Here is a 51,338-nt window from a genome sequence, read left to right on the forward strand (position 1 = left end):
GAGACATCACAAGGCTCAGCTTCGAAACCGTGGTGGTTTGCAAGAAAGCAGTGCAGGGTGGCAGTGGGAAGGTTTTAGACGGACTCCCCCGCCCCCCAGGGATAATGGGGTGCAGAGCCTGGCGAGAAGAACCTGGGTGGAGAGCTGCAATGAATGGAGTCACGCTTCCCCCACGGCTAGGGCTCAAAGACTGTGGCATCCTTTTATGTGGCCACTGTAATCACCTGCATTGCCTTCTTAAATGACAGATATTAAGGGTCAAGTGAACTGCTCTAATGGGAGACAGCCTGGCAGAAGTCTTCCCTTCTACTCGAAGCTCAAAGTTGGCTCCAACTCTGGGAGAGTCAGGGTAGCAAGTGAAAAGGGCTTTCGAATGGAAATTACAAAACCAGGGATCCTACTCCCTGGTCTGCCTCTGAGCAGCTACATTTAACTAGGCAAGCGATTCTCCCTGTCTGGGTGCAGATTGCTTATCTATAAAACGATGGGGTTAGCTAGCATTTGTTACCATGGTCCCCTCCAATGTCAGATCTTCAGGGTTTTATGGATTCCATGAAATTGGCTACCCTTTTGCTGGAAATGTAAAGTATGAAGTTGCCTCTCAGGAAAATCTGAAGTTCAAAAAGTAAAGAATGGAAACAAAGAAATGAAAGCAGGATGGTCATTTCAACTCGAAACTCTTTTGTCCTAAGAACGGCAAAGCAATGAGTTCAGATAGTTGGGGAGGAATAGAAAAGCACAAACTGCAAAACAGGAAATCCATTCTTGGCTTGGCTGGTTGTCAAAAAGCCATGCACTGGTGAAAATTTAGATCCATTTAAAATTTTAATTTCTTAAAACTAATAAAGTCCCCAAATTAGTGAATTATTCAGATGCCTGCTACCAAAACACAGAAATACTGTCCTATACCAGGCTTTTTAATCTGCCTCGATTTCTCCAGTGCTATTTCTGGGGGTGTGATGATACAAGGAGCTGCTGTGATACAAGGAACCTTCAATTTGCTCACCATCATGACCACTTTTTTATGGACCATGCTCAGACATGGCCTTGCATTACAGTTCTATGTATACTGACCTTATCTTTCCAAATTGTGTATCAGCTCTTGACCTTGCAGGGACCTCAATTTCCACACCTTTGATTCCTCCAGTGCCTTGCTTGGCTACAGTAAGCGCTGAAATGATTACTAACGATTCAGGAAAGTACTCACCAGTATCTTCAGGTATGTCAAACCACATGACCAGGTTTACACTTCCAACCTAGTTTGAACTACAACATCAGTTTTTTTTGTTTTTTTTTTAAAGGCATCATATCTAAAGATAGAAAAGCTTCCAAAAATGAACTTAACAAACACCGAAACCAGATTTCCACAGAAAGCAGAAAAATAATTTATTCCAATAGATGGCAGAAATAAGAAAGTCGTCCTGAAAATATACTTTGGTGTAATTCTGTTAGCACAGATATTCCCTCTGAACGTGCTCTCCTACGGACTGCCCCACTTGACTCTACCGGTCTCGCGACAGTTTTTAAACACTTCGCAGATTCCCATGTTGTGACCAGGCAGGAGTGGTCTCCAAATGCACAGGCTCCAAGGAGAGAGCAGCACGTTTCTCAGAAGTACAGCGCCTCCTATCTCAGAAGAGTGCATAGACATTTTACAGAGCCAGCACAGTTTGGGTTAAGTAGGCACATAATTCATCAAAATGTAAAAAAAGGTGACAGGAGAAAATACTGCATTGTAGAAGGAGATATTCAAACGTGGTGTGAATGTTTAAGGCAGCTGATGGCCAACACAGGCGAGTCAGAGGTGTTCTGGGTTTGGAGTTGATTTTGCATCTAGAGGAATTCTCTTCGTGACCTGCAAAACAAAGCCGTTCTAGTAACTAATCCTTAACCCATCCTCAAGTGGGCAAATGGCTAATAACATCAATAAAAGTCAATCAGGCCAATAATTTAAAATATATAGGTGCTCAGTAAATACTTGAATAAAAAGTTAGCTCAAATAATGTCCCAGTTTGGACAGGTTTCGTAGAGCTGTGACAAGAGGTCCGATTACCAAGGACATTGCTGAACTGAGGGTCGTTAAGTAACAGTTGGACTGTGTCACAGAAAGCAGGAAGTTGACTCAGACCAATCCTACTGGCATCTAATGGGTTCACTTCAAGAATCTGTATTTGCCCTTCCCCTCCTACAGCAAGGAAGCACAGTTCCCACAGCCATGGCAAGCTTTTCTCTTATGTCAGACTCCTAAAGAGCTAGCTCCTTGGTACTCGAGGTTGCTCCTCGTTTGCTCCCCATTCTTACAGGTATAGGTGACAAATGAGATTTCTTTTTCTGGAAGCTTAAAGCTGTAACATCACCTTTGCAGAGCTAGCAAACATTTAAAATATGTATCTTCACACATCAAACTGGTAACAGTGGTCACATCCACTCCCTTAATATAGCTTATTTTATTTATTTTTGAGAGAGAAAGAGTGCGTGTGGCGAAGGGCAGAGGGGGAGAGAGAATCCCAAGCAGGCTCCATGCCAAGCGAGGAGCCCAACTTGGGGCTTAATCCCACGACGGTGAGATCATGACCTGAACTGAAATCTAAGAGTTCGATGTTTAACCGATGGAGCCACCCAGGCGCCCCCATAAAGCTTATTTTAAAAGACTATAAAAGTAAGGGTGCCTGGTGGCTCAGTCTGTTGAGCGTCTGACTTCGGCTCAGGTCATGATCTCGTGGTTTGTGAGTTCGAGCCCCGTGAGCTCGAGCCCTGCATCGGGGTCTGTGCTGACAGCTCAGAGCCTGGAACCTGCTTCGGATTCTGTGTCTCCTCCTCTCTCTGCCCCTCCCCTGCTCACGCTCTGTCTATCAAAAATAAATAAACATTAAAAAAAAGACTATAAAAATAAAGCCACATATGTGGCTTTCAAAATTAAAAAATAAAGAGAATAGAAAAATTAAGTAAATAGTGGCTTTCAAAGGCAATTTCCACACAAGGCCTGAGTTGGCAGATAAGAAAACAAGCTGGTTATGACACAGAATTTCCCAGAATGTTGAGGGTTAAGTGCAGGGGGGCAAAGGGCTAGTTAAACTGAGAAGAGACACGGTTTGTGGCAGGCACGTCTGACAAGACTGAAGGTCAAGTAGTACGTAGGAGATCTGATGGGTCCTTAAGTTTTTCCAGATCAGTGGGCACAAGCAGGAGAATCCACAGAGCAGTGCGGTAAAATGATAGGTTTCCCAGGGTCCACAATACCCAGTAGCAGATACAAGACGGCCGCTAAGTCTTACTGGTGCAAGCTGGGGCAGTCCAACCACCCTCCGCATGGGAAGTACCAGACTGCTCGACCCACTAAGGCAGGCCACTGCAAACAAAATACATTCAACTCGAGATATAATCAGAGGACTGTTTTTATAATGTACTAGGAAAATAACCACATCAGGCCAGGGAGGGGCAACTACGAGAGCTACTGGTTTCTTGTGCCTCACTGCCTCATAAAACCTTTAATCTAATGATCATTTCCTCTTCTCCTCCTTAGGCCACCGGAACAACCTGTCTGCACAGACCTGTGTTCCACGCAGATGAGAAATTTTACTTGAGAATACCGAAGCAGTGAATGCAGATGTTTCGTGTGTTAGTTTTCTATGAAGCATACAGGTTAGACCTCCTCATCGTTTAGGCCTTTTTGGACAAACGAACAATAACAAAAGTAAAAAGTAAGTCTTCATCTTTAGAAAACCACACTGAAACAGGGGCTAATTTTCACTTAGGCTCAATGATACTAGCTTGAGATAAATGTGAGTAGGCATTATATTAAATGGCATGGACTTGTGGTTTGATTTGGGGGTGAATTAAAGAAGCACATATTCTAATTGTCTCTCTGACATGAAACCGCCGTTGGGGGTGGGTGGGGAGGACCTCAACCAAAGGGTCCACATTCTCATTCTGTAAAATAAGGGAATGACTAAGGCTACTTTCAGATAAAACTGACAGTGAAGACAACATAAAAATATTAAGGCCTGAACCAGGAAATCTTTTCAGAGGAGGATGAGTGTGTGTGAGTGTGTGTGTCAAAGAATAGGTTTTATTTTTATCTGTTTTTTCATTTTATTTTTATTTTTTTAATCTTTATTTACTTTTGAGAGAGAGAGACAGAGTGCGAGTGGGGGACGAACAGAGAGGGAGACACAGAATCCGAAGCAGGCTCCAGGCTCCGAGCTGTCAGCACAGGGCCCGACGTGGGGCTCAAACTCATGAACCATGAGATCATGACCTGAGCCGAAGTCGGACGCTTAACTGACTGAGCCACCCAGGCGCCCCTCTGTTTTTTCATTTTCGATAAATTCACACAACAATTCCTTTTTTACGATTATGTGCAAGATATGTGTTTATTGCAGAGTAACTACGAGAGATATTTAAGCAAATGAAAAGTATGTGTATTTAACGAGTCAAGGCAATGTACCAAATGAATAGCTAAATACATTTACGGAGAAATGAAATCACTTTGAGACCAAGTGGCCAGAAAAGCTGGACACTCAAAGAGAAGACATCACAAAGAATTGAGAGAATGGGTGAACGGAGGGCAGAAAGAATGTCTGCAGAGTACGTGCTTACTAATCTGCGTCCTAAATTAATGAATGTCATAGGGTAGTAAGAGACAGGAAAAGCTAAGTGAAGTTAATTAGACCGAGAACACGGAAATGGCAGGGCTGGAACCAATAGGTCACGGAGGAAAGTAGCGAATAAGTAGGCTGCAAAAGTGGTCTGAGGGCAACTGGCAAGGCCTTGACGGCCAAGTGAGGAAGCTGGACGTGATCTGCAGGTTAGTCATTCTTATCTTTTGTGGCTCATAGGACCTTTGGTGACCCTGACAAAAGCTGTGCTTACAACATGTTACAGAGGCAGGTACTCACTAACCTCAGAGATTTAAAGTTTAAAAAAAAACCCTACAGTAGCCTACGGAGAACTACTGAAAGCTTCTGAGGCAAGCAGTGATCTCTTTCCGGGAGAGCTGCATCAGGAAGACAAACAGGGTGGAGTTTTGTAGATACTGTGACTACAGAGCAGGGAGACCTGAGGAAGAGCCACAGTAATAACTTGGAGTCACATTGATCTGGGTCAGAAATTAGGGTGCCCAAAGGAGAAACGGGAAACAAAAACAGACACAAGAGCCATTAACAGGATCAAATGGATTCGAGGAAAAGGAGAAAGGAGTGATTAGAGAAAGAAGTGAGCGAACAGGTTCTGACTCTAAGTGACGGGGAGATCTATGACATCAGGAATTGAAACAGAGACATGACAGCTTGAGTGGCAGCAGCAAATCCGGTCAGAGAGAGCCGAGTAAAAGATAACATTTTCAAAAAAAAAATTGTAATGTTTATTTATTTTTGAGACAGATAGACAAACAGCATGAGCAGGGGAGGGGCAAAGTGAGAGGGAGACACAGAATCCGAAGCAGGCTCCAGGCTCTGAACTGTCAGCACAGAGCCTGACATGAAGTTCAAACTCATGAGCGGTGAGACCATGACCTGAGCCAAAGTTGGACACTTAACCAACTTAGCCGCCCAGACGCCACTAAAAGATACGCTTTTTAACCATAAAACACCTTGCACTGTTTAACTTTTCACAAACATGGCTTACTTTCAACCTCTCAACAAGTCACAAACTTCTTTAGAGCCCACAGCCTTCCCTGAAATCCCCACTCAGTACCAGGCACCTCATGAGCACTCAAATATTTTTGGAATGCATAGAAAAACAGCTCCCCTTGGGGCATAGGCCTAATTACCAATATACTTTATTCCTCTCCTGTCCAGACTCTGTAAAAAAAAAAAAAAAAAAAATACAAGGTTTGCCCTTTAGGACTGCAGTAAGCCATATAAGTTCATCTAAAATGTTACAATGCTGTGGTAAACTAACTTGTAGGACACTGGGGCCGGGCCAAATCCACTCCAGCAAGATTCCACACTAGCATCGCACCCCCAGGGCAATAGGAAAATGGGCCATGACTAAAACAGCAATCTTGATGTGACAGTTCCAGAAGCATCTTAGGAATCTAGGAAAGGCAGACAAGGTTGGCAGGGGAAAGAGAGGGAGTGAGCACCGTTCTTAGAAGTACTGGGCAAGATTTCCAGCCAATAAACATAATGTGCTATAACTCAGCCTATCATCACCACATGAGAGAAAATCGTGGCAATTAAAATGACTAAAGTAGCAAAAGATCAGCTAGGTGTTTAACTGTGCTGTTGAAATCAAATCAGTTCCATCTATATAAAATTATCCTAAAGATTTCATGGCTGTTCCTCATTTTTCTCTGCTGCATACCATGTCTGGTTTACACCTCCTACTTTCCAAATCTGGCCTCTAATCATGTACAAAATCAAACATTTTTCCTTACCAGATGAAGACAGGCCTAAATCTGGTTCTGCACTCCTTTATCATCCCACTGTTGTGTAAAAGTACAAAGTTCAAAAGGGAATTTAGCTCCATCTTTTGATTTACCACAAAGAAAAATGAAGTCTTGTCACAAGAGTTCTATTTGCTCTGTTAGGCAGAGATTAGATCTCTTCATGTGATAATTCCAAAGGCCTACAGTTATTGTACTACCATAGTCATGACCTCAAATGCAGAACAAATGTGAAGACATTCCTAATTAGAGTTTGTCTGGCTCTGCCCTCCTGCTTCCTGGTGTTTGCTTGTAAAGGAACCACCTTTAATACAAGTTTTAAGCAGCCCTGGTTTGTGCTATGGACCAGAGTGCAGACAGAAGGTATTTGTCAGTCAGGTTAACTTGAGATTGAAAATGAACAAATGAGGGACGCCTGAGTGGCTCACTCAGTTGAGCATCTGACTCTTGGTTTTGGCTCAGGTCATGATCTCACAGTTCGTGGGTCTGAGCCCCACATGGGGCTCTGCAGCTGGCAGCATTGAGCCTGCTTGGGATTCTCTCTCTTTCTCTCCCTCTCTCTCTCTCTGCCCCTCTCCTGCTCAAGCTGTCTCTGTCTCTCTCAAAATAAATAAATGTAAAAAAAAAATTTTTTTTTTTAAAGAAAATGGACAAATGAAACCTCAGATCTACACCCAGTGTTCTTCAGGTCCAAAGGGCCCTTTTTCATTACACAGGAAGGAAATGAGGCTCAGAGAAGTTAAGTGAAAGGCAATGCTGGAAGGATTGGAATGCTGGATAAAAAAAATATATATAATATATATATATAATATATATATATATATATATATATATTATATATATATATATGATAAATCAAAACCCCTTTGGGCAAAGACAGAACTCTAAGGAAAAAGAAAAAAAAGAAAAAGCTGACTACTTAACTTATCTCGATCGGCAAAAATCCAAGCTGTGAGGAAACAAGCACTCTCCTACATTGTTAGTGGAAATGTAAAAATGGTATAATCCCTATAGAAGGGAGTGTAGTAATAGCTAGAAAAAGCATACACCTTTAACCCAGAGATCTACTTTTCATGGAATCTAACCCAAAGATTTCCAGCAAAAATAGAAAATAAAATGTCATATGTATAGGATGATACTGTGCCTCTATCGATAATAGCAAAGACTAGAAACAATCTAAAAGTACACCAATGGCTATAAAAAGAATTGAAGAAGATCTCTATACACCGATAGGAGCGGTCTCTAAAATACATTGTTCAGTGAAAAAAAGCAAAGTACAGAATAGTATATGCAATATGATATCTTTTCTGTAATAGCTGTGTGGGGGGATATACACACATATACATATTTATGTGTATGTATTTGCTTATATACATGTTACGTATATACATATATATACCTGTATGTATGTATTTGCTTATCTTGGCAAAATGAAACACTGGAAAGACAGACATCTCTGAATGTATCTTGTTTATAATTCTGACTGTGAAAATATGTTTACATATTCAAAAATAGTAGCAAATAAAAATATTACTATGAATTGAACACAAAATAAAACAACTTAATCTGATTATGTATCACATTGATAATGATGAGAGAAAATAATTATTTCAAGTGACCTCAGAAAACAACATCTTTTCTTTATTTGTTCTAAGGACAAATAAAGCAGCAAAGAAATCCTAAATTGCATTCAATAAACTTACAGTTAGTAGTTATCTGGTGTTATCTGGAAATCATTATGTATTGCAGGATAATGAAAGTAAGTTACTGCCTGTAGGAGGCAAGATTTTCAGCATGTATGAATGATACTCAAGTATAAAACCAAAGAAGTCAAAACCATGTAATGTTAAATTTTAATTAGAAATATTAACATAAACTCATGATTTTTTTTCTTCTCAGAAGAACGTAATTCCTGGCTCTGTCCACTGTAAAGGCTTAGAAGCAACATCCCAGCAGAAATGGATGTACCTAGCAATCAGATCTTTTCTTTTTTTAAAATTTACTTTGAGAGAGACAGAGAGAGGGTGAGCGGGGGAGGGGCCAAGAGACAGCCCCCGAGAGAGGGGGAGAAACCAAGCAAGTTTCAAGTGGTCAGTGGGCAGAGCCCAACATGGGGCCGAACCCACAAAACCGTGAGATCATGACCTGAGCCGAAACCAAGAGTCAAGACATTTAACCGACTGAGCCACCCAGGAGCCCTTTAGATCTTGGTTTTTAAATACCATTCCCACTGAAAGGAATGAAGGCCAGCTGGGCTTGAGGACTGACTAGTGAACCAGGTATCCTTTCAGTAGGAAACAGCTGATTCCAAGTCTGGGACAGGAAACACACAAGAGGGGTCTGGGACATCTTGATGTTGCCAGTAAGTGAGGAAACTACCAAAGACTAATAATAAAAGGACACAGAAGCCAGTTTACACAGGCTCTAGTAGGCCAAAGAAAGAGCAACTGACTACGAAAATGGTAATAAATGTAACTGATTAAAACTCAAAAGGGAAGAAAAGACAACCTCACTGGATACCCTGGAAGTAACTTGGACACCCAATATCTCACTCTGAAAATTAAAATAATTAAATACAGACACTGCTCTTCCTGTATGTTCTATATTTCAAGGTTACTAAATAACCTTAGAATGAGGGTTAAGTTCATCTTGGTAGAGACGTTTTATCTAATCAAATGTAGAAGTAATAATGGAACTAGAAAATCACCATTTTGCATTTTCTACCGAAACGTTTACTTCAGGCTAAGATTATGACAATCAACAGGTAAAACCCCCAGATAAAAGGCTGGCAGAGAACTTTACAATTGGAGGGACCAGGCTGTCATTACTTGAATTCACCGATCATCATAGCATTACTAAAGACAGGAGAGTCAGACACTCTGTGTCTCTTGCTAGGACTTCATAGTACCACATAAGCAGTACCCTTGCCAAAAAAGCTGAGCCAGATCTAGGCAAGCACTGAGTGCTAACTTCCATTTATCGAAATAATCAAGAAAGAGGAACAAACTTAATGACAGGTTTCCTGACTCTGGGCCAGTGAATAAATCTTTCCACTATACTACTCCTTATGTCTCTGAGCCTGTGAACCAAATAAAAGCTACAATTTTCATTCCAGTTTTCCAAAAGCACCTGTCTCTCTCTATCCAAAGCATTCAGAAATGCTCTTAATTTAAAATCTGCCAGCAACTCTTAAGAATCCTGCAATATCAAGTATAAATAATAGCGCTCCTGTGTCTGAAAGACTGCATGCAAACTTTATTTAAATGGCTGGGTAACAGCAGAATTGAAAAGAATCTCATGAATAAATCCTCTGGTAAGGTGAATGGCCTAAGTTCCAAATTCTGTCCTTCAGATGTTTGCTTTCGGCAGCCTGCCCTTGCCAAGTGTTAAAATGGCTGTCGTTTTCTGAGGAAAAGCCAAGGCAACTTCTAGCTGCCTGATGGACAACACTGATGTGAAAGGTTCAGGGCATAGTCACCTCAATGACTGAGTGCTGGAGAATAGGTCTTCCTCCTCAAGGCCAATGATACTTGAGGTACCAGATGGTTTCATTTTTCAACTGTGGTCCGAAGAGAGGGTTGAGCTGGGCCAGAATTGCAATCAGCCAACTAAAAGAATAATGGGGGAGGAAAAAAACAACAGAAAGTGGTGAACTCATGTGGGAACAGGACCATCTTCAATTAGGATGGAACGAGTGCTTTAGTCAAATTTAGCAGTGAGGTTTCACCATAGTCTGCTCTGTCTTTTCTTCTCTCATTACCTTAATTCCAAGTATCCAAGATTTCCTGCATTCATAGGAAACCTTTAACCCAGAGTATTTTTACCTAATCTCAATTTAGCATCATCACAACTTCCAGGCTCAGGAAGAATGGGTGTTACTTTATCCATTCTCCAAATGCTAAGACCCACACTGATATGACACACCCATTTTTACTGGCACAGCCAAGGTTAAATTTCAGCCCCCCATCTTCCAATTAGACTGTAACACTTGAGCTCCCCTTCTCTAATCACCATCACCACTAAAATATGTAACACGTCTTTTGGGCCCCAGTGGAGCTGAACCAAATGGGAATTTAATTCCCCCGGCTTACTTGAGAATCTAAGCAACAAGGCATTCCTCTGTACTATATGGACTAATTATGGAGGAAGTACAGTGATGCTACATTACCTCAGGGTTAGAAGCGAAAAAATAGCACCTAAATTGTCTTTAAACTTTTGTTCTACTGCTCCCAAAATTCTGAATAAATGGTTTTGTGTCTGATAGAGGAATACACATAATCCAGCAAAGTTTCAGAATCACTGAGCTAAGACTAAAGCAAAAACAACAAGAAAGATAATACACAAATGTCTGGCCGTTCAAACCATTCCATGTTTTACTTAGTGAACAAATATTTAATGAGCACCTACTAGGTTCCAGGCCCCACGGATACAGAGGAGAAAATGGAATGTCACCACCCTCACGAAGCTTACCTAATATAATATCAGGAAGGAAAGAAAGTGGGACGAAGGAATAGGGAATGATGGAGGTAGTGAGGGAAGACCTCTCCAAGGAGGTAACATTTGAGCAGAATACACATTGCCTTTCATTCCTATTTAATATATATGAAGTGATTGGAGACTCTCATTTTACGGGGCAAGGGTATGGTGAACAAGCCCAGCCTCCATGGACTGATCTGGCAGAGTGGATTTTAGTAACATGATCCTCTCTGCATGGAATAGAAGGAACCGCTTTGCAAGGAAAAGGAGAGTTATTGCTGCAGGAGTCTCTTTCTAAAATTTTAGCACTTTAAATTCCCCTATTATAAGACGGGAACCAGCCAAACCCAACCGGACTGTCAGCTGGTTGCACCTTTTTTCTTCCACTTGCTGTCGTTTTTAGAACTCTGCCAGCCAACGGCTCAAAAAGCCGATTCTGATCACCAGCGACTAGACTGCCACAGAATCTGCCAGCACCACACCAGAAGCTTGCACCTACGGAAACAAACATACCTGCCCGCCCTCCTACCCTGCCCCACCCCATGTAAGGTGGTTTTGTGACAGGAAACATGATACTTGAGGAAATGGGGCCAAAATAGATACCCTAAGCTGACTCACTTTATAAACAAAAAGTTAATTCAGGTGAGATTCTCTGATCTGTCCTTAAAACGAGAGTGTTAAACACAAAAAAATGCCAAGACTTGTAGCTGAGATCGCATCTATCTGACACTGTGAAAAAAAAGGAAGAAGACAGCACAAGCAGACACACTGAAGAGCTCTGTGCCTGCAGTGAACACTAATTGGTGCAGAGCTAAGAGTCATGGAAAATTCCACAGACCCAGGACTTCCCCAATCCCAGCAGGCAAGAGAGGCTGACCGTAAAAACAGTCGTTCATCCTTTCGTAAGAGACTGAAATAACTGGCCAGTGCTTACAAGTACTAGATAAAAAAAAAATGCTAGAACCTATGCTAGTCTGTCTCCTTTCTTCATCAAAAACATATAGAATGAAATGAAAGCACCATCTCCCAGCACTTTGTATGATGTCGTATAGCTGTGCCTCTCGATCCTGGCCGCACATTATAATCATCCAGGGAGCTTTAAAAGATACTGACGCTATACTTCACACATAATCTTTCTTTTAATTCTCCCACGATACAGTTAAGGAAACTGAGGCAGAGAGAGGCTAACTGGTTTGCCTAGGGTCACAAATCTAATTAGGTGGTAGCAGCTCCTGAACCCAGAAATCAGGTTAGACTAATGTTCCTAACTACGTTTTGTAGGTAACTACAAGAGTTATCTCTGGAAATCTATTTTAACAGGTAACATTTCAGAAGGCATCTACTTAACTAAATTTAATCTGTCTGGAGTTAAGGAAACAAAGAATCCATCTGCCGATTATTGATGAAGTCTATCACAAAAGCTTTTGTTACCTGAGGTAAAGCAGAAATATCTCAAGTCAAAAACAAAGTCCACTTTGCCTGCTCAGATCAGGATTCAGAAACTTTTTAAAATCTAATCTTACATACTATTCTTAATGTTTCAAATCCAGCAAAACATCTTATTACAAAAACAAAACAAAACAAAAAACACCAAACACACAAAAAAAGAAAGAAAACAAACCAAAAAAAAACCCCAACAAACAACAGTTCAAGAAAATTCCTTGGGAAAAAGCCCAGGTCAGTTCACTTGAAATTTCATGGAGGAATTTTCCCCCCTTCAACCAGCTGAGCTCTGTGCCTGCCCTTCTGACTACCGCCTGACTTAAAATTTCCCTTTAAAGCTGATAAACACGTTGGAAAACTGGAAGAGAAAAAAATCCACTCTGAATTGATGGAAGTGGGTGGAGGAAGAGATCATATTCCAATGAATCTATTACTTCATGTGTCCAAGAAAAGAGAACTAAGTGTACCCTTCACATTTGCCCAAACTGTTCCACACGTCTCCATAACCTGAAGGCCAGCCTAATAACTTAACTAACCATCTGAAATTATTCAAACTACTGAGGCAGCTATGGTGTGGTAACATATTTCAGAGAACCGCAGGGCTGGAATGGCCCAGAGGTCAAGTCCATGTTCCTCATTTTAATGACGAAGAAACTAAGTGCCAGGGAGCTCAATACCACACTGAATCAGTGACAGAGTTGGAAGAGGAACCCACACCTCCTGAGTCCCACTCTACCAGGCTGCTTCCATAGCTTATTAAGGACAAAACAAACCAAGCAGTCCAGGAGCTCCCAACTAATTCCACAACCAGTTACCAAGACCATGCTCCATGTCAGGCTGTGAGGACACAAAGAGGAACTGGTTAAGGGGCTAACCCCCAAGGGGCTCATGAGCTTGTGAGACAAAACAAGGTTAGCAGTAGAGTGGGCTTTAAATAACATGCAGAGAATTTCATTCTACAAATACTCCCTGCTCACTTATCATAAGCTCAGGTCTTGGTTATTAGAATTCTCCAAGCACAAAATACACCCTCCGCACAGAAAAGACTATAGCCAGCTCTCTCAAATCTTGTTTGGTTTTTTTGTTCCACACTCAGATATGAGAACAGGGAACAAAAGGATGATTACTTCCCGGTGGCGCACAGATTAAGCGAATAACTGCTTGGCTTCCCTGTTGGAATGGGTAAGTCCAGCTAGGACTACTCTTCTGATCCACTGTCCCTCCAGTGAGAGCCATAATAGGAGTGACCTCTATTAGTGGCTTCATGAAGAAACAGCAGAGATGCAGGAGAGCGACCTGCCTTATCCCCACAGAGATGACCCCTGTCATATCCCCTCATCCCAATCAAATGACACAAATTCTTTCAAGGGCAGCAATGTTATTAGGCACTACTAGAAAATATGGCCTTCATCAATGAATGAATGGATGAATAGATAAAGAGATTGTAGCATATATATATATAGATTATATATATTGGTTATTATTGGGTTATTATTCAGCCATAAAAAAAGAATGATGGGAATGCAAGCTGGTGTAGCCACTCTGGAAAAACAGTGTGGAGGTTCCTCAAAAAACTAAAAATAGAACTACCCTACGACCCAGCAATTGCACTACTAGGCATTTATCCACGGGATACAGGTGTCCTGTTTCGAAGGGACACATGCACCCCCATGTTTATAGCAGCACTCTCAACAATAGCCAAAGTACGGAAAGAGCCCAAATGTCCATCAAGAAATGAATAGATAAAGAAGATGTGGTATATATACACAATGGAGTATTACTTGGCAGTCAAAAAAGAATGAAATCTTGCCATTTGCAACTACGTGGATGGAACTGGAAGGTATTATGCTAAGTGAAATTAGTCAGAGAAAGACAAAATCATAGGACTTCACTCATATGAGGACTTTAAGAGACAAAACCGATGAACATAAGGGAAGGGAAACAAAAATAATATAAAAACAGGGAGGGGGACAAAACAGAAGAGACTCCTAAATATGGAGAACAAACTGAGGGTTACTGGAGGGGTTGTGGGAGGGGGGATGGACTAAATGGGTAAGGGGCACTGAGGAATCTACTCCTGAAATCATTGTTGCACTATATGCCAATTAATTTCTATGTAAATTTTAAAAAATAAAAAATAAAATTAAATAAATAAATAAATAAAATCTTAAAAAAAGAGAGAGAAAAAAAAGAATGAGATCTTGTCAGTTGTGACAACATGAATGGAACTCAAGGGCATTATGCTAGGTAAAATAAGATAGAGGAAGTTAAATACTCTCTTATATGTGGAAAAATATATATAACATATATATATTTATGATATGTAAATTTATTTATGATATGTAAATAAAACAAATGTTTATATAGGTATATATATACCATATATAGGTATATATATATATAAAACCAGATGGGTGGTTGCCAGAGGTGGGATGTAGGGAATGGGAGAGATGGGTGAATTGTGTTTTGCTTTATTTAAATAATTTGAATTTAAATATTATTACTATAGAGAGAAAAACAAAGAAAATAGGAGATTCAGCATTAAGCAAGACTGGCTTTCAATTCCAGCTACACCAAATATTAGCGGAGTGATTGCAGGCAATGACCTTACACTGAGCCTGTTTTCGCTTTTGTAAAATGAAGATAATAATCTCTGCATCAAGACGTTAATGTATGAAAGTGCTCTGTGTAATAGCTGACACCTAGACGTTCAATAAATACTAGTTATTCCTTCATTTTCTCTGTGAGACAGCCCACAGAATGAATAAAAGCCAGTTACTTTATGAAGGAGTTTCTCATGTAACAGTGAGTCATTGTCGCCTCCACCTCCTCTCTGCCCCCAGCCCTCTGTGGTAGGCAGAATTCTAAGATATTCCCCCAAGATTCCCGTCCCCTAGTGTACACGCCTTGTCTAAACCCAGGATGGTAGGTACGATGGGACAGCCGCTCCCAAGATTAGACTGTGTTAAATGGTACTGCTGGCTTTAAGAGAAATTATCCTGAGTGGACCTGACCTAATCAGGCGAGTTTTAAAACCGATGGGACTCTCCCTGATGAAAGACATTTGAAGTGTGTGCCTCACTTATGAATTTATTGCCGATCATCTCTGAACACACCCTTTAATATGTGCTCTATAATAAGCAACTGAATTCCTCTCTCTCCTTTACAGTGAACAAGATGTTAAGCTTTCTCAGGAGAGGGGGCTAGAGGGGCACTGCAGGTGTGGGCTGGAAGTTGGAGTGGGTATGAGAATATTCCGTGGAGCCTGTACCGATTCAGGCCTGGAAAACAGTCGCTCTTTGATCTGATAGCATCAGCCTGGAAATAACCTGTCTGCTGTCCCCTTGACAAGGAAACCAGAGCCCTTGCATGGCCTACATGCTTTGAAGGTCTCCTGCTCACACGGATGCAGGGAATCCCACCCAGGCCATGAACTGCCCATTCTCCGGCCTGTACTCCAGAGGGTGGGTGGCCTACTGCTTGCTCACCAACTCCAGCCTGGCCAAACCAATGAACTTCTCTGCTGTCAGGTGGGCTGAGCCATACTTTCTCCAATGAGGTCTGATTCCCTTCCAAGTCTGTCCTTCCTTGGGTACTCTCCCTCAGCCCCATGCCACATATGGCACTATGAGTGAGAGGGACCAAAGTTACAGCAGAGAGTTGACACAGATCCGCAAGGACATCATATATGGGAATGATCAGATGTGGACTATAAATAAACTGTCTACTATGTTTCGAGAAAGAAGTTTGAATATGTGCAGGGAGAAATGAGGAAGGGAGGAAGGAAAAGCAAAACTTGTAAAAGCAGCAAAACAAACACCTACAGAAATGAAAAATAGAATACCTGAAAATAAAAAAGTCAGTTGGTGCAATTCTGGTCTGGTACAGCAGAGTAACTTGTATCATACTGATCCTATAGAAAGTGATTATAAACCCTGAATAAAATATGAAAAGTAACTATTTGATGATACTAGAGAATGTCCAAACACAGGCAGAACCTGGAGGGGATTCAATCCTTGAAAGGAGGCCACAGTAGTACCTTTATACAGCATTTCTCCTGAGAACATTGTCTAGTCCATGTGTGGAGCAAATAAATAACTGAAGCTCAAGAAAAAGGCTGCGGTCTTACTGGCTTGGGGTATCGAAAGATGAAGTTCAGAGCTGCCAGGGCAGCTGGAAATTAAAGAAGGAAATCTCAAAAAGGAGGTGCCAAAAAGGGGAGCCCCGAAGTCTGTGTATAAATTTCCCTTAACCCCTTAGCAGATCCCTGAACCGTGTATGCTCCGGGAAAAGGGCTGTGGAAAACACCTGGAAGTCTGAAAGGATGTTGGGGAAATTTCAGCTGCTGCCTACCACAGGAGAGAGAGGGTTCGGAATCTGAAGTTAGAACACTCAGATTTTCCACTGAAATTCCAGAACCAGAAGGGCCACACTTTAATGGAGAATTCATTCTAATCTAAAGGCAAAACTGACATAGATCTGCCCCAACAAGGTATAAAACCAACCGTCCACAAGTTTAAAGTGATCAATTAATAATTTCACTGTTTTTTACAAGAAAATTTAACCTCTCTCAGAGAAACAAAGTAGAATCCAGAGTCTCTGTCATCTACAATATCCCGTATTTAGTAAAAAACAGTCATGCAAAAACATAAGAAATCTAATCAGCAGTCAAGAACAAAGGGATCAACAGAAGCTGATTCCAAAATGATACAGATGTTGTAGTTAAAAGACAATGACTTTACAGCAGTTATCATAAATGTGTTTAAGGACTTAAAAGAAAATTTGGCTATAAAGAATGAACAGATTGGGAATGTCAGAAAATAAAAAAAAAAAATCAAACAGTCAAACATAGGTACAACTGGAGTGTCAGAAGAAAAAGAACACAGTAGGAAAAAAATAGAAGAAATACAGGCAGAAATTTTCTCAAATTTGATGGAAAACATTAACTTAACTTAAAGATTCATATAGCTTAGCAAACTTCAATCAGAATAAATTCAAAGAAAACTACACCTACACACATCATATTCAATCTGCTGAAAACGAAAGATAAAGAGAAAATCGTGATAACATCCAAAGGAAAAAGAACGTATAAAGAGGAATAATTATTCAAATTATAGCTGAGTTCTCAGCAGAAATAATGGAGGTCAGAAGACAATAGAAAAGCATCTTTATTTTATTTTATTTTTTTTTAGAAAAGCATCTTTAAAGTCAGCTAAAAGAAAAGAAAAATCCTGTCAATTCAGAATTCTATATCTAGAAAAACTATCCTTCAAAAAATGAACATGAAATAAAGACATTTCCAGGTAAATGAAAGATTAGTAAACATGTATCAGCATACCTGTCCTACAACAAATACTACAGGAAATTCTTCAGACTAAAGGGATATCAGATAGAAACTCAAATCTACAGGGGCACCTGGGTGGCTCAGTCAGTCAACTGAGTGTCTGACTTTGCCTTGGGTCATGATCTTGCAGTTCGTGAGTTTGAGCCCCGCATCAGGTTCTGCACTGACAGTGAAGAGCCTGCTTGGGATTCTCTCTCTCTGCCCTTCCCCTACTCATGCTTCCTCTCTCAAAATAAACTTTTTTAAAAAAGAAACTCAAATCTACAAAAATAAGGAACTCTAAAAGGCAAAGGCAGTCAGAATGGATAAAAAATAAGACTGAGCTATATGCTGCCTGCAAAAAGGCACTTTCTGAATATAAAGACAGATATAATGCACAAGAAAGGTGGTATGATTATCAGTATCAGATAAAGTAAAAATCAAGTCAAGGAGTATCACCAAGGATAGAAAGGGATACCTTATAATGATAAAATGTCAATTTACTGAGAAGACATCATCATAAATGTGTATGCTCCTAATAACTGAGCTTCAAAACACGTAAGACAAAAGTAGAAAGAATTAAAAAGAGAAATAGAAAAATCTACCATAGCTGATGACTTTAACACCCTCTTTCAGGAATTAATAATAGTGACAAAAAAACTCAATAAAGCTATAGAAGATTTGAACTACCTTGACCTGATGTTTATAAAACACACCACACTTAACTTCAAAATATACACTTTTGAAGTGCACATGATATGATTATAATGATAAACTCTTATGCTGGGTCATAAAACAAACCCCAATTGCAAAAGATTTGGAATCTTACAAAGCATATCTTCTTCTTTTTTTTAATGTTTATTTTTGAGAGAGAGAGAGAGAGAGAGAGAGAAAATGAATGAGTGGGGGAGGGGCAGAGAGAGAGGCAGACAGAGTCTGAAGCAGGCTCCAGGCTCTGAGCTGTCAGCACAGAGCCAGATGTGGGGCTCAAACCCAGGAACAGAGAGATCATGACCTGAGCTGAAGTCAGGCACTCAACCCACTGAGACACCCAGGCACCCCCCAGAGTATATCTTCTGATAAGATATCTAGAAAAGTGCCAAATAGTTGGGATGAGCACTGGGTGTTGTATGGAAACCAATTGGACAATAAATTTCATATTAAAAAAAAAAAGAAAGAAAGAAAGTGCCAAATATTTAAAAATTAATGAAAAATACAGTGTCACCAAAATTTGTAGGCTGTGGCTAAAGTAATGCTTAGAGGGAATTCTACTGAATTAACTGCACACGTTTTAAAAAGAACAAAGGTTTAAAATCATTTAAGTTTCCACTTAGTACTATCAACAACAGCCAAAGTATGGGAAGAGCCCAAATGTCCATCGACAGATGTATGGATAAAGAAGATGTGGTAGATACATACAATACAGTATTACTGGGCAACCAAAAAAAATGAAACCTTGCCATTTGCAACAACATGGATGGAACTAGGCAGCATTATGCTGAGCGAAATCAGTCAGTCAGAGAAAGACAAATATCATATGACTTCACTCATATGTGGAATTTAAGATACCAAACAGATGAACATAAAGGAAGAGAAGCAAAAATAATATAAAAACAGGGAGGGAGACAAAACATAAGAGACTCTTAAGTACAGAGAACTGAGGGTTGCAGGTGGAGGGATGGACTAAATGAGGAAGGGGCATTAAGGAAGACACTTGTTGGGATGAACCACTGGAAATACCCCTGAAATCATTGTTGCACTATATGCTAACTAACTTGATGTAAATTAAAAAATAAAAAAGAAGTTAAAAAAAGAGCAAATTAAACCCAAATTCAGGAGAAGTAAGGAAATAAATAAAAGAAAACCTAAGTACATGGAAAAATACACCATGTTAAAGATTAGAAGACTTGGTACTATTAAAACGTCAGTTCTCTCCAAATTGATCTATAGATTAAACACAACACCAACTAAAATCAACAGGCTTTTTTTGGTAGAAACTGACTAGACTATTCTAAAATCTATATGGCTATTTTAGAATAGCCAAATAATCTTAAAGAAAAAACATTAAGGACTTCAACTTTTTGATTTTAATGTAAAACTAAATATTCAAGAGAATGTGGTATTGTGATAAGGCTAGACAAAGAGATCAACCAACAGATCATCTGGAAGTAGGTTCACACACATATGGGCAAGTCGTTTTGAACAAAGATGCCAAAGCAGTTTAAAGGAGAAAGGAAAATCTTTCCAACCAATGATGCAGCAACAACGGAGTACCTGTACTACGAAAACAAACCGGCAATAAAAATAAATAAATAAAAAATAAAAAGCCCGGGGCACCTGGGTGGCTCAATCAGTTAAGCGTCCAACTTCGGCTCAGGTCACGATCTCACAGTTTGTGGATTCGAGCCCCATGTCAGGCTCTGTGCTAACAGCTCAGAGCCTGAAGCCTGCTTCAGATTCGGTGTCTCCTTCGCTCTCTGCCCCTCCCCCACTCATGCTCTGTCTCTCTGTGTCTGTCAAAAATAAATAAAACATTAAAAAAAAATTTTTAAAAAATCTGCATCTAAGGGCGCCTGGATGGCTCAGTCGGTTAAGCATTCCACTTCAGCTCAGGTCATGATCTCGGGATTTGGGAGTTCGAGCCCTAAGTCAGGCTCTGTGCTGACAGCTCGGAGCCTGGAGCCTGCTTCAGATTCTGTGTCTCCCTCTCTGTCTGCCCCTCTCCTGCTCATATTTTCTCTCTCTTTCTTTCAAAAATAAATAAATACTTACAATTTTTTAAAAACTCTATGTATCTATAAAGTCAAATACAACCTTCCCAAATCACACACCCTCCTAGGACCTGTTTCATCTGATCTCATCTTTGGATTTGACAGAGACAGACAGTCCACCTATAAAAAAAAGCTCCTGAAGGAGCTTCAAAAGCTAGAGGTGAAGACAGAGACTAACAGCCAGCTAACAGAAGGCCAAACAAAACACGTGCTTCCTCTGGCCAAAAATGGGACAATTTGAACATCAACAAAGATTAATTATACTGGATTGAAATACATCAAATATGTTTAAATGTATCAGATCACAATGATACCAACACAAAACAAAACTTATTGTTCATCCTCAGAAGATGCTAGGGAGCACAATTCATTATTTTGCAAATGGGTAAGTAAAGAGAAAACCAGACATATAACCTAGCTTTCCTTTATGAACAGTTTTTAGCTATCTGGATAATGAAACAGTTGAGTAAGTAAATATTTATGGATGTATTCTAGCTAATGAATAAATAGATTACAGAAACAGAATATTGCCAATGATTCCAACAACACAAAGAAAACTGAGGCGTTATGTACCCCCTGATGAAAGCATCAACACCATTTACGAAATAGACATCAAAAATTGAACCTGAATGTGATCTAGCCCCTAGATACGACCACCAACTTATAGGAAATACAGAAGAAAGAAGAATATGTTAAACAATACTACAGGTATGCAATTAACAAGGACCATTCTCTGGAGAACTATGGGACAAACAACCCAGTTTTTTCCTATTAAAACGTGCAAGAAAAAAGAAAGAGAAATGGAGAAGAAACTGACACAGACTTGACAGGCACATCTACCAGTTGCAATGCGTGGTCTTTACAAGCATCTTCATTCAAACAAAATGTAAAATAACTAATGAGACAACTAGGGAAATTTAAATATATGTGATGATATAAAGCAATTAACTTTTTCTGTGTGATAATAGTATTGTAGTTATTACATGAAAAAAGAATGATTATCCTTTAGACATATATATTGAAATACATGTATGTCTGGAATTTGCTTCAAAATAATCTGGGGAGGAGAGGGAAAGTGTGTGGGGATGAAACAAGATTGGCTGTGAGTGGATAATTTTTGAACGTGAGTAACAGGTGGGTAGACAAATGAAGATGCATTGTTCTATGCCCTTAATTTTTGTAAAGAGCATACAGTACGTTTTAAAAGTTCAAGACCATGTATATATGCATTATATATATATATATATTATATAAGGTATGTATATATAATGTATATAAAATATATATACAGTATATATATAAAGCATATATAAAGTATATATACAGTATGTATAAAGTATATATACATACAGTATATATATAAAGTATTTACATGTAAATAAAGTATATATGTACATAAAGTTCAAGACTATATATATATATGTGTGTGTATATATATATGTGTGTGTATATATACACACACACACACACACACACACACACACACACACACACACACACATATAGCACATCCCAGAAACTGACCAGCTTGTGGCTACTTGGTTGGAAACCAAAGTGGAACACTTTGGGAGGTGATCACATCTTGTACTCAAACTGGCTGTAGAGCCAGGACCAAAGCAAGGCTATGCTCAGCTGTGGATGTGCACATCCCTGGACAGGCTGGGCAAAGCTCCTGTAGGCTGTGTAGGTCCTTGTGCAATGGGCAGTATTAGGCGGCTGGGGGAGTGAGTGAGGGCGACTCGTCTGAAGTCACAGAATAGGGGCTTGTGGGAATAAGCAGATGAAGGAACTACTTTGGTAAGTGACTGGGGTCTCTCTGGCTCTTTAGTTGTTTACGGTCTCCCCTCATTAAAGAGGGCAGGGGGATATGTCTGTCTTGTTTCTTCACTGCTATACATCCAGTGCTTGGCACACAGTAGGCTCTAAATAAACATGCTGAGGGGGCGCCTGGGTGGCTCAGTCAGTTAAGCATCCTACTTCAGCTCAGGTCATGATCTCATGGCTTGTGAGTTCGAGCCCCGCATCAGGCTGTGTGCCAACAGCTCAGAGCCTGCAGCCTGCTTCGGATTCTGTGTCTCCCTCTCTCTCTGCCCCTCCCCTCCTCACGCTCTGTTTCTCTCTCTCTCAAAAATAAACAAATATTGAAAATAATAATAATAAAAATAAAATAAAACTCACATAACCATACTACCACATAAACAGGCCACATACTATTCATCCTAAAAAAACCAAGGACTCCGGCCTTTTGGTCACTATTTCTTTTTGTGTATCACTCTGCGGGTGAGATGTACAATTAGTCAAGTGCTAAAGATATAGCATGTTTTCCAAGAAGCAATTGTATCTTCATAATACAGTACTGAATTTCTAATTTACCCTGAAGATGTTAAGTTTTGTGATTCTGGGGAAGCTACATGCATAATTCAACATTAAAAACTAACCTAAGACCAAGAGAAAGTATGGAACAGCAACTAACAGGATTGTATGCTTAAGGAACAAAAGTGACCTTGTGCCTCAAAGAGGGAACCAGATGTATAACATTCAGACATTCCTCTGGTCAACTGTTAACACAAACTGGTTGTACTGGCAGAGATCCTGATTTTTCAGAGCTCAAACAAGTCACGCCCCATGAATCTAACCTTAAACCATAAACAAACTGGAAAGAGAAAAAAAAGTGCCATAAACCGAAGGCAATGTAGAAGTCCATGAACGTATTTCAAAAATGTGACTTCGCTTAGGAAATCCAGTTTGGGTGTCTCTTATTTCAAGAGGTAGTTTCAAAAACATATACAGTGAAGTTGTCTTTAAATTTCAAATTTATTACAGAATCCTGTCCCTTTGTGGAATAAAGTATTTGGGATTTGAATTCAAGTTATTCACGCATGTTCCAGGCAGCTATTTTGCTAAAATAGGATATATGATCGGGTTTCAAAGAAACAAAAGAAAAAAACCAATTTCATAAAGTCTATGCTATACAGCTCATTTCCCCATACAATGGCCTCCTTTCTGGACATTTCTAACATTTAATGTTAGAACACTGTGTGCTATGTTTAATACACTGATGACAGAACTAATCCACTGTCAACAGAGAAGTCACCCATATGTTTGGGACAAAGGAAAAAATCTAGACAGCAAGAGGTAAAGGCTCACAGATACTTCTCACCTGAGTCACTAAGACTCCAAAGATGTATAATTTCCAACCAAGTCCAGTTATTCATTTTACACTTGAAAATGAAAATAAGAGGCATGGAAATGATTGGAAAGGCTTCTTGTTTGTTTTAAAGAAAATATTATGAGAGGCACCTGGGTGGCCCAGTCAGTTAAGCGCTCACCTTGGGCTCAGAGTTCGAGCCTGGCACTGGGCTCTCTATCAGCACAGAGCCCACTTCAGATCCCCTGCCCCTCACCTCTCTCTGCCCCTCCCCCACTCATGCTCGCTCGCTGTCTTAAAAATAAGCATTAAAAAAAAGAAAACATTATATGAAAATTAAGCAAGTTTCACACACGGAGGACCAGAAAGTTATAAAACATTTCTGCCCTATCTTCTTAATCCCCAGTCTTTCTTCTGTGCAGTAATTTTCTCATTTTTAAAACCCCACTACCAAGCTTGCGGCTCAAGTAGCAGAGATCTTCAAAGGAAGAAAAACAAAGGACTTTTGACCACTCCTTGGCTCCTGGACTGAAAAACAGCTCCCTTGTTGAGATTGCGATAGGAGATTCAGTGGTATAGACTGAAACTCAATCACTCTTACAAAAATGAGAAATTCTGATGACGTATGTACTTCTTCACTCTTTAAAGCTAAACACAGCTGGTATAAGAATTCTCCATTCTTTCATTCTGGAAACTGAGCTATATCACCTAAAAAAGCCTTTTACCTTTTTATTTTTTTTTAATTTTATTTTTTTTAATTTTATTTTAGAGAGAGAGAGCACGAGCAGGGGAGAGGCAGAGGGAGAGAGGATCTTAAGCAGGTCCCACACTCAGTACAGAGCCTGATGTGGGGCTCAAGCTCATGATGGTGAGATCATGACCTGAGCCAAAATCAAGAGTCGAATGTTCAACCAACTGAGCTACCCAGGCACCCCAAAGCCATTTACCTTTTTAACTAGAAAAATACAGACTAAACAAGCCAACTGTTGAAAGCCTCATCACCTACGCCCTAAGGTTGAGGCAGTCAAACAATACCATCGTCAATTAGCAAATGAGCTTTAAACCTTCAAGTTGCACTCCAACAAGTGACTGAATGGCCACATAGCTACAATTCATGGTAATGACTTGTTGTCAGGAGCAAATTTTGATCTATGCCAACAACTAAAACTGGGTCATCCCCACAAACCTCTTTGAAAAACCTTAGTGCAAAAGCCCTAGGAAATAAATGCACAGATTCAGAGTCACAAAGAACCATGGCTTTTCATCACATGATCAGAACTGCTGTTTCCTCCCTCTTGTGGGCACTAAACAGTTCCACCAACACTGACACTTCCCATATAAAGAAGTCTCGGGAAGCTACAGAGATCTCTTTAAGAAAAGATAACCTTTGGTTCTAAACTCTAAAAAGAAGTCAGTAAGAGGATGAATTTTATGGTATGTGAGATAGCTCTCAATGAAAAAAAAAAAAGAAACCATACGGCCTTTGAATAAATTTGAAATGGTCATTCTTTCCGCAAACTGATTAATAATCAGTTTTTTCTGGGGCTTGACTCATTCCGTACTTCAGGGAAGGGGAGAATGTAGACAAGCATTGGAAACCTCTTGACAATAGTTCAATTACAGGTCTGCCATTGCTGACACTCATGAGGATTAAGAATCCTCGTTAGCGGGGCGCCTGGGTGGCTCAGTCGGTTAAGCGTCCAATTTTGGCTCAGGTCACGATCTCATGGTTTGGGAGTTCGAGCCCCACATCGGGCTCTGTGCTGACATCTCGGAGCCTGCAGCCTGCTTCGGATTCTGTGTCTCCTCTCTCTGCCCCTCCCCAACTTGTGCTCTGTCTCTCTATGTCTCTCAAAAAATAAACATTAAAAAAAAAAAAAAAAAGAATCCTCGTTGGTATTCCAAAAATATATGTTGAGGAATTAACTTACATATCTTAAAATAGCCTTCAAACAATAATTTATACAAACTATGTTACCTCTTCGACTAGGTGTTATTACCATACTTTGATACAGTATGTTAAAAAAATTATCTTGATTGCAATTCTAGCTCAACTCCTGTTCATCAAATAAACAAGTCATAATAAAGAATGGCTACTGGCTTCAGAGTGAGATATTTAAACAAAATGAGTACGCCTAAACTCCTCACAACAGTAAAGTATAAAGTAGTACAAGGGCAATTTCTGGCTAATTATAAGATTTCAATTTGTGCCAAATAATTTACACTTGTATTGCCAGGAGAACAAAGCATCTGTACAGTTTTTATGTAAATGTACTGAGCGGCAGCAAAGTGTGTTCTTTTCCATCTTAGGATACTATTTCTAGATGTTACATAAGGGAACAGCTCCAATGACATAAAACTGTAAAAGTTTCACAACAATCATGTTCCACAAATTTCTTTTTCTCTCTTTTTTTTAATGTTTATTTATTTTTGAAGGAGAGAGAGACAGAGTGTGAGCAGGGGAGGGGCAGAGAAGGAGGAAGATACAGAATCCGAAGCAGGCTCCAGACTCTGAGCCTGCTGTCAGGACAGACACAACAAGGGGCTGGAACCCGCGAACTGTGAAATCATGACCTGAGCCTAAGTGGGACGCTTAACTGACTGAGCCACCCAGGTGCCCCCACGAATTTATTTTTCAATCACACACGTTATAAATACCAAGAATAACTTCCTGTTACCTTGGGAAAAAAGCTACTCACAAGAGAAACGTACTTACAAGAGATAGCAGCAAACTGAACAGGTTACCAGCATGGTGATGATAACTCTAAAAACAAAACAAAACAAAACATCATTAGATAACCAGCAAACTAAGCAGACACTGCAGGATGGTTTAAGCCTCCATCCCAAGTTATCAAACTGGCAAGGACTGTGCACAAGAAAAGTGATCTAAATCTGTTCAAACATCAATAGACTGTACTCAGTAGGGGTTTAAGTAATTAACATTTTTATTTAAAGGGATATGTATCGAGGCCAGAGTTTAGATGGCTAATCCCAAACCCATCTAAACTGAACACAAAAGGCTGCAGTGACAATTAGTTTTGACATCCAAGAAACTTCATTTTTGGTAGTTTTCAATGAAATGACCCTATACTTGTATTTTACTTTACAGGTTTTTTTAAAAACATATTCATTTACTATTTATTGTGACAGAGAGAGAGAACTCGGTGAGTAGGGAAGAGAGAGTCGGAGACAGACAGAGACAGAGAATCCCAAGCAGGCTATGTGCTGTCAGCGCAGAGCCCAATGTGGGCCTTGATCTCACCAACCATGAGATCATGCCCTGGACAGAAATCAAGAGTCAGATATTTAACTATTTGAGCCATCCAGCCACCCCGACACTATACTTTTAAAAATATGACTTTCTAGGGGCGCCCGGGTGGCTCAGTCAGTTAAATGTCCAGCTTCAGTTCAGGTCATGATCTCCCACTTCGTGAGTTTGAGCCCCACATCAAGGTGTGTGCTGACAGCTTGGAGTCTGGAGCCTGATTCAGATTCTGGGTCTCCCTCTCTCTCTGCCCCTCCCCCACTCACACTCTTGTCTTTCTCTCCCTTCCTCAAAATAAACAAACATTAAAAAGAGGGCGCCTGGGTGGCTCAGTCGGTTAAGCCTCCGACTTCGGCTCAGGTCATGATCTCGCGGTCCATGGGTTCGAGCCCTGCGTCGGGCTCCGGGGTGACAGCTCAGAGCCTGGAGCCTGTTTCGGATTCTGTGTCTCCCTCTCTCTCTGACCCTCCCCTGTTCATGCTCTGTCTCTCTCTGTCTCAAAAATAAATAAATGTTAAAAAAAAAAAAAAACATTAAAAAAAATTATATGACTTTCTAGGGGGCACCTGGCTGGCTCAGTCGAAAGAACATGGGACTCTTAATCTCAGGGTTGTGAGTTCAAGCCCCACGTTGGGGGCAGAGATTACTAAAAATAAGTAAACTTTAAAAATATCAGAACTGCATGGGTTCACAATGAAAAAGAGAGGATTCTTCAAAAAAATTTTTTTAATAAATAAGTAAATAAGTAAACAAACTTTCTAATGTTGACCTCTCCCCATCTCCAGTCCCGTCTGAAAATAGTTAAATCTGGATCTCTGATCAGCTGAATCTCAACATTTAAACAACTGAACTCATGATATCCTCTTCCCAATTCCCTACTCCCCAGAAGAAGCTCTGTCATTTCCACCCATCCCACCCACTCCACAAATCTGTCATCCTTCTACTCACACCTCCCCTTCACCCTCCATCACCAAATGCTAGAAGATTCAAAACTTTCTTCCTTCCCTTTCATCCTATCACAATCACCTCAGAGTCTTCTTTCTAAAATACTCTTTTTTTTTAATTCTTTTGATGTTTATTCATTTTTGAGAGACAGAGGGAGACAGAGCATGAGCGGGGGAGGGGCAGAGAGAGAGGGAGACGCAGAATCTGAAATAGGCTCCAGGCTCTGAGCTGTCAGCTCAGAGCCCGATGCGGGGCTCGAACTCATGGACTGTGAGATCCTGACCCGAGCCGAAGTCAGATGCTCAAATGACTGAGCCACCCAGGTGCCCCTAAAATATTCTTTTCATTACATCACTCTACAGCTGACCATCTTTCAATACTCTCCATCATCCATAGGGAGTAATTTCCAAAAAGGGGGTCTCCACACCCCACAGAATAAGCAAGACTATCTTCTAGGATGCAAGAAGCAAATATCAGAATTCCCATTTATCTTATTTTTAACTCATCCTTTAGAAGTTTTGTGTGTGCATGTGCACTTTCTGTGGTTAATATTGGCACATCCGTTCATTCATTCAGCAGATTTTCAATGAGAATCCAGTATGTACCAGGCTTTGGGGAAAGAAGAGTAAACAAAATGGATGACAACCCCCATTCTGGTAAAGTTTACATAATAGTGGGGGAGAAAGACAACAAACAAGGTAAACAATAAACAAGAATTATTTTTTTTCATGTTTATTTTTGAGAGAGACAGCATGAGCAGGGGAGGGGAAGACAGAGAGAGAGAGACAGACAGAATCTGAAGCAGGCTCCAAGTTGTCAGCACAGAGCGGGGCTCGAACCCATGACCTGAGCCGAAGTCAGACACATCAAGAACTATTTATTTATGTACCATTAGTATGCCAGATGGTCAGTAAGTGCTAATGGAGAAAACTAAAGCAAGAAAGGAGAATAAGGGTATACAGGGGTTGGAGGCTGTGGTTGCAATTTTTTAATTTTTTTAAATGTTTGTTTATTTATTTCTGAAGAAGGGAGAGAGCAAGCCTGAGTGGGGGAGGGGCAGAGAGCAAGGGAGACACAGAATCCAAAGCAGGTTCCAAGCTCTGAGCTGTCAGCACAGAGGGGCTCGGACTCATGAGCCATGAGATCATGACCTGAGCCGAAATAGGATGCTTGATGACTGAGCCACCCAGGCACCCACTATGGCTGCAATTTTAAAGAGGGTAGGACCCGGCAAGTCAGTCCTGAAGGAGGTGAGGGAATGTTCCAGACAGGGGCAATAGCGAATGCAGAGGCTCTAGGGTACCTGGAGTTAAAACAGGACAGAGGCCCGAGGGGCTGAGCAGAGCCACGGGAGCCTAGTAGGAAGTGAAGTCAAGGGAGGGGAGAATATAGACAAGAATTGGAAACACCTTCAAAATAGATCAACTGTAGTTCTGCAATTTCTGACACTCAGGAGGATAAAGAGCAGTGTTTTGGTAGCTTCTAAAGGAAAAGGAAAGCTATTTGGAGGGATCCAAGAACAGGACTGACAAAATCTGATTCCGATTCTAAGAGAATCTCTCCAGAGTGGAAACAACCTGGGGGTAAAGAGGCAGAGGGAAAAAGCTGAGAAACCAGTTGGGGAGGGAACTGCAATAATCCCATGGACCAGGCTGGTAGCACAGGTAGGGAGGACTGGTCAGACTCCGGATATATTTTGAAGGCACATTCTTCAAAGTAACTGATACATTATGCTTCTAATACATAAATAAGTATGCATGAGAGTTTGTGCTACAAAACTTTGCCAACTGCAGAATAAAAATGCTTGAAGGGGTGCCTGGGTGGGGCGGGGGGCTCAGTCAAACATCCGACTCTTGGTTTCAGCTCAGGTCATGATCTCGCTGTTCCTGAGATCAAGCCCCCACATCAGTCTCCTTGCTGACAGCGAGGAACCAGCCTGGGATTCTCTCTCCCTCTCTGCGTGTCCCTCCCCTGCTCGCACTCAAGTACGCTCTCTCTCAAAATAAACACAAAAACTTAAAAATGTGTGAAGATCTACACCATCAAGTCCGGCTCCTCACCTGTCACCAGTTCCCTCCACTCATCCTCACCACTCTCCACTTTCAAACAGCAACCTTTCATTCCCAAACGCAGGGGGCCTCACTGTCCCCCAAAACACGTCAGGTTTACTATTCTCCATGCCAAGCTTTTGCTCATTTTCTTCCATCCCTCTGCCTCAACCTGGAACCCCTGTATCTTCTGTCTTCCCCAAAGACCATTTCAGAGAGCTGAAAACAGCTGAGTCTCTTCTGTGTTACCTGCTTAATAGTTTCATAGCAAAAGCCCCCCCCCCCTCCCCCGCCTTCAGGGGTGCCTGGCTGGCTCAGTCAGAAGAACGTGGTGGAACTCTTGATCTCGAGGTCATGAATTCGAGCTCCATGCTGGGGGTAGAGATTACATACATACATGCATACATAAAATATCGTCTCCAAATATGCCACTTAGTTGTTGCATGCTGAAGTGTTTAGGGGTAAAGAATCATGATGAATGCAATTTACTTTCAAACAGTTCAGCAAAATTATATATGTGTGTATATACACACACATACACATATTCACAGATATAAAGCAAATTTGAATGTTACCAATTATATCTAAGTGGTGGTATCCAGCAGTCTCTCTATTCTTTTATGTTTGAAAATGTTCTGTATGTTTGAAAAAATTGGAGCTGACTGAAGTCCTTATGATCTAGCTCCAACCCCCCCCCCCCCACACCTACTGCTAAAGGAGCCACTGTGAAAAACCGAAGCTTTTAGAGCATCTGTGGATTCCTGAAGAGAGTGAAATCATAAAAAACATGAATGGTCAGGAAAGCTGATTCCAAACACAAACTTGGTTTCACCTGGCCCTTTTTCAGTGTAGAAAAGAATGAGAACAAGGGGTTTGATTTGGGTTTTACAGAGATTTTTCTGCATTCTGATGTGCTTGGGACTTACAGGGGGAAAGGATTTAACATCAAAGTCTCTCTTCTTCCCTTGTCACACAGCCACCTTTACTTATCTCCTTAACAAAGATATTTTTAAATCCTTCAAATCTGAAATGCTCTCCTGATTAAAAATTCACCTAGTCCTTGAAGCAATCAAACTTCACTGCACTAAAAAAACAAAACAAAACAAAACAAAACCCATTTGCAGCCTTTCAGGAGACAAAGGGGAACTACTACTAATTCAGTACTAATATTTTCATCTTAGAATAAGGAAATGGGAACATTGAAAAGTTAACTAAGTTGTCCAAGGTCACAGGGATCATCCAGCTAGGAGCAGTGTTTCTCAAAGTGTAATTACAGTAACTCCTAAGAGACACTTTGTGTTCTAAGAACTGCTCAATCCTGCCAAGAGCAGGAAACACAAGGATTGGGGTAGAGGCTGTGAATTAGGCCCAGATAACATATCACTAGCAGGTCAAACCTGAATCATGACACTACGGCTGGAAACTGAGTAGTTCAATGTACTACAAGAAGCATTTCATTACCCTGGATAAGAGCAGCGGCATGAAGTCCCAAGGTTGGGCATGGGGAGTCCCAAATGGGGGTCTTTGAGAAAGGAGTGGTCGTTGTTACCAGCACATTAGTAAATGCTTTTTTGAGTATTTAGGCTGGAGAGGCAGACAGTAGAGTAATGAAATAACTGAAGAAAGAAACACAACAAAGAAGTACTTTGTTGTTCCTTAACTCTAGTAGAAGAAAAAAGTCTAAGAAATTAAATTTGGTTAATACCAATTGTTTTAATAACCCAAGAAGTGACACGCTGCATCATTTATTATAGGCTAGAGAGATGACCCTCTATAACTGATGTTATGGGGGGGAAGGGGGAAGGGGAAACCCAATACCACCAAATGGTAGAAATTCATCTACCATTTTAACTCTTTAAACAAATTGACTGACTTTCAAGGTAGATATAAGTACCAAATATAAGTACCCAGACAGCAAATGGGGTTTGGGTCACAAAATATTAAGGAATAATGGCATTTTCTTTCCTTTAATAAAGGCAATAGACTTATCCATTCATTCAATGGATAGTTACTGAATGCCTCCTATGCATGCAAAGCACTGTAAAGCCACCGATTTGTTTCAAAGAATAAAGCAAGAGATGGTGTTTCTGACAAGCTCTGTCTTCAGCCTAAGTTTCATTCCACGTGATTTTGTGCTGAGAAAAAATGACTAAGAGGCAAAAGAGGAACCAGAAAGAGGGTGTTCCAAAGCTCCTATGAAGATAAGGCTCTATCTCATGCTTATAAAATAGATTACAAAGCTCTAATTAACAAAGAAGTCTAGGAGAAAAGTCTTAGTCCATCATTCTAAGAACTTGGTACATTCAAAATACAAGCGCAGGAGCGCTCTCCAAAAGGTATGACGCAGGGGTTTCTAAACAATACCTCCTGCTCTTCGGTAATTAATCTCGCTTTAGATCAGGCCCCAACTACCTGGCGCCCACTAGATGCAAGGCCTGGGCTCAACGTTGCTGCACAAGCTTGTCCTGTGCAACTGCGACAACATGTGAGGCACAAAGGGCATTTCTGTCTTATTTGATCCTTTCCTTTAAAGTTTAGGCAAACGAGGCCTCATTTGAGTGGAGGGCAGGGCTAAAGGGGCGAAGAGTCGTCTAGAGACAAACCCCAACTTCTCCTTGAGTCGATATAAACCTATTTCCGATGCGCCCTCCCCAGACAGGCCCGTGATGAGAACAAATTTCCCCAAAACCTCTTGCCAAGGAGGGTCCGTCGGAAGTCACCCTCCTCACCCTCGGCCCGGCGAACACGGAAGCTGCTGCGATAAGACGTCGGGGGGCTGCAGGAGATAGGGGTCTGACTCTGGAGTCCAGGGCCGCCCCAAGGTCTCTGACCGGTGCAGGTCGCCCCCTCCCCCGCCCTGCCTGGCCGGTCCTCGCCGCACGTCCCTCCCAAGGCGGGCCTGGCGCACTTACCCCCGGTTGGGACCTTTAGGGATGAACCAGGGTACCAAGAAGCCGACGAAACCCCAGAACACGCTCATCACGATGAGAGGCACCGTGAGGCCGTTATACGCCATGGTTGTCGCGGAACCTGCCAACCCCTGCCCAGCCGCCTCACTTTGGTCCCACCCGGAAGTGTCAACACCCGGCCGCGTGACCAGCGCGCACACAGACCCGCCTCCCGCGCCCCCACGTGACCCGCGCGCAGGACTCCGCCCCTCCCTAAATCCAGTGTATTTTTATCGTGGACCACGGTTTCCCTGCACTAGCCACGTTTTCTTACCTCGAATTACCTCCTGATTTCTTTCTTCACTTAGCAGAATAGATTCTTGGATTAAATAGGAAGTTGGACCAATAATCTTTAACATCTGTACCAACTCTTCAAACACGATTCCAAGCTTTTGATCTGACCAGTAATATGGGAAACTAGGTCATCGTTGTGTATATACTGCTCCCGGAAAACTTGCTAGTTAGAAACTCTGTTGTCCTTAAGTTCCAGTCCAAGCACTGCCCTCTCCAAGATCTATTTCATTCTATTAGTGTTTCTTTTGTGGCCGTGTATCTTAACCAACACTCTAGTAGAGGGCAAACTCCTTCTTGAGGATAGGCACTGTTTAACTGATGGTTGCTCCTCAGGAGTACTTATATGTAGAATGTGCTCAATAAACACTTTGTATAACTGAACTGAGTAGTTTAAGGGTGACGTCAGCCATAACTAAATTAGAGAAAAAAGTTTACTGCTTTCTTCCGATTTTTTTCTTAATTTATTTTTAATCATGGTAAAATATAATACAATTCACCCTCCTAACCATCGAGGGTAAAGCCCAGTAGCATTAAGTATATTCACATTGCTGTGTGCCCAACCTCCAGAACTTTTTCATACCCATTTAACAACTCCCCATTCTCCCTTCCCCCAGTCATTGGCAACCATTCTACCTTGTTTCTGTAAATTTGACTACTCTAGATACCTGATATAAGTGGAATCATACAGTATTTTTCTTTTTGTGACGGTCTTGATTCACTTAGCACAGTGTCCTCAAGCTTAAGCCATGCTGTAGCATGTATCGGAATTTCCTTCCTTTTTAAGGATAACATTCTACTGTGTGTATTTGCCACATTTTGTTTCTCCATTCATTTGAAGATGGACATGTGAGTTGCTTCCACTTTTTAGCTATTGTAGATTTTTTCCTGTTTCTTAAATAAAGGCAAATATTTTCTAAGTTGATCCCACTAAGTCTGATCTTTTTTTTTTTTTTTTAAATGTTTATTTCTTTTTGAGAGAGACAGAGACAGAACTTGAGTGGGTCAGGGGCAGAGAGAGAGGGAGACACAGAATCCAGAGCAGGCTCCAGGCTCCGCAAGCTGTCAGCACAGAGCCTGACGCCAGGCTCCAACTCAGGAGCCGTGAGATCATGACCTGGCCGAAGTTGGACACTCAACCGACTGAGCCACCCAGGCGCCCCAACATTAAGTCTAGTCTTTGCCTCACCCTCTTGGCAACTTCTTTAAAAAGCAGGTGTTGGGAAGCACAGGGATGTGGCTCTTCAGACACCAGTTTTGTCTAAATCTGTTTCACGCTCTGTGAAATGAGAAAATTCCTTAATCTTGGTATTACAGTTGTGGGCTAGCATTGGCCAATAGCTCCCTCTATCAGTCAATCTGTCAAACACATTTTATCACCCACTTTAGATAAAAAGTGGTATCGAAGGCCGGGAACTAAGATTCAGTGACCCACCAAATGAAGAAATACTCTCTGCCTTCAAGGCACTTAAAAGTCTACTTCTGGAAATAAGTCAGTATAGTTCATGGACCCCAGGGAAGTCCCTGAGACTCTCCCAGGAGACGTGCAAGGGCCTCTCTATTCTCCAATCTGTGTGAAGCTCAATTTTCTTCCTGTGCTTTACCCAAAACATGTTGCAACACATTGAATGCAGAAGCATTGTTAAGAATCCATTTGTCTTGCACTGAGCCAGACATTAAGGAATTTTGCAAAAATGCAACACAATGTCACTCTTCCCACATTTTCAGATTTTGCTTTGGAAAAGATTTTCCATAAAAATGTTATTTAAGATTTTATGTTTATTATTGTTATTTTAAAATGAATCTAAAATATGTTAAATTTCTGTTCTAATTTATAATGTAGTAAATAATATGACATAACTCATATATAAGTAAGATTTGGGGTCCACAATAATTTTTTTTTTTTTTTCAGATGGGGGTGGATGGGAGAGAGAGAGGGAGACAGAGGATCCGAAGCAGGCTCTGCACTGACAGCAAAGAGTCCAATGCCGGGCGTGAACTCACAAATCTTGAGATTGTGATCTGAGCCAAAGTCAGATGCTTAACTGACTGAGCCACCCAGATGCCCCCCACAATAATTTTTAGATGTGTAACAGGTATTTAAATGCATAAACAGGCTAAGTGTCCAACTCTTGATTTCAGCTCAGGTCATGATCTCATGGTTCACGAGATCAAGCCCCACATCAGACATCAAGGAGCCTGCTTGGGATTCTCTCTCCCTCTCTTTTTTCTGCCCCTCACCCCCCTCGTGCTCCCTCCCCATCCCTCAAAATAAATAATTTTTTTTTAATGTGTAAGCAGGTATATTGAGACCAAAAAGTCTGAGATCAACTGCTAAAGGAAAAACCTCCAAGACAATCCCAAAAGGATAAAGTAAACAAGAGCTGACTAAAACGCTCTAGTGCAACCCCGAGGATCCCTTTTCCTAAACTCGACCCTGTAAATAAAAACAGGCACGCAGAGTCACAAAGCCATGCAGTCATAAAGTTCCTTTCCTGATCTGGAAGCTTGGAGGTTACTGGAGGAGCTGAAAGCCCCAACATGCTTCACAGTTCATTTGCTCAGCACATATGCGTGGTCAGCCACCACTGATGACAGGTTTCTTGAGTGGCAGCCATATGCCACTGAACTAGGTGCTTTGAATTACCTGTCATTCAATAGTCATAGCACCTTATGGACCTTATTAAACCCATTTTACATATTAGCAAAGAGAGGCTTAGATCTGTAACGTGCCCAAAGTCTGTTTTAAGTGACAGAACTGGGATCTGAATAGAAGTCTTTATAGCTTCTGTTCATCCCACTAAGCCATACTGCTTCTCCAATTTCAGACAGTAAGTCAACCCAAAAACCCTGAATTCTACACAGCTTAACAAGACAGAGACATCTAATTCCTAAGTGAGAACTGTGAAAACCCTATTTTAGAATTAGTGGCTCTCCAGCTAGGGGTAGGCGAGGATGTGGTTGACTTAGTTATTTCTTTTTAGAGTTTTATTTTAAATGTTTTTTATTTATTTTTGAGAGAGAGAACATGAGGGGAAGGGCCAGAGAAGGAGAGGGGGACAGAGGATCTGAAGCAGGCTTTGCATGGACAGCAGCAAGCCGGATGTGGGGCTTGAACTCAAGAATCATGAGATCATGACCTGAGCCGAAGTTGGACACTCAACTGACTGAGCCATCCAGGTGCCCCCCAAAATTTTAAGGAATCTCTACACCCATCGTGGGAATCAAACTCAAACCCTGAGATCAAGTCAAAAGCTCCACTGACCAAGCCAACCAGGTGCACTTAGTTATTTCTGAAGACCAAAGAATATATGTTTATGAATGATCATTTATTTTTGAGAGAGAGAAAAAGAAAGCGTGTGAGCAGGGAAGGGGCAGAGAGAGAGGGAGACAGAGGATCTGAAGCGGGTTCCGAGCTGATAGCAGAGAGCCAGATGCAGGGCTGTAAGTCACAAACCATGAAATCATGACCTGAGCCAAAGTCGGATGCTTAAAGGAGCCACCCAGGTGTCTCAGCCAAATATCTTACTTAATATTTGTGCATGTTTATATTGTAATTATGTGTTCAAACAGTAAATCAACCTTATAGTATAGAGCTATTTACATTTGGATGATCTGTCTTTCTCAAGAAGACTTCTTCATAGATCAGACTTCTTTTTTTTTAATGTTTCCTTTTGAGAGAGAGAGAGAGAGAGAGGCAGGGCTTGAGTGGGGGAAGGGCAGAAAGAGAGGAGACACAGAATCCAAAGCAGGTTCCAGGCTCGGAGGTGTCAGCACAGAGCCCAACGCAAGGCTCAAACTCACGAGTCGTGGGATCATGACCTGAGCTGAAGTCGGATGCCTAAACGACTAAACCATCCAGATGCCCCACAGACTTTTAATAAGCGCCCAATCATATATGCACAAAATATTTCTGGAAAAATACAAAAGAAACTGGAAACAGTGACTGCTTCTGGAGAGAACTGAGTAACCGAGAACCAAGGTGACAAGGAAACTTAACTTTTTCACTGCATGCCTTGTGTTATCATCTAATGTTACACCATATGTAAGAATTACTTCTTAAAAAAAAAACCTAATATAACAGAACAATGAAAAAAGACACACGCTGTCAGATGGGAACTGCTCAGTCTGTAGTATCAACAGAGGACGGTAGAGTCTCGGTGAGTAGAATTGTCTGGTTCCCAGAATTTTCAATTCCTTGCCTGCCCAACTCACACTAAGAGCTCTGTAGCTGAACATGCCAGAATGCAGTATGAAAACAGACATTCGGAAGCAGTTATCTGAAGTTTAAAAGTTTGGAGGCTTCCATTGGGGCACCTGGGGGGACCAATCAGTTAAGCATCCACTTCAGCTCAGGTCATCTCACGGTTCGTGAGTTCAAACCCCACATCAGGCTCTGTGTAGACAGTTCAGAGCCTAGAGCCTGCTCATATCCTGTGTCTCCCTTTCTCTCTGCCCCTTCCCAGCTTGTACTTTTGCCTCTCTTTCTCTCAAAAATAAATAAAACATTTAACAAAAAAAGTTTGGAGGCTTCCCAAAATAGCACAGGGGACTCACTCAAGTGAATGGACATCTGCATAATGAGGTCGGCAGGAAACTGCTTAATTCAAAGTCATTCCAGGAAACACGCTAAAATCCTTGGGCCTGAACCTTGATAGGCAGGCCCACCCATGTGGCATTCTCCAGTCCCCATTTCCTGCAGCAGCCAAAACACATTACTGCCCATACATCTCCCCTCCATTCAAGAACCAGCATTTGGAGCACCTGGCTGGCTCAGTTGGTAGAGCATGTGACTGTCAACTTCAGGATGGTTAAGTTTGAGCCCCACGTTGGTTATAGAAATTACTTAAAAATAAAATCTTAAAAACAAAACAACCAAACCAACCAGCATTTATCTGAGCTCCCCTGAGAAAACGTTTTCCCTCAGCTCCTACAAACAAACCTACTGCCCATCTCCTTTAAAAGAAAAGCTAGGGGCGCCTGGGTGGCGCAGTCGGTTAGCGTCCGACTTCAGCCAGGTCACGATCTCGCGGTCCGTGAGTTCGAGCCCCGCGTCAGGCTCTGGGCTGATGGCTCGGAGCCTGGAGCCTGTTTCCGATTCTGTGTCTCCCTCTCTCTCTGCCCCTCCCCTGTTCATGCTCTGTCTCTCTCTGTCCCAAAAATAAATAAAAAACGTTGAAAAAAAAAATTTAAAAGAAAAGGTAAAGTTTGCTGAGCTCTCTGTGCTCTACACGTGGTATCTCGGGTATTAAGCCTGACAACTCAATGAAGTGGGCACTTTTTACTTCCATCTTGTAAATGACAACACTGAGGCCCAGAGGTTGAGCAATTTGCCCAAGGGCGCACAGCTGGGAACTGACAGCACTGGGATTAGAACTCACATGTGATGCTGAGCTCCTGCTCTTCACCAGGCACTATTACTCACATGGCTCAATACAAGCATTCTGGCATGATCTGGTTGCCCGTGGGGGGCTGGCGGTGGTGGGAATGACCACTCTCAAAGCTCTGGTCCGTCATTTGTAGTGAACAGGTTGCTGAAAACAAGCAAAGACCGACTCCTAGGAAACATCATCACTTATGTTTATTGATGAGAATTAAGGCTGGAGCCTAGGGCCCAGACCAGGTATCAGAATATGTCGTCCGTGCTATAATCTAGTATGGAATCTTACTTTTATGCAACTTCTGGGTACTAAATCATGTGTTGTTTGAGAATAAAGACAAAACTCAAATTCGGAAAAAACTACAGATCTCACTAGACTACTAATGGTAACATAGCTGCCATGTATGAGGCACCTACTCTATTTTATGTGCTGTGTGTATATATATACTTTACACGTATCCTAATCCACAATCCCGAGTTAACTGGTTGTAAATATCACACAAGAGCCACCTCAGAAATACACATTCACATAAGACCTGAAGAGGTCTCTCTCCATTCTTACTGCATCACGGAACCTCCCAGCAAAGGGGTAGAAACTATTAGTAAGCATCCAAGTGACTCCTAAGGGCAGAAGAATCTGGTGGACCACTACTTTAGTTTTCACGTCTGATAAAGCATTTTCACAAAGAGAAACATTTTTAGCTTCTCACCTATACGTGGAAACAAGCTCATACAAATGGCTGCCCAAAAACCAGAGCAGGATTTGAATACAAATCTCTCTGGCTTCAGAGCCAAGACAAGTATCATTCTGCCTACTCTTAAATCAATGCCTGAGTCAGAGAATGCATACTGAATTTTGTGGTTTGTGCTTCCGCTTCCACGGACTTGTTTGGTAAAAAAATCATTACCTCTTTCGGTGCAAAGCAAATCTTAGATTGGAAATACGGTAAAACAACAATAACAACAAACAATATTAGCATTTGTACACTCACAGCTTTCAGGGTCCTCAGAAAGAGCCTATTTGATCCTGCCATTTTCCATGAGGCGGGAAGGCAGTGCAAGTATTAACTATGATGCTTCACTACCGGGAAAATGGAAGCACAGAGCTAAGTAACTTGCTCAAAAGCTTATGGACTGTCCCGTGGAGAAATGGTGACAATGCTTTTCCCACCAGGCAGCACTACTGCTATAAATGTATAGCTTCTTCTCCCTCGTACACTGATGTCTAGTCTCTTGTCAGACTCTGGGAAAGGGAGTGAAAAATGACAGGGTGAAAAAATGACCACCAGGGATGGATGGCTTGAAGTGGGATGTGAGTGGTCTCTGACGCAGTGAGGTCTGGGTTCAAATACTAACTCCATCTCTTACATTCTCTGGGATCTGGACAATTAATCTGAGCTCATTTTTCATCATTCAAAATGGGAAATAATGGACTCAATCAACATTTACTAAGAAACTCAATGTGTCCAGCCATGTATCACTAGAGGCATTTTATCATTTTATGCATTTTTATCATGCATTTTAATCAATAATTTTTCACAGAAGCAAGGGAAGATTTTAGAGATGGATCTGGTGCTAAATCTTGAAGAGTAACTAGAAGTTATGTAAGCAGAAAGAGTTAGGGGTGCCCAGAAAAAGCAAGAGAAGTCATTTTAGGGGTGCCTGGGTGGCTGTCGGTTAAGCATCCAGCTCTTGAATTCAGCTCAGGTCATGATCTCACTGTTTGTGAGTTTGAGCCTGTGTTGAGCTCTGTGCTGAAACCACAGCGCCTGCTTGGGATTCTCTCTCTCCCTTCTCTGCCCCTCCCTTGCTCTCTCTCTCAAAATAAATAAACGAAACAAAATGAAACGAAACGAAACGAAACGAAACGAAACGAAATGAAAAGAAAAGTCATTTTAGGTCCCAACTATTTTCTATGATATATGCCTAACCAGCTCTTCTTCTTCTTCTTCTTTTTTTAATATTTATTTATTTTTGAGAGAGAAAGCCTGAGCAGGGGAGGGGCAGAGAAAGAGGGGGACAGAAGATCCAAGCAAGCTCTGTGCTGACAGCAGAGAGCCTAATTCGAGACTTGAACTCACAAACCATGAGATCCTGACCTGAGCCAAAGTTGGACACTTAACCCACTGAGCCACCCAGGTGCCCCCAAGCATCTCTTCTTGCTCTAGCACACTTCTTGTAGAACTTACGTGTCAGAATTACAAAGAAATGCAAAAAACTCAATAGCTAAGGACTTTAAGGGAAGAATGAGAATGCAAAAACTAACAACAGATTGAACTAGGCCAGGAAGTAGCCTAACCATATCAGAGATAATGAATCAGTGGCAAAACTCCCAGGGCTGTTTCAAAGGTAAGCAAGGCCTTTCACTGCTTCCCCAAGATAAGGAGCCCAAGACCCAATCCAGTTTATGGCTCTTCAGCAGGCCCATAACCCCTTCCCCAGGTCCAACAGTTACCTCTGCTTCATTAGAATGTTAAAATCTTCACCCACGGCAGAAACAAACTTCATTAACACAACAGACAATGCTAAATCAGCAGGTTTCCTTAAGACAAGTGTATGACCTTATACCCACCTCTACCTATAATAATGACTGAAACTCCCTTTTCTGAATATCCATCCTAACCCTAAATGAAAGAAACCCATTCACCCCTACTCAGGGGGTCACATATTTCAAAGTGATTTCCTTATTTGCTGCAAATAAGTTTCTGTTGTACAACAATTCCACCTTGGGACGCCTGGGTGGCTCAATCGATTGAGCGTCTGGACTCTTGATTTTGGCTCAGGTCATGATCCCAGGGCTGTGGGATCGAGCCCCGCATTGGGCTCTGCACTGAGCATGGAGCCTGCTTAAAATTTTCAATTTCTCTCTAAAAAAAAAAAAAAAAACCCAAAAACCAAAAACCAAATAACAAATAACAAAAATCAAAACCACAACTCCACCTGGTATAGTCTCTATGTGTAACTCACCAAGGAATGAACTCATATTAGTTTGGTTGCAGTTAGACCTGGAGTGTAAAACGCAGATGCCAGTGGGGGCCAGGCAAATTGGGCACATGGGCAGAGCAGACTGGATAGAGCAGCCAGCCCCGGGCGCCACACAAATGACGCTATGCAGGATCAGGGCCCCATGCAACCAGATGAAGCAAGATCCAGATTTCTCTGTGGAATGTCTCAAGTTTTAAGTGTTAGAACTTGGCTTCTAAGAAATCATGAGAACAATAGAAGGACAAACATAATCTGTGAGCCACATCTTGCCTACAGGCTGTCGTCAGTTTCCTGAGTTAGCCCCAGGAGAGAGGAAGGACACTTCAGTTACTTGGAAATACACTTACAAAGTCAAGACCTTGGGAAGGGCAGCTTGGTCAGGGAGCTGCATGCCATTTGGCTTGGTTGGAGCACGAGGGACAGGAAGCTGGCCAAAGGGCAATCCATCGAGACCTGAGACATAAGCGTGCAAAGCAGCACCAGCCACTGAGTGAGCTCAGTCCTGTATGTGCCAGCTCACGTAATGACCATCACTGAGTGGGACACACCCCTGAATTAGGGACGAGAGCCCTGTCCTGTCCACCCCATCAGCATGAGGGTCCAGGCAGGAGCACAGCCATCCTACCACTGCTATTTTGCTGCTCCGTACGTGATAAACACATGAAAGAATGGCATCAAGGAACTCATAGTAAGATGGATTTTATCTACAAAACAATGCAAATTCCCTCTGCAATTAGGAGACATTTTCAACGATTATTCATAAAATTATTAATCAAAACAGCAAAAGCAGATTTACAAAGCTACATTATCAACAACAAAACAGGAAGGGAATGTTTGACAGACATCTTGAAAAGTTTCAAAGGAATACACACCAGACTAAAAATCTACAGTTAAACCGTGGTTGCGTAACAGGTTATATTCACTCCTGCATTTTCTCAATAAGTTCTTCCTTATATTTGCCTTTCTCTTTTCCAACTTGTCGAGACTTGGCTTTGCGTTCAAGAATTTTTTTCCGGTCTTTGTCCAGTTTTAGCCTGGTGATAACTACCTGTTAGGAGCGAGAAAATAAATCTTTATTTATTTATTTTTTTAAGTGGAAAGGATTTATAACCATGTAATTATTCTGTACAGCAGAACTTTTCCCAACAATAGCAGTTTGGTTCCTTCCGCCGCCCAACTCCTGAGGATCTATGAGACTAGTTAGTTTAGTGATATCAACTATCATTTGGGCTGGGACAAACAAATTATACTACCAACATGTTTCTGGTTTGTTTATCATCCCTTGGCCAGCAAAACGCATTGCTTAAAAAACATCGTTTAAAAAGCGCATTGCTTAAAAAAGCATTCCCACCAGCTAGTAGGCAATAGACATCGTAAGGATAAGTAAGACCGCAACCATCCTGCCCTCATCTGAAACTCTGGAGGAGAAAGACCCTACAATACAGTGCATGGAATGGAGTGCAAATGAGGAACAGCATATTCCGCCAGGTGGGTGTGAGGGCCACAGGAAGAGACATTCCTTCCCTCTCCTCCCTCTGGATGTTATCTAGTAGGAGAGGGATGCCTGGAACCCTCCTGCAACCTGCTGGAAGGCAGAGCCTTCACCGAGGATGATAAAACGGTAAGAAAACAATACGGATCGGATCCTCGATGACTAAGCCAGTGAATCAATCAAGCCTGCCCCACCTCCCTCTAGAAGTCCTTGCCTGGGCCACCTGAGTAGACACTACCAACACACTGAGAACTTACAACAGCACTAAGCTACACTACCCAGCCACTACCGCCACTCAGTCCCGCCATACCTTGCTGGGGTGAATGCCCACATGAACAGTTGTACCATTAGCCTTCTCACGCTGCACTCGCTCGATGTAGATGACATATTTTTTTCTGTACACTTGGACTACCTTGCCTATTTGCTGACCTTTGTAGTGTCCTCGAACCACCTAAGAGAAAATACAGAAGAGAATTTTCCCCCATTCTCATGCATGAACATCACCGTGAGGAAATTAATTATCAGGAACACACAGACTAACATACAACTTTTTGTACAAAGCAGATTAACCCTGGCAGTTGAGAGTCAGCTTTTTTGGGGGTATAAATCTGCTCTGTGTTGTTCCAAGTCAGGTGAAAATTCACTTGAATTTTTTTCTTATCTGAAAACAAAAAATTCCTTGAACTAGAATGGCTATCACAGAACTAGTCCGGAGAGTAAAAAGGTAAATCACTATACACCCACAACTAACACAATCTTATATATCAATTATATCTCAGTTAAATAAAAATAAGTAAAGTTTAAGAAAAAAGATAATCACTCTCAAGACCTAAATGGAGAAGAATGGTTAAAGATAGCATCCTGAGATTCTTATGCGACCATTTAAAATCCCATGTTCTTTTTTTTTTTTTTTTAATGTTTTATTTACTTTTGAGAGAGAGGGAGAGAATGTGTGCACGTGAGCAAGGTCGGGGGAGAGGGGAGGCAGAGAGAGAGGGAGACAGAGGATCCAAAGCAGGCTCTATGGTGACAGCACAAAGCTGTATGTGGGCTTGAACTCACCACCTATGAAAGATCATGACCTGAGCCAAAATCGGACACTTAACTGACTAAGCCACCCAGGTGCCCCTAAAATCCATGTTTTCAAAGAATAATTTATCACCGAGCAAAATGCTCAAGATATGACCTTTAGGAAAAAAAAAGAAAACAAAGCTTTATATGAAATATAGTCTGAATCTTACATGTTTCATATATATGGCATATAACACAATGGGATAGAAATATATCCAAATGTTAATAATTGTTGCCATTAGGCCAACATAGGATTACAGATGATCTTTTCTTTTTTCTTTTCTATTTGAGAGAGAGAGAGAGAGAGAGAGAGAGAGAGAGAAAGAAAGACTGAATCCTAAGCAGGCTCCATGCTCAGAAGGGCTTGATCCCACGACCCTGGGATCATGACCTGAGATGAAATCAAAAGTTGGACACTCAACTGACTGAGCCAGGAGTGAATATAACCTGTTGTGCAACACGGTTTAACTGACCCAGACACCCTAATTACACATGGCTTTTTAAAAAATGTATATTCTTCCAGGGGCGCCTGGGTGGCTTAGTAAGTTAAGTGTCTGACTCTTAATTTCGGCTAGGGTCATGATCTCACAGTTCATGGGATTGGGCTCCACATCGGGCTCTGCTCTGATGGTATGGAGCCTGCTTAGGATTCTCTCTCCCTCTCTCTCTGCCCCTCCCCTGCTTGTCTGCCCTTGAGTTGTCTCTCTCAAGATAAACACTTAAAAAAAAAAGTATTTTCTTTCAAATTTCAAGATTTCTATAATTAACACAAATATTTTATAGTCACAAAAAACAAAAATGTTAAAATCTCTTGGGCTGTTTTCATGTACTAAAAATCTACTACACACACTCCAATGCTATTCAAAACTAACTAGATTATGGTTTCCTTGAAGGCACAAGCCTATTAAATAGGAGCCATGATATAGCTGATGCTGATAATAAACAGAGAGGAAATACCACATGTATTAAAAAACTAGAGAAGCTTAATACTCCTGAAATGTCATTTAGATTGTCCAACTTACTTACCAAGGTGATTTTCAGGTTGAAGATCATGCCTCACTGGAACTCCACCATACTCTCTATGACCAGAGACTTTTACATGGAAAAGTCTATGAAATAGCCTCTCTTAACCATCATCAAGATTCAAGAAAAGATGTTAATAAAACAAGCCCAAAGGAACACCCAGTTAAACAGAACTGGACAAACACTAGATGAGGAGGGGGACAAGGTAAGACTAAACTAACTGGCCTGGAAAGGGAAAAGAGAAGAGGCAAGGATGGTTGTGCCTCTGGGTACAACTGGATGGATGTACAGAGTCTGGTTGGGCAACTGGATGGATGGATATGCCTCTCCCAGAGCGGAAAGAAATACATGTTAGGAGAAAAAAGTTTAGTTGGGAACATGTTGAATTTGAGGCATCTCGTGACATTCTGGTAGAGAATTCTATTAATAGCTGGAAGAATTCTGGGTCAGCAACAAAGACCTGGGAATCATCCAGAGATGGCAATTCAGAAACCTGATTTGGTTCAGGGAGCTGGTCTTATGAGGGCAGAATGCAGAAATCCAAGGAAAAGCCAACATTTTGGAAGAGCTCATAAGGGAGACTGAAGTGGCCAGAGAATGGGCAACCAGGGGAGTGCGGGGTTATAGTAGCCAAGAAGACACTGTCAAATGCCATGGAATGGTCAACTGCAGGAAGGATAAAGGAAAAGATGTGACAATAAGCTGGTCACTGGTGATCATGGCTAGAGTGCTTTCAGTGGAGCAGAGAGACTGAAGGCATTTACAGTAAGACAATGAGTTCCCCATAGAGAAGGTGAAGGTGAAAAACAGTCCCAAGGAACCTGGCTGTGAAGAGGATGACAGAGAATATCTACTAGAGGGTGATGTGAAGGTAAGTGATAATTTTTTTTATTTTTAAAGGGAGGAAAACATGAATGTGTTTAAATGCTTACGAAAAGGAACAAGTATGGAGGAAAAGTTAAAGGAAACTGTACAGAAAGGGGATAATGGAGAGAAAAATCTAAGAGAATGGAAGGCCACTGAATATAGTGGATCAGCTCTAGATAGAAACAGGAACATTTCTGTCAATACAATAGGAAAGCACAAAGACGCAGGGGTGGAACTGGAGGTAAGTTAGAGGGTTTGGAACAGGAGTTCTGAAAGGTCCTGGGTGATAGTTGTAATTTCCTCTGTGAAGCAGGACAGGTAGTCCTGAGCAGACAAAGAAAGTATGTGAAATTTGGAAGATCCCAAAAGAGAAGAGGCAGTTTTAACAGACCCACTTGTGACTATTTTACTCTTCTGGTGGAGTCAGACATGGATTCCTGGCCTAGACTTGATTTTCTTCATTTATTGAACCAGAGTTTCAGGTTCTATCTACAAGGGAAACAATTCACACCTCACAGACACTGAAAAAATGGCCACATCTTCTCTGCCCTCCTTTTCTTTCTTTCACGTCTTAATTCCATCCGCTCAATAATTTTTTTCATCCATTCAACAAATAGTGGCTGTGCCCCTGTGGGTGCCAGGCTCTGCACTGAGGTCAGGCAACAAAAAAGAGAAGCTCTCTGGCCTCATCTTAATGTAATAGGCAGCAAGCAGTTAACTAATAAACACGCAAATACATAATCACTAACTGGAACGGGGCACATGGGAAGTGACTGGGATTATAATTGTGGTGACAGCTATATGGCTTTACGTGTGCCCAAACTCACCTGTGCATTTTACTGTCTGTAAATTATGCCTCAGTTTTATTTATTTTTCTTTCATTTGTGGAACCACTGAGTAATTCACCAACATGGCACAGAAGTACAACAGTAAGTGCTAAGGGGGATGCTGGGATGAGTGAAGTAACAGGCACAAAAATTAGGACTACAGAAAGTTTCAGGCTTCACAAGGGGGTCGGGGGGAGCGGGGAGAGATCTCACGTGTTTTGAGAGAAGTATTCATTTGGCGCCCAAATGGGATGGGGGAGCTCTGAGACATACATTGTGAAGGGGTGACCATAAGAAGATCTGAAAAACTGCCCTGTTGGCCAGACATGTCGGTTAGTTGTCTGGGAAAGTAACCAAAAGGTTTTCATCATTTGGCAGCAACTGGAGGCTACTACAGATTTCTAAAGAGAGTGATGTGTAAAAAGTTGAGAAGCTAGAGGCAGGGGACTCTTGAAATAATCTGGATACAGAATCCTGGGAGCTACAAACGAGTGTAGAGACGACAGGCTGCTTTAAAAAAGTGGTAAATACTGGCCACAGCGTGAGGTTGAAGGAGATGGGTTAGAGTACGTTTAAACGTGCAAGCCTTGGAGGAAGTGTGAGAAGGCAGCAGCTGTCAGGCACAAGTGGAAATTGGGTCAAGCTGAAGTGCTCTTGTGGAGATAATGAGTTCTGAAAAACCAGCCCAAAAGACTAGAGGACCGTCAAGAAGGAGCAGGGATACAAACCGAATTGAATGTGCAGATTTGGAGATGCATGTGTCAAAATGAACGCCACAACTTCGGGGGGTTCGGGGGAGCGCACCGCAGAGAAAGAAGAACTGGGCAAGGGTAGATGTTCACAGGCGAAAGGTGAGGCAGCTTCACAGGTGAGAGAGAACTGGCAAAACCCTCATGAGGAGAACACGGGTGTGACCTTAACACGGAAGCCAGAAAGGACAGTATTCTGATGAGCGTCTCCTTGGCTACTAGTCATGGCTCCTCTGAGCTTAACCTGAACTTGCCTAGAATCCTCAAGAGTTATCAAAGGCAGAAAAGATGTGTTCCTCCCATGAGTCCGGCTTTGAATCAGTGCCTTCAGAGAGAGAGAATAGGTTTCAAAATTCTGACCTTGAGAGTCAGGGTCAGAGATTGCCCTCTCCAACCGTGCCGGGATGTGGCAGGCAGTTCACATCTATCTCAAGAGGCAGCTAGGGCTTCCATCATTTCCTTTCAGTTCCATGAGCAGAGTGGTGGAGCAAAAGGTCCAGGCTGGCCGGGGCCGAAAGGATTTCTCACTGTGATGTCATGACTCCGGCACGCCTGTTCTGGAACCACACCTGGATCCTGGGCTCAGGGATGAGCACAGACAGGCACTGGCACAGGTGGCTGTCGAGGAACAGAGTCCGGAGGAAGATGAACTCCAGCTACTCCAGGCTGAAGGACGCGTGCTCGTGGCCCTGTGACGCCGACGGGGCAGCCACGCCTTTGGGGGGTGCAGATGGGCCCGGTATGCCTCAGTTTAAAAAGAAATAAAATCAAATTGAGTTCACTGTTATGAAAGAAATGTAAATAGAGGATGCTACGATAGAATACTGGTTAAAGTATCTGGGAAGGCTTTTCTGAGGAACTGACATTTAAGGTAACAGTGAAAAATGAGGGGTTAGTCAGGTAAAGGGGAGAAGGAAGAGCACTTCAGGCAGAGGGACCCTGAGGAAGGAAAGATCCGGGTGCAAAAGACCCTGAGGAAGGAAAGATCAAGGTGCATTTAAGGACCTGAAAAGGTCAGTATGTCTGAACTACAGAGCAGGTGGGCATTAGAGAATAAGGTGACGTTGGAGAAGTAGACCACGACTGGGTCACACAAGGCCTTGTCAATGATTTTAGGTTTATAGTAAGCAATCAAGCAACACTGATAGGGTTTAAGTAGAATCTGATTTGCAAAAAATACCCCTCTGTGAAGAACGCCTGATCAGGATTAAGAGCAGAAGCTGGAGAAGTCTTGAACTGAAATGGAAATGGAAAAGAAGTGATCAGATTCAAGACACATTTTAGAGACAGAATCAGTAAGATTAAGTAACAGAGTAGAAATGGGTCAGGGAGAGAGAAATATTAGAATTTAGAGGTTTATGGCATAGGCAAGTGAAAAAGCATTGCTTACTGAAGTGTGAAAGATGGGAGGAGAATCCGATTATAGAGGCAGTAACAGTTTTTTGATCAAGAGCACTCCCAGATTAGAAGCTCGAGACGACATGAGGTTTTTAAAGCGTTTATTTTTGAGAGGGAGAGTGCAAGCGTGGGAGGGGGAGAAACAGATGAGGAGAGGATCCGAAGTGGGCCCTGCACTGACAGCAGAGAGCCCGATGCAGGGCTCCAACTCATGAACTGTGAGGTCATGACCTGAGCCGAAGTTGGACATTTAACCAGTTGAGCCACCCAGGTGCCCCTGGGACGACTGAGATTAAAAAAAAAAAAAAAAAAAAAAAAAAAAAAGATGTGGGGTGCCGGGGTGGCTCAGTCGGTTAAGCGGCCGACTTCGGCTCAGGCCATGATCTCGCGGTCCGTGAGTTCGAGCCCCGCGTCAGGCTCTGTGCTGACAGCTCGGAGCCTGGAGCCTGTTTCAGATTCTGTGTCTCCCTCTCTCTGACCCTCCCCTGCTCATGCTCTGTCTCTCCCTGTCTCAAAAATAAAACGTTAAAAAAAAAAAATTAGATAAAATTAAAAAAAAAAGATGTTCAGCGGATAGTCATATCTACAGGTCTATGCTCAGAAAAGTGGTTTGGGCTGGGATATAAAAGAGGGAATTGTTAGCATAGGACAGACATTTAAAGCTCTCAGAGCAGGTATTATCACCCAGGCAGACAATGTAGGTAAGATGAGATGTTAGACCAGGTGCAGGAGGCCCTGACTAACTCCAGCATTTAGAGATCAGAGGAGAAACAGCCAGCAAAAGAGTCTGAGAAGGCAGAAGTAAACTGAGCCCAAATGGTCACAGGAGCCAAAAAGACAGACTATTTCTAGAAGTGAGGCAGTGCTACCTATGCCAAATGTTGCTGAAAAAGTCAAGGATGATGAGACCAAGATGCGTCCACTGGATTTTGTCATAAACATGTTACTGATCTCAGCCAAAAACAGTTTCTATGAAGTAGTAAGAAAGAGATCAGATTGGAGAGGGTCTAGAACGGCACCTGCTCCGTACATATTCAATCCACTCCCTGTCTATTTCAGTCATCCCCCACGCTCCCTTTCTTACCACACATCCTAAGCTCTAGGAAGAACAGAAGGCTTACACTCTCTCACATGGGTCATTCTCTTTCATAATTTCATGCTTCTGACTTGCTGCTTCTCTGTTCTCTCTGCCAAATCCAGTGCCACCAAATGCCCAGCCTCCACTAAATCCAATGTTACTGAAACATGAATTACTCTTATCGTAGCACTTTCCCCTGGAGATGCTGGTTCAAAGAGCCACCACGAGCAATGCCTGGCAAACTTGGAGCCAACGGACTAAACCGAAAAGCAAAGTTTTGCTTGGCTGGTATACTATTTTCCTGAACAATCATGATTACTAAACGATTGTATCTGAATGCTCTCAGTTAATCTGGGTAGGCACACCCTGGGGTCTGTGGACACATCTGCAAGGTTACTTGCCAGGGGCCTGGCGGCATGGGAGTCTACGACTCCCCCTCGTCCAAGCACACATGGCATTCTTAGGCAAAGCCGGCACCAGAGTGACACGCTTCTGGATAACCAGAGCTCGAGGGAGACGAACCTGGACCTCGTCGTCCTTGCGGATGGGCATGGAGCGGACGTTGTACTTCTGCCACAGCTCCTTGGAGAGCGGGGAAGACATGATCTTCCTGCGCACGTGCGAGGGGGCATTGAAGTGGCGTTTGCGGTTTTTGCTGCGGTCCGAGGTCACGAAGGGGTTGAACTTCATGCTGGCCGTCTGCAGAAAGAGGCGTGGGAAGGAGTGACGGGTGCTCAGTCGGGTACCATGGCCCGCTCTCCATCCAGGACACTCCTCCCATCCCTGCGCAAGTGCTCTACGGGAGGAGATGGCCTCAGAAGAAGGTGACGGAGGGAGGAGAATGGGGCAAATGAGGGGTCTGGCTGTGACACAGTAAGGCATGCGTGGGGAGCGCGTGCCTGAGCAGAGGAGTCGTGGGAACAGGGCGGCAGTGGGGCCTCGAGGCTCACTGTGAGAGAAAGGTTTGGGCGGCTGGAGAAGAATGCATGCTTGGAGGTCACGCAGAGATCTCTGGGGAGACGGGCGGCCCCGCGGCACGTTGGGGAAGAATCCAATGGGGCGGAGCGCTTCTCACTCGGACAAAACACCTGCCTCTCTCTACTCACCTTGCACCAGTTAGGCTCAGACGGCGCGCGCGCAAGGCCGGAAGTGAGGCCTTCCTTGCCGCGCAAGCGTAGAGAGGAAGCGGAGTCCCTTTCCGGTCAGAAAGAGACTGAATGGCGCCCCCTGCGACTTGGGGTGGGATCGCAGTGCCTCATTCTAAGGGAACCACCCCAGGGCCATGCCACTTTCGGGGGTTAAGCCAGAAACCACGAAGAGTTGGCACCGCGGGGGAGAAGGGGCATATTTCTGTAGGGCCTGCAACAGAGGCCTATTGGTGTGTTAAAAATAGGTACACCAATAGTCTTTCTCATCCCAAAC

General features: G+C 42.1%; 2 protein-coding genes across 6 annotated transcripts; both read right to left on the reverse strand.

Annotated features, from left to right (window-relative positions):
• Positions 1-1,361: 1,361 nt before the first annotated feature.
• On the reverse strand, positions 1,362-32,896 carry ATP6V0E1 (ATPase H+ transporting V0 subunit e1). Its single transcript, XM_042946548.1, has 4 exons — positions 32,720-32,896; positions 26,266-26,313; positions 9,867-9,996; positions 1,362-1,855 (listed from the first exon to the last, which is right to left on the reverse strand). The coding sequence occupies exons 1-3, from the start codon at positions 32,821-32,823 to the stop codon at positions 9,903-9,905; spliced, it is 246 nt and encodes an 81-aa protein (XP_042802482.1). The 5' UTR covers positions 32,824-32,896; the 3' UTR covers positions 1,362-1,855; positions 9,867-9,902.
• Positions 1,362-51,077, reverse strand: RPL26L1 (ribosomal protein L26 like 1). 5 transcript variants are annotated; one of them, XM_042946494.1, is made up of 7 exons: positions 51,023-51,077; positions 50,439-50,615; positions 43,214-43,354; positions 42,284-42,459; positions 38,428-38,580; positions 26,266-26,313; positions 1,362-1,855 (listed from the first exon to the last, which is right to left on the reverse strand). In XM_042946494.1, the coding sequence occupies exons 2-4, from the start codon at positions 50,604-50,606 to the stop codon at positions 42,331-42,333; spliced, it is 438 nt and encodes a 145-aa protein (XP_042802428.1). In that variant the 5' UTR covers positions 50,607-50,615; positions 51,023-51,077; the 3' UTR covers positions 1,362-1,855; positions 26,266-26,313; positions 38,428-38,580; positions 42,284-42,330. The 5 variants fall into 5 exon arrangements, with proteins under 5 accessions (XP_042802428.1, XP_042802438.1, XP_042802449.1 ...); XM_042946504.1 differs by lacking the exon at positions 51,023-51,077 and adding an exon at positions 50,867-50,996; XM_042946525.1 differs by lacking the exon at positions 1,362-1,855 and adding an exon at positions 9,953-9,996.
• Between the last annotated feature and the right edge of the window lie 261 nt (positions 51,078-51,338).

Source organism: Panthera leo, chromosome A1 (genome assembly GCF_018350215.1).
Source record: "Panthera leo isolate Ple1 chromosome A1, P.leo_Ple1_pat1.1, whole genome shotgun sequence".
Taxonomy (NCBI): Eukaryota; Metazoa; Chordata; class Mammalia; order Carnivora; family Felidae; genus Panthera; species Panthera leo.

Excerpts from the sequence above, each read along its gene's own strand:
- ATP6V0E1 (XM_042946548.1), bottom strand. The coding sequence starts at position 32,823 with ATGGCGTATAACGGCCTCACGGTGCCTCTCATCGTGATGAGCGTGTTC. Across the intron at positions 26,314-32,719 it reads CCTAAAGGTCCCAACCGGGG|AGTTATCATCACCATGCTGG; the intron begins GTAAGTGCGCCA and ends TTTTGTTTTTAG. Across the intron at positions 9,997-26,265 it reads TCAGTTTGCTGCTATCTCTT|TTGGCTGATTGCAATTCTGG; the intron begins GTAAGTACGTTT and ends TTATTCTTTTAG.
- RPL26L1 (XM_042946515.1), bottom strand. The coding sequence starts at position 50,606 with ATGAAGTTCAACCCCTTCGTGACCTCGGACCGCAGCAAAAACCGCAAA. Across the intron at positions 43,355-50,438 it reads GCAAGGACGACGAGGTCCAG|GTGGTTCGAGGACACTACAA; the intron begins GTTCGTCTCCCT and ends ATTTTCTCTTAG. Across the intron at positions 42,460-43,213 it reads TGGGCATTCACCCCAGCAAG|GTAGTTATCACCAGGCTAAA; the intron begins GTATGGCGGGAC and ends CGCTCCTAACAG.